Source organism: Gobio gobio (genome assembly GCF_949357685.1).
Source record: "Gobio gobio genome assembly, chromosome: 7".
In the NCBI taxonomy this organism is placed as follows: Eukaryota; Metazoa; Chordata; class Actinopteri; order Cypriniformes; family Gobionidae; genus Gobio; species Gobio gobio.
Window position 1 is genome coordinate 30614093 of NC_137103.1, and position 60863 is coordinate 30674955.

Here is a 60863-nt window from a genome sequence, read left to right on the forward strand (position 1 = left end):
ATAAAATGGTGAAAATTAACCAAATCTGTGTCTGTCTTTATTATGAAATATATAGGATGATCTGCAACAAAATGTTTAAAGGTCCCATGGCATGGCATTTTTCTATTATTTTATAATGTTTCCTGAGGTGTACTTATATTGTTAGTATGACTTTTACATCATAAAATGTCATAATTTAGAAATAAAAGGCATTTTTTCTATACTGCTGTTTGCCCTGTGGCTGAATGCCCTGCTTCAAGAGGCGTGTCTGCTGTGAGACTTCAGTAAAAACGCCCACTGTTGTGATTGGCTGACATCTTTGCATTTTAAATGAGCGGAGGGGGCGTGGTTTAACGAGGTCTACGAGGCAGGAGCAGGCACGAGCTGCTGCCAGAGAGACGGATGGACCTGAGTTCACTTCACATTAGTGTTAATTTTGTCACCTATTTTTAATTTAGTCTTAGTCTTAGTCTTGTGCCAAATGTCCTTGTTAGTTTTAGTCATATTTAGTCATTCACATATCTTTTTTTGTTAGTCAAGTTTTAGTCGACTAAAAGTCTTGTCATTTTAGTCTAGTTTTAGTCAAAAGACAACTCAAGGTATCTTAGTCAAGTTTTAGTCGACCAAAAGTCTAGTCATTTTAGTCTAGCTTTAGTCAAAGGAAAACTCAATATATTTTGTGGCAAAATAAGTTACATAAAATATATATAACCTGCATAATGTGCAACAACACCATAGCTAACTGGTTGATTTACAGCATAGATGCCTAAAATCAGCATTAGCTCATGAGACGGTGGGCACAAATATTGATTTCGATCTTGATTCAGTATGAATTCATATGTATATAGCCTACTGTACACATACTGTACATAGTTTTTTACACTTTTTTGGGTTATATTATATTTGCTTGCATTCTTTACGATTCACTATTATTAACATTTCAAAATTTCACAAATAAGTAAGCAGTTATGATCTGCAATACTTTTTTGAGCAACTAGACTACATGTGTATTATTAAAGAGCCATACAGGCACCCAGTGGGTAATGGCATTACAAGTGATTTTTTTTATTTTTCCAGCCACAAAATGGCTCTAATTTACCTATTTGCAGTGGAATTCTATATTTTAACCTTAATTAACACACTAATTGTAATATAAATAATAAAAATATTAGAAGAAAAATATTTTAAGTGGTCATTAATGGACCATAAGTATTGCACAAATAGTATTTAGTACCAAAAGATCTCCTCAAAATATTCAATAAATATTATTTAATTAAAATATAGGCTATTTATTTTTAAAATAGTTAAGGTGTATGGTCACATTTGACCACCAATGAGTATAAGTGTGACTTAATTAGTAAGGAATACCTGAGGGTTAAATACAAGAAAAACATTAATATTAATGTTAACAATGTTGCATCTCTACCACTCTCCCTAATAAAATGATACTGTAAATGTGGCTGACGCACACTATGCTGTACGGTTTACCAAAAATTGCTGCAAACACCTGTATAGTGAAGCTGTTGTGTAACTTGCGCGGCTTAAGCCATTCACATACACTGACACAGCGCTAGAAGTGTTGAGCGCTCCGGGAACCACGTGACCACACGCGCGCGGCCACGAGATGACAGGAGGAGTATGAGAGACCTGTAACCTACTCGAGCAACAGCGGGAACTCTTTCGGAATATTTTGAACAGCTGAATATTCATCTCATGATGAAAAAGTAGAGACAATTGTAGACGAAAATGAAGAGAGATTTTATCTTAGTTTTTATTTTATGCAAAACATTTTAGTCTCGTCCTTTTTCGTCAACAATAATGCATGTTAATTTAGTCTTAGTCAGTGTTTTTGGACATTGGTGCAGTCTCGTCATCGTCTCGTCTTCGTCATGGAAAAAAAGGTCGTTAACGAACATATTTAGTCTCGTCTCGTCTGACGAAATTAACACTACTTCACATCAGTTCTCAGCATGTCTGAACTGTTACAGCATATACTTCAGGTTATTAGTCTATTTCTAGTCGGAGGGGCTGTCACTCATGTCAGAAAGTTAGTAACTTTAGTAAATTATGGATCAGCGCTGACTGGAGACGCGAACCGTTTAGAATGATTCAGTCCAATTTGGTGAACTGGTTCGGTTCACTAAAAAGAACTGGTTCAAAAGAAAGATCGTTCGCGAACCGGACATCACTAATGTACCAGAGACGGAGCGATTGCTAACAAAGTTATTTATAGTAACTACTGAGTTATGAGAGCGCTGTCAGTCAGCGCGAGTTTATTGTGTTTGTATCTGAGAGTTCTGAATAAACACGAGTCCCAGTCACACCGAGTCTGTCTTCATCATTATTACCAACTTTGTAACACATGCAAAGTACCATTACAGCTGTCGAGATGAACGAGTTAAAAGTAAGTGTTGATAATAGCATTATTTTTTAAATAAAATAAAAGCGTCAGTGACGCGCGTTGAGTACACAGCGCAAACAAAGACACAACAGCAGTAATCGAATGTAATCCAGTTTATTGTGGGGCTAGGCTGGCTAGCCCTGATATGCTCACGCTTACCCCCCTTCTGCTTAATCTCACGCCGCGTTTGGTGCCTCCGCTGTGGGCCAGGTGCAGTACTGGGGGTCGGGGATGTTGGAGGCCACCGGCCAGTGCTGCCCGAGCTTCGGCGTGTGTGAAGTTTATCTCTAAAGATCTGACTCTGCCGATGTTGAGCAGAAACTCATGACTGTATGCACATTTTAGAACCGATAGATGCGACGAGGACGTACAAAAACACTGACTCACAAGATAGAAAACACGAAAACACTGTTCTGTCGGGAGAGAGAGAAGCCGCAGTGTGTGCACGAATAATAAATAATTAGCTACACATCAGAAATCACTGATCACAGATCAGAAGGAACTGAAAAAAGACTTCTGTTTTCATTTGTACATCCAAACACTGAGAAACTGCCAGCGTTCACTCGTTCACAACCCATGATCTCTCGAGCGTTTGCATGGGCGTGACAGATTCTCTGGGCGGAGGAAAGGGAGGTAACCGTTCCTGCTTGGACGTCAAACCAAGAGACTTCAGGATTGGCTCGTCTGGGCTGTCATTTTCTCAAAGGCAGAGAAAGACAGCCAGAACTCAGTTTTACACCGATCAACATTTCTATCCACTTGGGGACAATATTCAGGCTAGGGGAACTCATATTAATGTTGAAAAACCTCATAAAATGAACATTTCATGCCATGGGACCTTTAATTATGAAATGTACTAAAGGACAACCAAAATAACATGTAAACAAACAAAATAGAAGGATGCATGTCTGTGTGTATGGTTTAGTTACCATCTTGCTGTGTGGCCACGTCATCGGCCATCACCCCCCCCCCCCCCCACACACACACTTCAGGAACCTCACTGACACAGCGAGAGAGGAAATTAGCAGTAGTATTGGCTTTCCCTGGAACATACTGGACAACGAATCGGAAGGGCTGTATGGCCAAGTACCACCGAGTAATTCTGCTATTTGTGTCCTTCATCCTCTTCAACCACTGTGGAGCCTTATGGTCAGTTTCCACAATAAACTCTCTCCCCAGCAGATAATATTTTATCCAGAGCCCATTTCACAGCCAAGCACACCTTTTCGATTGCAGAAAACCGGACATCTCGCGGGAAGAGTTTACGGCTAATAGAAGCTACAAGTTGTCTTCCATCGCTTGGCCCTTGCAGTAGCATGGCTCCAATGCCTCGTTCCGAAGCATCTGTTTGCACAATAAACGGTTCATTAAAGTCAGGATTATGCAACACAGGGTCCTCACCCAGGGCAGTCTGGATGTCTTGAAAAGCATCTTTGCTTCCTCTGACCACTGATGTCAGTTGGCGCATCTTGAGCCCACCATATCTGTCAAGGCTGCTGCTCTGCCAGAGAAATTGGGAATGAATCGGTTATAAAAGCCTGCCTTACCAAGGAACGATCTTAATTCCTTCCGTATTTTGGGTAAAGGACACTGTTGAATGACTTGGACCTTTTTGACCTGGGGTAAACTGTTGCACTTAAATGTTTACATTGTGACTCAACTGGAAACATAGCTGGAAACACAGCTGCTCCGGATCGATTGGGTCCGTGTACACTGAAGTGTGTGTTTGTCTCGTCCGATGCGCGGCTACTATCTCTGGAGGAGCTCCTCAAATTGTCCCATGGACATTTGAAAGTAAGTGCAGAACCGGCCATGATAAAGTTTTAGCTCCTGTACAAGATTAGCACACTCCCCTTCAGATTCTCGGTTTTTTAAGACTGGGTGCACCCAATTCCCAACGTCAGCATCAGATCAATCTCTTTCCTCAAGGAGGCCTGTAATCACTCAGGTATTCAATAACTCATCCTTTTAACAACAGCATCACCTTTCATGTTCAATACATGTTGTGGCTCCAGGGTACTCAGAAAAAAGGTCAGGGTGACAAAGTGCTCTCACATGTGATTGGCGTTCCTTTTAGGGATGGGCATTTTTGTCAATTTCTCATTTCGATCATCGATAGGTCTTAAAAACCAGTACTCGAGTACTCGGGGACGGGGCATGTGCAGGGGGCGGGGCATGTCCGTCATTGAGATAATGAAAACTGTTATGAAAATGGTTGTTGACAAATACAAACGTGACATGAAAACAGGTATATGAAAACATGAACATATAAAACAAAAAATAACTGCTAGATTATGATGCATAAATGTCTTTGAAAAAGAAACATCTTTATAAAATGACCATCTCAAATAACCAAGTCAGTAATATCGAGCATTGCCTTTGAGCTGAAACTGTGAAATAACACCACCCTGCAGAGCTTGCTAGCTGGTTAATAAACTCAACCAAACGCACCCTATATCAATATTAATATGAAGATTATTATTAACCTATTACGACATAAATCAACACAAAAGGACGTGAATGCGCACGTGAACTTCAGCGTGCTAGATTTTACAGGCTGGTTTGAAACGGAACATTTTGAATGCGCTCTTCCCTTAACAACGCTGATACACGGACAACGAAAGCACACAGAAACAACATTTTATTAAAATCGTGTTCTCATTATAATGCTTTGACAGATTGACTCTGCACATCATGCACTTAATTTTATTATTCATGATCGAAGCGTTTACAGACATCACTGCGCGTTTTCGAACTCATAACGAAAAACAACTTTAAATAAACTAGGTCTACTGTTAAAAAATACGAGAACAGTATAGCAGTGCTGCATTACTAATGTCAATGATTCTGAGAAAGAAATAGCCTATCTGAAAAGAATATCTGTCTCTAAACCATGTCGAGCTCGAGCATTAATGCATTTGAGCTGAAACTGAAGAGAATGAACAGCCGGTATAACGGCAGCGCTTTGCTAGCTTATTAAGCTCAACCAAACGCGTATATTAGATTAATCAGATATAGACAACACAAAAGTAATCTTACAACGTGCATCTGCAGAAAAGGACACGAATGCGCACATGAACTTCACGCGCTAGTCTGAGTGTTCTCGCTAGTTTCTCTGTGGATCAGCTGATACACGGGGAACTAAACACAGATCATTTACAGCATTTTCCACGGTGTTCTCATTATAATGCTATGTAGGCTATGACAGATTGGCGCTGCACATCTTGCACTAACCATTTAATGATCAGTGATTCCAGACATCACTGCAGTGCTCGCCTCAGTTTCACTTTATTTCGCCGCGGTCTGGAGGCGTGTTGTATAACGCTAACCAATCAGACCTCCGGTACCGCGCAAAACGACGCAATAACCAATAAAAAAGAGAAAATTTTTTTTTTTTTCAGGGCGATCATCGTTCTCATGATCGATGATCGCTGTCACGTTCGAGTACTCGATTACTCGACCACTGTTGCCCATCCCTAGTTCCTTTGGCAAATGCTCCAGATTAACACATTCTGCGACTGGCTGAGGCAAATATTGCTCCTCCAGTTGCTCTTCCTCCATCTCCTGTTGAATCATCAGAACTTTCTCTTTCTCAGGACGAGGAATCAGCAAATTAATGTGCAATACTTTACTAGGCCGGTACAGGTCTGGTGTGGCAATTTCATAAGTGGTGGGTCCCAGCATCCCCTGGATCTCAAATGGGCCCTGCCATTTTGCCAATAGTTTGCTCTCCTGACTCTGTAACATCACCAACACTTTCTGGCCAGGGTTAAAACTCCTTTCACATGCGGACCAATCATACCATGACTTCTGGGATCTGTGCCTCAGCCATGTGAGTTTGAGCCAGTCTCGCCATTGCCTCCAACCGTTCCCTCATCTGCACAACGTAAGAGATCACATTTACACAAGTCCCCGCTACCCTGGGTTCCTTCCCACAGCTCACAAAGCAGGGTCAAAGGGCCTCATGTGCATAAAATAACTCAAAGGGAGAGAACCTAGTCTATGCCTGGGAACTTTTCTATATGCGAACAGGAGGTAGGGCAACCACTGGTCCCAATCCTTGCCCGACTCACTGATAAACTTGCGAAGCATTTGTTTGAGTGTTTGATTGAAACGCTCTGTGAGGCCATCTGTTTGCGGATGATAAGGAGTCGTACGTAGACTCTCGATACCCAGAAGCTTGTACACCTGCTTTAAGAGAGTGGACATAAAGTTAGTGCCCTGATCAGTAAAAATCTGACAGGGGAACCCAACTTTGGAAAAAAGTTGTATCAAGCATGTTGCTACGTACTTGGCTTTAATGGACTTTATCTGGAACACTTCGGGATATCTAGTTGCATAATCAGTTATGAAAAGCATAAATCTATTTCCAGCTCGACTCCTTTCTACAGGGCCTACAATATCCATACCCAGTCTCTCAAATGGTGTACCCACGACAGGTAAATGTTGTAATGGAGCTCTGTAAGGGCTTCTCGTGGAGACTTTGACACTCAGGACAACTTTTACAGTATTGAGTCACATCCCTCCTTAGTCCTGGCCAGTAGAAGTCTCTTTTGATGCAAGCTAAGGTCTTACGTTTTCCTAGGTGGCCAGCCAAGGGAATTGAATGGCTCAACTGGAGGATTACCTCTCGGACACATCTAGGCACGACAAGCTTGTTTGTCAACTCAAACTGGCGATAAAGAATTCCTTTTTGGAATAAATACCTTTCGGCAGATTCAGTGTCATCAGCATGTTCTGCTTTCTTGAGGTACGCAGCCAGACTGATGTCCTCCTGCTGGAGCTGGGTAATGTTAGTGGGCACCTGGGAACTTTTAAACAAGTCACATGGGGGGTTAGCCGGTATTTTGGAAACATTATATGCAAGCTTGTCCCGCCGTCTTTCACTACGGGACTTCCGTGACTTTGAAGGTTCCACTTCAAAATCCACATCAAAGAAGGGTAAAGTGTTGAGTGTCTGCATCGGTTCCTCTGCTCGTTTTATTTTTGCCCTGTTGACTACAACATTGCAAAGCTGTTTCGGCTGCAGTAAATCCAAAAGCACTGGTAAATCATTCCCCAGAATCACAGGATTTGGCAAATTATCTGCAACCCCAACGTCCAGGAGATAAGTCTGTCCCTGTACTTTGATGTGAAGACCCGCGGTAGGTTTCTCACCGCCATGGACACAGCATATTAGTTTCTGGTCAGAAGGATTAATCAAGGCAGGTGAAACAAACTGTCTGTGTACCAATGTCTGGTCGCTGCCAGTGTCAACTAGAGCATGGAGTTTTTTACCGTTCACTTTCTACAGTGGTCATCTATAAGGACAGTCCAGGCTTTACAGGAGCTGCATTATTTCTGGGCACATAACACACTTGAGAGAGCTTGACAACATTCTTCGGGCAAACAGGTTTGGTATGACCCTCTTGGCCACACAAGTAACAAATTGGCACTTTCTTAGGCGGTTTGAAAGACATCACAGATTCCAATTTTCCTCCTACAGGAGGCTTACCAGAGGAGTTGTACTGGGGCAAATGAAAGACATGGGGCTTGCGAGAATCTCTCCCACTCTGCCAACTCCATGGCTGGTTCCTAGGGCTGTGACGGTCGCCATGACCACCGTGCCACCGCGGTGGTGCGGTGCCACCGGCGGTAGTGTGCACGTGACCTGACACACTGTATGAAATGCAAAAAAAGTTTTGTATAGAATATAACATTTGCAATAGCAGTTGCTATTTATAACCTGTACCTTTTAGCTCTATGAGTTTTATAGACTAGCGTATAAAATAGCTAATTCATTAATCCTTCACACGCCATATATGGCGTTTCCTTTAGATGAGCGAGTTTGAGCGCGGCAAAATCCAGTTTCTTCTGCATTCCGCAAATTAATATCGTGTTGAGCAATGGACCTGGTTGGGAAACCAAATACTACATCGCCGATCTGGGATCATTTTGGATTTGTGCCTAACGAAAAAGGTGAACCTTTAAATAAGGATGAAGCGATTTGCCGGATTTGTAAAAACAAAATAAGTGTTAAATGGGCGAACACATCAAATCTCAAGAGCCATCTCCAATCATGCCATCCATCGGCGTTTGTACAAGTTATGTCCCGTGAACGCAAACGCCCAGCTGGTGGTCAGGTTGGTATTGGAGAGGCTTTCGCCAAACAGGCCAAATACAAACGAGAGAGTGACAAGTGGAAAATGCTGACAAGAGACGTGGCAACGTATTTGGTTGTGGAGAATGCGCCGCTCCGCACTGTGGAGAAACCAGCCTTCAAAAAAATGCTCCAGTCGTTCGACAAACAGTATGAATTGCCAAGCAAGAAATATTTTTCAAACACTGTAATTCCCCAGTTATACACAGAAACGAAGCAGAACATAATGGCTGAACTGCAAGAAAGTGTTTTCTTTTCCACCACTACTGATATGTGGTCCAGCATTAACATGACTCCATTTATGAGTCTGACCGTGCATTTCATTACCAATGAATGGAATCTGAAGAGCAGGTGCCTGCAGACTTCGTTCACACCCGAAAGCCACACGGCGGAAAATTTAGCTGAAACTCTCCGCTGTGCATTCAAGAAATGGGGATTAGATGAACGAAAACTTGCATGCATCACCACAGATAACGGGGCCAATATAGTAGCTGCTGTTAAGAAGCTACAATGGCCATGGCTGAACTGTTTCGGCCACAATCTTAACCTGGCCGTCACAAATGCAATGACAGCCGAGAAGGAGAGGACAGCCAGGGCCATAGGTTTGTGCCGAAATATGGTGGCTGCATTCGCCCACAGCTGGCAGAGAAAGAAAAAACTTAGAGAAGAGCAAGAGGCCCTAAACCTACCAACGCACAGTTTGATACTGGTGAGTTAAAAGAATTATGAAATGACAATATAGAATTCTTAAATAATTAGGCCTACATATTTTAATTAGAAAAATTCCATCAAATGTAATTGAATAATATTTTTCATATTTTAATTAAATAGCCTAATCCTTAAATTTTTTACATAAGGATTATTCAATTAATTTTTTTAATGTTTTAAAAACACAAGTTTTCGTTTTAATTATAAAACAAACTCGCTTTTTATGAAAACCGTGGAATTCTAAATTCATGGTGAGACATTTTGATAGAAAAGGCAAAAGGGAAAATAAATTAAGAACTTGGTTTGTAACAAAAAATGGTTTGTAATTTTGTTATCTCTTGTTTCTTCGATATACGCCAACAGGACTGCCCCACGCGATGGGGAAGCAAACAAAAAATGATACAGAGAATTTTGGAGCAAGCCCCCGCAATTAAAAGAGCACTGGATGACCGACGACATCAACACCTTAACATGACATGGCAGGACATTGCAGTACTTGAGTCGATAAACGCAGCACTTAAGCCAGTAGCAGAATTCACAGATGTTTTATCGAATGAGAAAGTTGTTACTGCATCATCGGTTAAACCTGTGCTAAGCCTGCTGACCAATGATCTCCTGAACCCTTCGCCAGAAGATAGTGAGCTGACAAAAAAACTCAAAGTAAAGAAGATCGCTGTCTTGGAAGATAAATACAAAGACCTAGAAGGGGAAAAAATGCTGTCGAAAGCAACTACTTTGGATCCTAGATACCGGAATAGTTGTGACGCGGAAGAGATTCGAGACGAACTTATCGAAGAGGTGATGCAAATGCCAGACAACACTCAAGCTGAGGAAGCATTGGATGCAGGGGAAGGAACCAGCGTCGCGCCACCCACTGTCAAGAAAATGAATCTCGGACAACTACTTGGGAAGAGAAAAGCGAAGGCCACTATTCCTATTCCAAAGAGAGCACGTGCAGACGAGGAGTTAACACGCTATTTGCAAGAGGAGACCATTGATGCCAATGATGACCCACTTGTTTGGTGGCGGAACAATGGCCGCGGTTGCGAAAAAGTATCTATGCATATGCGCCACGAGCACACCATCTGAACGCGTATTTAGTGCTGCTGGAAATATCGTAACACCAATGCGGTCCTCTCTTAAACCGGACAATGTCAACATGTTAGTTTTTTTGTCAAAGAATTTAAAATCTAAATAGAAAAGCCAAGGTAGGCTTAAAGCATTTATGTTTACTTATTAGAAAGCTGAGTTCTAATTGTTTGCAGGCCTGCGCAGTTTTTATTCCCCTGCATGTTACGAATTCTGTTTGAAAGTTGCAACGATTTATAGTTTAATATTTAACTTTCTTATTTACCCGTTTATTTCACTTTATTATCTCTGATATTTATTTTATTTATTTAAATGTTAGCAGGCTGTGTTTCACTCAAGTGCTGTAATGAACACGCACGTTAGTTAACCGATGTTTGAACCTCATTTTTGAAATCTAACAATATATATATTTTTAAATGTGAATTGTTTTATTTAAAAGCAGACATTCAAGCTTTCTTTAAACATATGTTTCATATTTGTGTGATAAGTAGGCTATAGCGCAGTATTTTAGTTCATTGTTTCAGTTTCAGTTTCATCCCCCACCCCGAACCCCACAAACACCGTGCCACCGCCGGTGGTTAATCAATAACCACCGCGGTGGTAAAAAACTGCCACCGTCACAGCCCTACTGGTTCCTTCCCCGGGCAGCAACGAACACATCCACTAATAATGCAGCTTCAGCAGCACTATCAGGGCCCCGCTCACGGATCCATACCTGAAGCTTAGGAGAGAGCAGTACCGTCGCAAGGGCTGTGCCAAGTGTGCGACCGCACAGGGCCTCGCGCCTTACCAGGGCCTCGCAAAGTAAAGTGACAGCTGACTTGATGTAAAAGCCGACAGTTAAAGTTTATGTTTTTGTCCTTCAAAATACTATAATAGTTAAAAAGACACAGCTAAAAATGTGTATCATGATGCTGTATTATTCTGCTTGTTAAAAATGTATTAGGCTATGCAGTAACTACAATAGGCTACAATATTTCTCTTTGCGTGAGACTGTGCGTGTGACAGTGATTCATGCGCATACATGTCAGTCAGCGGGCATCGCACCTCAAGTTAGAAAGCTTTAATCAATCCATTCAAATTTGATTTTGGCTGCCTCTGAAATGGGTTAAACCATAGATATTTCGCTACCTAAGAAGTTCAAGTAAATAGGCTACACTAGAAATGCGCGCTCATTGAAGGATGTGCATGTATTGCATGGACGGAGAAAGCAGGACACCTGCATTTCATCTGACGGTACGCACAAAAGGTTTTTTATTTAACACTGTAAAGTTAAATAACCATATAGCCTAACTATTACGCACCTTTCGGAGCATCAGTGCCGCAGAACGAGTAAAGCCTATAGGCTACTATATCTCTAGACGTTTTAAACGTTTTTAAATGTGAAAATTGCAAAAAGCATTTCAATTGTCAGACATACTTTAAGCGCATGTTCACAGAGGAAAACAACTGAAAAACAGCGCTGGTTGTTCTCTCAATACTGTCTGTTTATTTTACTGAGTGAGAAATTGCTTCAGATGATTAAGTGAGAGAAAGCAGTCCAAACTCATTCAAGTGGATTCAGGCCGTTTTGTAAACGCGTGTGGCCTATTCATAATTTACAACATAATTTAAGCGTCAAAATGTGTGCACTGTGCAGTTCAGGTAGCCTACAGTTTAACTTCTTGAACCTAATGCTGTTAAACTGAATTTATTTTATTTTCCCCCTTAATTATCCACATAAACAACAAATAATTTGTCACTATAGCAACAGTATACCCCCGTTAATATAACCCTGGGCCTCGCACATCACGTTCGCACAGGGCCTCACACCCCCCTTGCGACGGGCCTGGGAGAGAGCATTCAGAGATACTGCTCAAGAATGATTATTTCTTCAATTTCCTCAACAGTTTTACCTTTAGGTCGAATCCTCTTCCCATACAGCTCCTTCAGCCTGGCATACAGCTCATTGGGACTCTCAAATAATTCAGCCTCCAGAGAACGAAATCTTTGTCGATAAGTTTCTGAATTAATGTCGTACTTTCTCAGAATAGCCGACTTAATACAATCATAATCAAGAGAGTCATCAATGTCTATTGGCACATATGCCGCTCGGGCCTTACCAGTCAGTGGGGGAATCAGGCAGAACGTGGGAATCATTACATCGGTAATCAGTCTGATTACACTGTTTTAAGCACAAACTCTGCTACAGTTATTTGAGAGCAAAATGTATGTACATTAGAGGTCAACCGATTGTGGATTTTAAGTTGTACCACACTGGCTGATAACTGATTAATCAACCGATGATTTTTTAATGGATACTGAATGAATGCAAACATAACACATAAAATAGGGATGAATTCATTACAAACAGTAAAAACAAAACAAAACAAAACAAAAACAGTACTGAACCAAAAAAATCTAGTGTACTTTATAAATATAAAAAATAGACATTAATTATACCTTGATCATTCATGTTCATAGTGCATAATAATGTAATATACATGCATACTACATTAAAATGTAAAAATGTATTAGTAAATGTTGAAATGAACAATGAAAAAATACTTTTATTGAGTTAATGTTACAAATGGACTCTTATTGTAAAGTGTTACCATTTCATATAAATCTAAACAGTCATGCTTAAGATGGCCATTATTTACACAAACGCCTAAGCATTGAAATTAGACACATACACTATATTGACAAAAGTTTTGGGATGCCTGCCTTTACATGCACATGAACTTTAAAGGTCCCATGGCATGAAATTTTAATTTTATGAGGTATTTCAACATTAATATGAGTTCCCCTAGCCTGAATATTGTCCCCAAGTGGACAGAAATGTTGATCGGTGTAAAACCGAGTTCTGGCTGTCTTTCTCTGCCTTTGAGAAAATGACAGGCCAGACTAGCCAATCCTGAAGTCTCCTGTTATGACGTCCACACAGGAACGGTTACATCCCTTTCCTCCGCCCAGAGAATCTGGCACGCCCATGCAAGCGCTATATTTGTCCTGGAGAGATCAATGCTTGTGAACGAGTGAATGCTGGCAGTTTCTCAGTGTTTGGATGTACAAATGAAAACAGAAGTCTTTTTTCAGTTCCTTCTGATCTGTGATCAGTGATTTCTTATGTGTAGCTAATTATTTATTATTCGTGCACACACTGCGGCTTCTCTCTCTCCAGACAGAACGGTGTTTTCGTGTTTTCTATCTTGCGAGTCAATGTTTTTGTACGTCCTCGTCGCGTCTATCTGTTCTACAATGTGCATACAGTCATGAGTTTCTGCTCAACATTGGCAGACTCACATCTCTTTAGAGATAAACCTCACGCCGAAGCTCGGGCTGCACTGACCGGTCGGCCTTCAACATCCCCGACCCCCAGTACTGCATCTGGCCCACAGCAGAGGCACCAAACGCGGAGTGAGATTAAGCAGAAGGGGGGTAAGCGTGAGGGTATCCGGCTAGGCTAGCCAGCTATCCCCACAATAAACTGGATTACATTCAATTACTGCTGTTGTGTCTTTGCTTGCGCTGTGTACTCAATGCGCGTCACTGACGCTTTTCATATGATTGGAACATATCTAAAAATAATGTTATAATCAACACTTACTAACTCGTTCATCTCGCTGTAATGGTACATTGCATGTGTTACAAAGTTGGTAGAATAATGATGAAGACGGACTCGGCGTGACTGGGACTCGTGTTTATTCAGAACTCTCAGATACAAACACAATAAACTTGCGCTGACAGACAGCGCTCTCACAACTCAGTAGTTACTATAAATAACTTTGTTAGCAATCGCTCCGTCTCCGTGATGTCCGGTTCGCGAATGAATCATTCTTTTGAATCGGTTCTTTTTAGTGAACCGAACCAGTTCACCAAATTTTAAGTAATCATTATTCCCTTGATACTCAGTGTATTATACTTGTATAAGCTAAAGTCATCTCTAAATGTGTTAAATGTTAGCAGTAAACTTTACTGCAGTAAACTGTGTGCCATCTTACCCTATATTATACTGTAAGGAAACTAGGGTTTCCACAAATTTGCGATCCAGGTTAGAACTTAAGGCTTCCTAACAGGCAGGCAAACTTTATATGGCATTAACATTGCAACCTCTGACTACATTCAGCCTGGGCAGTTTGAGAATCTAAGATCTTTGTTAGTGGTTTGCGCAGGTCTTGATTGAATGAGTACACTTTGAGGGTAGAGGAACACAAATAATCATGATAACAAAACAATGAGCTGTGTTTAATTGAAAGTTCAACCAAATCCTAAAAACCTCAAAAAAAGTATTTGTGAACTAGGTATCAAAGTGATGATTTATTTATTGGATTTAATTGTATCAGGATTGTGGCTTTATAAGTCAAGTTGACACTGACAAAAGTGAGTTTTTAGTCTCTGACTAATATGTCACATTCATTATGTAAAATCTATTGCTAAAGTCTTGAAATTATTAGAAATTTCAGTTCAGTTAGAACCAAATGCATATTTGTATTGATGATTGTAATTTGATTATTTTATATGCAATTGTTGATGTTTCTGTTTTGAAAATGATTTTGATTCATGTTTTGACTCCTATCCAACTTTCTACATTTAAAAAAAGTCCTGTTTTTATTCAGGCTAGTTATTAAATTCATTTTGGGCTACCAAAATCTAAAGAGGGCCTGCCAGAAGGGCTACCAGAGATTTTGACATTTTGCAAGCCCTGCATGGTGTGTTTTGTGGACTGCTCATAGAAATATTATTGCCATTGAATGACTTTTCAAGACAGTGTTGTGGAAGAATTATTTTATTAACAATTTAAGAAATGCTAGAAAAATACTAGAAAACTAGTACCAGGAGTCCATGATACGCCTCATGCTCATGAATCTCATGCCACCCATATTGCTGAAGCTCCTGTACTCTCCAGGCCTGAAGTGCCACATCCTGCCTCTGTAGTTGGGCTGCTCATACATGAGCCAGTGGCCGTCCATCACATGACAGGACTGGCAGTGAGACATGCGGTAACGGTCCATGATGTTGTCACAGTCATCCATCATCTCGTACATCTGACCCATAAAGTTATCTCTCTCGTATATCCTCATTCTGTAGGATCCTCTGTACTGTAGTGGATGAGAAGTCCATTATTTACACGTTTAGCCGGTAGAAACAACATCTAATGTAAACCAATAACAAGAACTGTGTGGTTTTGCCTCATAATTCTCTATTCTGAAAGGACCCTCTTTGCTTTGAGTTAATGGATTTCTATGTTCTACAAATTGATTCTAATTCATTCATGATTCTAGATAAATATAAATTCAATATTTCATTAAGAAATGTTCTAAATGAAAGGATGTGGCTTTGGGTATATATATTACAAAACAATACATTCATGTAGCTCACCATGGGGATCATACGGCAGGACCTGATGCAGTTGCTCATTCCAAACATAGACATGTAATCAGCGTACTCGCCCCTTTTAAAGAAATACTGATTTCCCATGTAGTTGGGATTATCATACATCATCCAGCATCCGCTGTGCACTCTGCAAGAGTGACAACGGCTCATGTAGGAGGAGAAGTCACCACAGTCACTCATACACTCATAAGAGCGACCCTGGAAGTTCCTGTCCTCGTAAAAAGTGACCTGAAAACACGTTTTATGAGTTTTAACTTTATATAACTTTACATCAAAGTAATTTTAGTCAAATTGTATGGAATGGGAGCTGGAATAAAGTTTACCTTCATGGTTGCGGTGGCTGATCCTCAGTAGTTCCACAAAGGAGAAGCTGAAGCTGATTCTGCTTGTTGACTGACTGCTGTCACCCGTACCTTTATACTAGACCAAGACTAAAGACTACACAGCACCTATTGTTAGTCAGTTCCTGACTGTGCAAGTTGGAAAAGAGGCCATTCTAGGTAAAACGTACTAGATCTTACTACTCACATTTGTCACTCTTTCGGAAGAATTTCTGAAGTTTAATTTGTAATTATGAAGCACTATACTAACTATGCTATACTAACACATGTGAAAGAGGTTTAAAGTACTTTATTTATTACCTTTTTTTTACTTGAGTACTACTGGAATAATTTAGTTTTTACTAATTTACATATTCAAGGAAGAAATAATACCGCTTACAATTTCATTTCGGAAATTAGAAGTATAACAAATATTTTGCAGGTCATAATGACTAAAAAGATTATTTTATATTTAATACAACTTAAATACAAGCGGCTCTATGGACAGTTTCTGTTGCCTGTAGTTAATTAGCAGACAATAAAATGTAGGGGTGGGCGATATCTCGATATTTAAAATATATCGAGATATTTTTTCAACACGATATTCATTTTGACATATCGTATATATCGATATATTGTTTATATTTAATTCTGATTCCGCCACTTTGCTTGTTTGCGTTCTCTGTGCTGTGCTCCCCCCCGCTCACTCGCCCCCGGCCTCCTTGCTCAACCAGCTCGGAGGCTACAGAACTCGTCTTAAACAAAAGGACAACTGGCTCCATTAAATGGCGATACTTCGGTTTTAAGGCTTCGGACGAACAGCAGACAGATGTCTACTGCCATGAATGCTGACAGTTGGTTTTCAAACACTTGATCCAAAATAAAGTTTACCTAGTCGGCATTACTTTCCGAGACAAGAACTCCCGCGACTGTACACTACAGAGAGAGAGCGGCTTGCTGCTGAATTGGAGAAGGTTACTTAAGTTATGCGCGCGCACTAAAAGCCTGTCAAACAAAAGTGATTACTGGACTAAATCTTACTGCGCTAATAATGTCAAATACACACAAGGTTAACATAAACACAGTCGGTTATGTCTAAAGTGAAAGTAAAATCGGCGTGTGTCTGTATATTAGATGCGTGCAAGTCTTAAATTGACAGCAGGGCAGCCGAGTGAACACGCTGCCACTTGTCCTTAAAGGGACAGTTCACCTCTAAAATGATGTCATTATTTACTAACTCTAATGTTGTTCCAAACCTGTATTCATTTCTTCTGTTGAATACCAGACAGTTGATGGTAGAGATTTTCATCCATATTATTATTTCCTACAATGGGGACCAGCAACTGTTTGGTTTCCAATATTCTTAAAAATATGTCCAAAAGAAGAAAGAACTTTATTCAGGTTTAAAACAACTTGAGCGCGAGTAATCAGTGACAGAATTTTCATTTTTGAGTGAACTGTCCCTTTAATGTTAATACAACAACAAAAGACAAAGAGAAAATCACTCACTGCTCTTGACTGAAGAACTATACAGTAGCTTTAATAAGAATCAATGTATATTTTATAGTGAAGTCTATGTAGTGTTTTATTTTTACATTTATTCATTCAATTTCATACTTAAATACTGCTGTACAGCTCTGAGCTGCCAGTGTAAATCTTTATATATATTTATTTTATATTATACAGTACACTAGGAATGTGGACAAGGTTTTTTAAAAGTAAAGTTTTAAGTTTAAGTAAGGTTTTTCAAGTCTTTTAAGTAAAATAAAGAGAGTATTGCAATAAAAAAAATTGTATTTTTTCCTCCTTAAGCTCTTGCTGTTCGGCTAAGAATAGAATAGCAAAAATCTGTTGCGACTAGCCATTAGAACCGAACCGAACCGAACCTAAAACCGTGGTAAAAAAACCGAGGTATGTATTGAACTGTGGACTTACTGTATTGTTGCATCCCTACTTTGTTCCTACATGAACTGCCTACCTCTTTGCACTTTGCATATTTGTTTTTGCAGTAGTTTTTGGGGGGTTATTTTTCCGGTAAAGATATCGAGATATATATCGTATATCGAGGTATAGCAAAATATATCGAGATATAATTTTTGCTCCATGTCGCCCAGCCCTAATAAAATGTGTATTTTTTTGTTTTGTTAATGAAATAGATTGTGTTTACAGTAATGTAAATTTGTTTTAAGTTGTATTGTCTTCTAAAACGTCTTTGAGGTGTTGTTTATTTTTGGTTTAAGATCATAGTACTGTATAGTAGGGCTGCCCCTTAAAAGTCGAGAAGAAGAGGCTTAGTTGACCAAAATTGTATTAGTCGGTTAGTCCAGAAAAAAAAAAAACTCCACAGGAAGTGGCGAAGTCATGCAGTCCGTGAGGGACAGATCGTTAACGGCAGGTCCTTGTGGTAATTACAGTATGTTGGGCAGGAAATCCAAACGTTCGCCTATCATTCATCAACATCCATCATAGCCACTTTAATGGGCGGCAGTGGCTCAGTGGTTCATGTAGGTTGTCTACAAACTGGAAGGTTGGTGGTTCAATCCCTGGTTCCACCTGACCAAGTGTTGAGGTGTCCATGAGCAAGACACCTAACCCCACCTGCTCCTGACGAGCTGGATGGTGCCTTGCATGGCTGACACTGCCTTTGGTGTATGAATGGGTCATTGTGAGGTTATATGTAAAGCGCTTTGGATGGCCATGTGTCTGTTGAAAGCACTATATAAATGCAGTCCATTTACCATTTTTACAGTTTTACTTGGCCGCTCACACTAATGTTTACCTAGATACATGTGTGCTATTATTAGGCGCATAGCCAAGTGTTTGTGCGGCATGTGGAAGCTAAAGCTTACTGCATGACATGAAGGTGCAGAGAGGCGCATTCAATCGTATTTTTTCCTGATAACAGTGGAAACAACTTTTTCTTTTTTGGTCATACAGTGAGTAATACATCACTCGAAACTGTAAAGGGTAACTGTAAAGGGTACTTTTGTGTAAACTCACAAAAACAACAAAACGTGTTTTTGTTAAATAAAGAAAACAAACAGGATGCGCTTTCTGCCGTCTCAAGTCTTCGTGAACTGGAGCGCATCACAAAAATGAACCGAAACTCAGAGTATAGACTACTTCCCTCACAGACATGAGAAATATATCTATACAAAGCTTGAAATTTCTCTCTAGATGCGTGTCCACTATACAGTGGGGATGGTGAGTCAGCATTGTCAAATTCATCTTTGCAGCCAACACTGATTCAGAAAACACTTATTTATTAATAAATAATGAAAATGTCTCCTTGCTAATTTTTCTGACAAATTCATAATCATTACATAATCATGCCTCCCCCCAGTATATCTCAATTAATATAAATGTGTGATTAGTCAACCATTGTCTTAAATGAATCCGATCTCTCCCGAATCCCCTCTGAAGTACACTTCGGCGGAGGATCATCTATGGGGGCCTCGGCAGGATGGTCGCCTGCTGGAGAGGTACGTGGAGGAATTTGCAAAGCTGTATAGTTTGGTGAGCTGGCCAGATACTCCTTTGAACACATGCTTTCTGATGGGCCTGGATGAGGACACCATTCGCTACATTGAACCTGCCTGTTCCTTTTCCCTAGTCGAGTCAATGAATCTGATTCTATTTTTTATTAAATTTATTTTTCTCTTCTATTTCGAGATAGAAGAGGTTCATAAGAATGTGTGTCTTCCTTGTCCGGTCCCCTCAGAGAAGAACACGGCCTGGCCAGTTCACCCTCAGCCGGTTTCCTCCACGTATCCTTCCAGTGGGTCTCCCTCTTTTGGCCAGCCTGTCCGAAAGCTCAAACCACAGAGAAGGAGGGCTGCCGCGAAGCCAAAGACCCCGAGAAGGGTGGCTGCCGCAAAGCCCTCATCTCCCCCGCCGCCATGCCGGAGTCCTCGCATAAGGAGGAGCGGTGGCTCATTGACTTTTGGAGCGATACAGTTCTCCAAGAGTCCGCTCCAAGTCTCCTAGAGTCCGCTCCAAGTCTCCTAGAGTCCGCTCCAAGTCTCCTAGAGTCCTCTAGAGCAGGGTTCCTCAAATCTTACCCTGAAGGTCCAATGCGCTCAAGAGTTTAGCTCCAACCCTAATCAAACACACCTGAACATGCTAATCAATGTCTTCAGGTTCATTAGAAAACTACAGGTAGGTGAGTTTGATTAGGGTTGGAGCTAAACTCTGCAGCGCATTGGACCTCCAGGGTAAGATTTGAGGAACCCTGCCCTAGAGTACGCTCCAAGTCTCCTAGAGTCCGTTCCAAGTCTCCTAGAGCCTGCTCCAGCCCACGAGGCTGTACATATTCAGCAATATGGGTGGCATGACATTCATGAGCATGAGGCGTATCATGGACTCCTGGTACTAGTTTTCTAGTATTTTTCTAGCATTTCTTAAATTGTTAATAAAATAATTATTCTACAACACTGTCTTGAAAAGTCATTCAATGGCAATAATATTTCTATGAGCAGTCCTACATTCAGCCCAAGCAAAGACTGGATATAGGCTTTATTAATTTATTGTCATATCCAGATTGCTTCACAACCATTACAAATCACATACCCAACACTTGATTCGTCCTGTTAAACTACTTCATTAAAACGTTCGGTAGGCTACTTGACCCTTCCTTTTGTAAATGTAAATGTAAATTCAGAAAATTAGTACCTGAAGGAAAAAAAGCTTTAAACACATTAATATTTCCAGTCATTATGTTAGAACATTCTTATCAGAATAATTTCTGTTACGCTTGTGTATATTTTAGGTAAAACTATTAAGTTATTAAGCAATATCTCATATAAGTTTTTTCCTTTGTGTTTTATATACTGTCCACTAGGAGAGGCTCTAGGTATATGTTATCCTTGATTTGTTTTCCCTGAAGAGATGTACGCTGTTTTTCGAATACGAAAGTAATAGAATGAAGCACCTTCGTTGAATTTTACCGTCATCAACACATTTTTGGTTTATGTTAGGACCACTATCGTCAAAGATGATTGACCATTAGCATATAGAAGGTCAAATCCTGACTGGACGATAGGAGGAGCTGGGGATGGATTAGGGTAATTAGCTCCTGATAAAGCTGATGAATGTGATAAAGCTGCTGATAATACAGAATGGGCCCTATATTAGTAATAATTCCGATAATAAACTCCATCCCCAGCTTTACAAGCTGAATTAAAGCTGATTCACTCCTACCTATATACCTATAGGAATATATATATATACATACAGTGAGGAAAATAATTATTTGAACACCCTGCTATTTTGCGATTTCTCCCACTTAGAAATTGTCATCATAGGTGCATGTCCACTGTGAGTGACATAATCTAAAAAAATGTATGATTTTTTAACTATTTATTGGTATGATACAGCTGCAAATAAGTATTTGAACACCTGAGAAAATCAATGTTAATATTTGGTACAGTAGCCTTTGTTTGCAATTACAGAGGTCAAACGTTTCCTGTACTTTTTCACCAGGTTTGCACACACTGCAGGAGGGATTTTGGCCCACTCCTCCACACAGATCTTCTCTAGATCAGTCAGGTTTCTGGCCTGTCGCTGAGAAATACGGCGTTTGAGCTCCCTCCAAAGATTCTCTATTGGGTTTAGGTCTGGAGACTGGCTAGGCCACGCCAGAACCTTGATATGCTTCTTACAGAGCCACTCCTTGGTTATCCTGGCTGTGTGCTTCGGGTCATTGTCATGTTGGAAGACCCAGCCTCGACCCATCTTCAATGCTCTAACTGAGGGAAGGAGGTTGTTCCCCATAATCTCGCAATACATGGCCCCGGTCATCCTCTCCTTAATACGGTGCAGTCGCCCTGTCCCATGTGCAGAAAAACACCCCCAAAGCATGATGCTACCACCCCCATGCTTCACAGTAGAGATGGTGTTCTTGGGATGGTACTCATCATTCTTCTTCCTCCAAACACGTTTAGTGGAATTATGACCAAAAAGTTCTATTTTGGTCTCATCTGACCACATGACTTTCTCTCATGACTCCTCTGGATCATCCAAATGGTCATTGGCAAACTTAAGACGGGCCTGGACATGTGCTGGTTTAAGCCGGGGAACCTTCCATGCCATGCATGATTTCAAACCATGACGTCTTAGTGTATTACCAACAGTAACCTTGGAAACGGTGGTCCCAGCTCTTTTCAGGTCATTGACCAGCTCCTCCCGTGTAGTTCTGGGCTGATTTCTCACCTTTTTTAGGATCATTGAGACCCCACAAGGTGAGATCTTGCATGGAGCCCCAGTCCGAGGGAGATTGACAGTGATGTTTAGCTTCTTCCATTTTCTAATAATTGCTCCAACAGAGGACCTTTTTTCAAACCAAACTGCTTGGCAATTTCCCCATAGCCCTTTCCAGCCTTGTGAAGGTGTACAATTTTGTCTCTAGTGTCTTTGGACAGCTCTTTGGTCTTGGCCATGTTAGTAGTTGGATTCTTACTGATTGTATGGGGTGGACAGGTGTCTTTATGCAGCTAACGACCTCAAACAGGTGCATCTAATCTGGGATAATAAATGGAGTAGAGGTGGACATTTTAACGGCAGACTAACAGGTCTTTGAGGGTCAGATTTCTAGCTGATAGACAGGTGTTCAAATACTTATTTGCAGCTGTATCATACAAATAAATAGTTAAAAAATCATACATTGTGATTTATGGATTTTTTTTTTTAGATTATGTCTCTCACAGTGGACATGCACCTACGATGACAATTTCAGACTCCTCCATGATTTCTAAGTGGGAGAACTTGCAAAATAGCAGGGTGTTCAAATACTTATTTTCCTCACTGTATATATATATGCGCTGTGAAAGGCGTTGTATTCCTATAGCTTGGAGTGAATCAGCTGAGAGTCAGCTGATGCAAGCTTGACTAATGTGATCTGCCAGAACTAATGCTATGCTTGATTTCTGTCAGGACCACTATTGACAGATGATTGACAATTAGCATACATTGTCAGAAAAAAAGGTACAGCGCTGTCACTGGGGCAGTACCCTAAGGTACCTTTAAGGTATTAGTACATACTTTTAAAGTACTAATATATACCTTAAAAGTACTAATATTTACCTTTAAGGTATTAATGCATCATTTTAAAGTACTAATATGTACATCTGAGCATCTGAGAAGAGCAGCATGCCCCTTACAGAAGGAGAGTAGCAGCGAAGGGGTGCTCTTTTGTTACAAGCAGCTGAGAAGAGCAGCATGCCCCTTTAAATGCAGTTACCCAAATGAGCTTGAGGCAACAAGCATGTTGCCAATACATGAACATGAACTGAGCTTAGTACAGTATTTTGTAATACTAGCCTAAAGTAACAAGCAAATAATTGCCCTCAGCAGAAAATATGGTAGCGATAACAACTATGGCTGATACTTGGATAAGCTTAGCATGGCATGTTGGTAATGACACCAGAAGGTTTATTAATCTCTCTCTATTTTTCCCTCTTTGAAAGTTGTGAACACTATAGTGTTGTTTTTCTGTGCTATTTGAGAAAATGGGAACACGAAAAACATATTTAATGTTGTCTCTTATTCACCACTATAGAGTATACCCAACTATGATGACTTCGGCTTCTGAGAAACCCGTAATAAGAAAAGGGTCAATTGTCTTTTAGTTGCTTTATTCTTATAGTTGTATTCTTATAGGTAGGAATGAATCAGCTGAGCGTCAACTGATGCGAGCTTGACTAACGTGACCTGACAAGCAAATAAGCGTGTTGATTGGTATTTGTGCAGACTGACCACAAGTAGGGTATAAGTAAACCTCATGATATCTTTTAAATGTGAAAGTAAAAAAAAATATAGATGAAAAGAACTTAACAATTATAGTTACATGTTTGCTAACAAAATAAACCAATTAAAAGCCATTTGTGTGGTGTGGCTTTTGTGTTCATGGTTAAGTGCTAGTCTAAAGGCCAATTTATACTTCTGCGTCGAGTGGCCGTCGTGAGCATTTATACTTCTGCGCTGTTGTCTGTGTCAATGTGCAATTACACATGCAGACGCTAGTAGGCAGTGTTGCTCGGGCATGTTGGTGTAATCAAGAGAACAGCCGAAGAAGAAGCAGCTTGTTGTGTAGAATCTATACATTCATGTCGGAATATCAGCAGCAGTGAGAGAGCGGCTTTTCTTGCAGCTTGAGTTGTTGTATCGAATACAAATTAAGCATCTCTAGTTGATTAGTAAAGTTAAATAAGGCGATGTGGCGCTGGAATGTGTTTGTGAAATCATGCAGAGCTCGTGGCCGCTGTTTTCAGCAGCGGTGGCTCGAGCAATCGATTGCTGTTGCGGAGACTTCATTCACAAAATATACCCTAATGTGTCCCTGTTCTTGATATACAATTACTGATTAACATCTTTGGTTTTAATGAGAAAATAAATAAACAATACTCAGCGGATCTATGTATTTATTTACTACCATAAAGAATCGCTGGACTGCAAAATATTGTGTTATAGCAGACGTAAGGAACTATCATCCAATTTCTGGACACACACACACACACTCCTTTCGCAGATTTTTTATTTATTTATTGACCTGAGGGAAGGGTTCTGTCAGACCAATCACAGCGCTTGCGGTCCGCGTAGAATTGACGCGGTCACATTTTTGGAGAGGTGCGCTTCAGGGTACGGCGTAGGGTACTGCATATCCAACGCGTCTATGCGTAGGGTACGCCGTACCCTCTGCGTGCACTCGACGCAGAAGTATAAATTGGCCTTAATTTCAACATGCAGTTTATAGGAGACGTTTACTTTGGTCTTTAATTAACATTAACATTAATTTGTGTGCAGCCTACATTACAATAACTGTCCTGGTTGTAGTGTAGCCTTAATGCAATAGGTCAAATTGTTGTTGTTTTGAGCAAATTAATTGCATTCCTGCTGAAAACAAGCGTTCTAGTGCGAAAATGTTGCCTATAAATAGTGTTGCGCACCTTCTTATCAAACCCGCCATAGTAATGATCAACCTCTCCTCCATTTTGCTTGGGAACTAATGTGGTCGGAACCAAAGTTTACAGAACTGTGTTCTCTGGAATCCTCTCAAGCTGAGGACTTCTACATTCCTTTTGGTTGCCGCCAAACCGCGTCGTAGCTCATTACCATAAAGTCATAAATTCAAGCGCCATCTTTCTTTTTCTAGCTCATCGAATAGAATGCATAAGATTGTGGGATATCAAAAGAGGTGAAGGATACATCTAAGCTGCCTTCAAAAATCAATCAGATGAAGGTATCTCTGGAGACAGGAAGTGAAGCTAACATTGGATTTGGACATTGTGCTTTGATGCTTTCCTACCTTGAAATGTTTCCTCCGTAGGCAAGATTTTCCAGTTTTCGGACACACCCAGAGATTGTCTTATTATAGGGAGATGAGAGGGTCTGTTTATCTTACCATTGGAGAAAACATAACGGCTAACTTGGAACGTTTATTATCCCCTGCGAAAATGGGTGCGACGTGAGTGAAGATTTGGGAAAAGAAACGAGATGTCCATGTCCATTGGGATAAAATGGACTAGGCCTATTGTTAAAATTCATGGAAAATCGGGTGACCAGATCACAAAACAGAATAAAAAAGCTGACAAATCTTAAATTGGGCTCAGCCTACCTCTCTCATTCGGCATGAATCCATAGCCTATGTTTTCATGGCTGTGATGTAACATTTTACTGCTAATTTATTTCCTTTGTAGGCTAAAAAAAGCTTTGTGCTTCACTCCTGTGGTAATATTCACGTGAAACAGCATTCACATACAAAACACTGGGTTAGTAAAATAACTAAATGATTTAAGTTGAACACCCCCCCTCCCCCCCAACAACAATATAATCGACCATTGCGATGTTTTACTGTAAACATCGTCAACTGCCAATTTAGGAGACATCGCCCCAACCCTATGAGCCACCTCAGCCTATCGTGTAATGGCAGTGACATCAGTGCCCACCGTTCAAAGCTTTATGACAGTAAATTACAGTTTACGTTAATCAGTTTCTTGTGGATTAGCACATTGGTCTCGTGAATAAATGTTATATATTTGCCGTTATATCGCTATTAAAGGTACAGTAGGACTGCATTGTTTGTGGAATGTGCTATACTGTGGAAAATAGAGCACAAATATCTCTATAAGCTGCAAAGTACTAGCCACTGCAGGGCACATAAAACTACATTTAAAAGTACACTAAAACTTAATTATATTTTAATACATATTTAATTCATTAAAATGCTATGTATTTTTTTTTTTACCATAATTTATTAAAAAATTGTTATCATAATCATTAAGCACACAGCAGTCATACATCATTACAATACAAGAATAACCTGGCAGCGATAGAAAGAACACTCTTTATTCATTAAAATGCATAATATCAGCATCATATGCATACATGCAGTTATAATAGTCATTACAATTCAAGTCATATCATAAAACCTGAAAGCCAAAGAAAGAAAACATCTACTTTTTTTACTTTCTTTAGACAATATACAATATCACTCAATATTACTAATGCCATAAATGAGTCCTACTTCTCGCCACGACATTCCCTTCTCTGCCTTCTCTTATAAAATAACCTTTTTAATGTAGTAAAATCTACATATCGTTCCCAACAAAAGTATTGTTAAGCGTAAAACACGTTGAAGTTTAGTTGACAGGCAGTCGATTCACTAAACGATAAGCTATTTCCTCACAAAGGCGGTTTATTCAGTGTAGTGAAGCCTCTTCTCCATTGACATCCATTCCAAAAAATCCATTCCCTGTGTACAGACACAGCCTCAGCGTTAATCTTTTTTGGCTAACACCGTGGCCGCGTCCGAAACCTGGAAAATACTGCCTTCAGAGGACACATTTCAAGGTAGGAAGGCATCAAGGAACGTCCGAATCTAATGTTAGCTTCACTTCCTGTCTCCTGAGATACCTTCATCTGATCGATTTTTGAAGGCAGCATATATGTATCCTTCACTGCCTTTGATATCCCACAATCCTGTGCATTCCATTCTGTGACAGTTGAGCTGGGGAAAAAATTATGCCGTCCGAAAGTTGCGTTTGCTAAGAAGTCTGTATGAAATTAGTTTTGTGAGGTGCCTTCATGCACAAACGCTGCCTTACAAGCCATTGTCTGATAAGGCAGCAAGGCAACGAGTCAGCTGCCTAGGTTTTCGGACGTAGCCCGTGTCCTAACTACACACGACGCCGCGATACGCGATAAAAGGTATCTTCTTCATGTTAATTTGAGTTTTTGTCCTAACGGCTGGAACACCAGCACAAAACATGGCAATGATAAGCTCAGATAATGTTTATGTGCTTTATTTAATCTGTGCTCTTTATTTAAAGTGTGTAATGTGACATTGAATATCAAAGCTTTATAACATCGTCATAATAAAAGCAACAATGGATAATTCAACTCAGATATCGAAAAAGAACGTTCAAACTGTGAACAAACAAGTATATTCTATGACAATGATTGTTTTAGTAACTCAGTATGTATTTTTTAGTAATGTTTAAATGGTGCAATATTTGTGAATTTGATTATGTACTTATCCATTTCCTTGCGAGTGCCATCAAGGTTAATTTCTGGTGCCATAGCCTACACTTGTCGCGAGAGTCCTGTTCTGATTGGCTGTGGTTTTTGATTGATTTTGTCGCATCTCGTTGTCGCATTGCGTCTAGTTAGGACACGGTGTAAAGGTTGCAGGCTTGCCTTCTAGTGGCTTTGGACTTGAGAGAATCGAACCGTTAAAAATCCCAGAAGACGCAGCGGGCGGTCAATGTACAGAAGCTTGTAGGCTTTAAAGATCTTGTTCTCTCACTTGAGAGATTCCCATTGCAAGCTTGCAAATATGCCACGGCACGTGAAAGCAAACATTCATCCGTTTGTTTTGCTTAAAGGTCCCATGGCATGGCATTTTTCTATTATTTTATAATGTTTCCTGAGGTTTACTTATATTGTTAGTATGATTTTTACATCATAAAATGTCATAATTTAGAAATAAAAGGCATTTTTTCTATATTGATGTTTGCCCTGTGGCTGAATGCCCTGTTTCAAGGGGCGTGTCTGCTGTGAGACTTCAGTAAAAACGCCCACTGTTGTGATTGGCTGACATCTTTGCATTTGAAATGAGTATCAGATCTTGTAGCGGAGGGGGCGTGGTTTAATGAGGTCTACTAGCAGGCACGAGCTGCTGCCAGAGAGACGGATGGACCTGAGTTCACTTCTCATCAGTTCTCTCAGAACGTCTCAGTTCAGTGAACTGTTGTAGTTACTAGCATATACTTCAGGTTATTCGTTTATTTCTAGTCGGAGGGGCTGTCTGTCACTCATGTCAGAAAGTTAGTAACTTTAGTAAATTATGGATCAGCGCTGACTCGAGACGTGAACCGTTTCGAACGATTCAGTCCGATTTGGTGAACTGGTTCGACCGTTTCACTAAAAAGAAACGGTTCAAAATAATGATTCGTTCGCGAACCGGACATCACGGACCAGAGACAGAGCGATTGCTAACAAACAAAGTTATATTGTACAGAGTTGTGAGAGCGCTGTCAGCGCAAGTTTATTGTGTTTGTATCTGAGAGTTCTGAATAAACACGAGTCCCAGTCACGCCGAGTCCGTCTTCATCCTTATTCTGCCAACTTTGTAACATGTAATGTACCATTACAGCTGTCAAGATGAACGAGTTATAAGTAAGTGTTGATTATAGCATTATTTTTTGATATTTTCCTATCATATGAAAAGCGTCAGTGACGCGCATTGAGTACACAGCGCAAACAAAGACACAACAGCAGTAATCGAATGTAATCCAGTTTATTGTGGTGATAGCTGGCTAGCCGAGCCCTGAGACCCTCACGCTTACCCCCCTTCTGCTTAAACTCGCGCCGCATAAGGCGCCTCCGCTGTGGGCCAGATGCAGTACTGGGGGTCGGTGATGTTGAAGGCCGACCGGCAGGTGCAGCCCGAACTTCGGCGTGCGTGAGGTTTATCTCTAAAGATGTTGCTCTGCCGATGTTGAGCAGAAACTCACGACTGTATGCACATTTTAGAACAGATAGACGCGACGAGGACGTACAAAAACACTCACTCACAAGATAGAAAACACGAAAACACTGTTCTGTCGGGAGAGAGAGAGAGAAGCCGCAGCGTGTGCACGAATAATAAAGTTCTGTGTGCACTTGAATAATTAGCTACACATCAGAAATCACTGATCACAGATCAGAAGGAACTGAGAAAAGACTTCTGTTTTCATTTGTACATCCAAACATTGAGAAACTGCTAGCATTCACTTGTTCACAAGCCATGATCTCTCGAGGACAAATATAGTGCTCGCATGGGCATGCCAAATTCTCTGGGTGGAGGAAAGGGAGGTAACCATTCCTGTTATTACGTCATAACAGGAAAATTCCAGATCAGCTGGTCTGGGCTGTCATTTTCTCAAAGGCAGAGAAAGACAGCCAGAACTCGGTTTACACCGATCAAAATTTCTAGCCACTTGGGGACAATATTCAGGTTAGGGGAACTCATATTAATGTTGAAAACCCTCATAAAAGAAAAAAATCATGCCATGGGACCTTTAATTTTAATAAAGTGATAAAGACCTGTAGAAAGCCTGCAGTATTTTTTTTGGCATATTAAAAATAATCTTAACATTGACAAAGCATAGGTAACATTAAACGTACATACTAATTTTCACAAATACACTCTGTAAAATAAAATGATATAAAGTATAAAATAAATGTTTTAATAGGTTGTGATACGTGTTTGTGATGTTATGTTGTATTTATTGTGCATTAGCCACTAATTATAATATGCTGGGGGATGGTCAACTGATAAGTAACAAAGATCACAGCACATCTCAAATGTCACATGGATGCGTTCTCTGCCCTCACGTCCTTACGAGTTCGTTCTTTCAAGGTAGCCTGGCAAGACCTGTCTCCAAGTGAACGCAAGTCCATTTTTTGCGTTCTTGGAATTGAGAAACAGTCACACACACACTCACACACGTCACACACACGCCAAGTACTGTATGTTAGCATCGCTAAACTTCACTGACGGACAAATTAGCTTGATCAAAAACATCCATGATCTTATTTTTCCTTCAGATAACAAGTCAAGAGAGTGAACAACGCAAATCAAGAGAGGAATTTTATTTCACTATTTAAAATAGCCTGTTGGGCAGGGCTATTTCTGATCAATTCTAATAAAACATAAGCATTTGTAATTTTACCGGCTATGAGGAACAAGCTATTTTAATTCAGTCTGTGTATAGTTTCATAGTTTCAGAACAGGGTTTCATGTTTGACTGGAACTTGTCATTTGAAAGCCTGCATCCCTCATATTTACAGTACATAGGTTAGATTTTACTATATTATAACACAATCCAATAATTTCTTTACAGTTCTGTTTAATTTATGAGGTATTGTTTGTAGGCTACTAATGCAAATATTATTGACATCAATGATTGTCAAGACAGAATGTGTAGTGTTGGACAGAAAATATTTTATTAATATAAAACCTAGTACCAGGAGTCCATGATACGCCTCATGCTCATGAATCTCATGCCACCCATATTGCTGAAGCTCCTGTACTCTCCAGGCCTGAAGTACGACATCCTGCCTCTGTAGTTGGGCTGCTCATACATGAGCCAGTGGCCGTCCATCACATGACAGGACTGGCAGTGAGACATGCGGTAACGGTCCATGGTGCTTTCACAGTCATCCATCATCTCGTACATCTGGCCCATAAAGTTATCTCTCTCGTAGATCCTCATTCTGTAGGATCCTTTGTACTGTAGTGGAAGAGAAGTCCATTATTTACAAGTTTAGCCGGTAGAAACAACATCTAATGTAAACCAATAACAAGAACTATGTAGTTCTGCCTCATAATTCACTATTCTGAAAGGAAGTTAATAGATTTTAGTGTGCCCTCTATGTCCTACAAATTTAAATCAGGTTTCTGCTTTATGATTCTAGATAAATATAAATGAAATGTTTCATTAAGAAATGTTCTAAATGAAAGGATGTAGCTTTGGGTGTATATATAACAAAACAATACATTCATGGAACTCACCATGGGGATCATACGGCAGGACCTGATGCAGTTGCTCATTCCAAACATAGACATGTAATCAGCGTACTCGCCCCTTTTAAAGAAATACTGATTTCCCATGTAGTTGGGATTATCATACATCATCCAGCATCCGCTGTGCACTCTGCAAGAGTGACAACGGCTCATGTAGGAGGAGAAGTCACCACAGTCACTCATACACTCATAAGAGCGACCCTGGAAGTTCCTGTCCTCGTAAAAAGTGACCTGAAAACACAATGTTCATCTTTTATGAGTTTTCACTTTATATAACTTTACATCAAATAAATTTTAGTCAAACTGTATGGAATGGGTGCTGGAATGAAGTTTACCTTGCCCATCATGGTTGCGGTGGCTGATCCTCAGTAGTTCCACAAAGGAGAAGCTGAAGCTGATTCTGCTTGTTGACTGACTGCTGTCACCTGTGCTTTTATACTAGACCAAGACTAAAGACTACACAGCACCTATTGTTAGTCAGTTCCTGACTGTGCAAGTTGGAATAGAGGCCATTCTAGCTAAAGCTTGGTATGTAGATCTTAGTGTTCACATTGTTAGGTCTGTATAATTTCTGAAGTTTATGTTGTTAAAATAAAATAATATAAAATGCTAAAGAGCTTTTATTCTTACAAATAGTTTGTTCCAGATTGTTGCATAGATTTAGTTTTTAGAATATAAAACCACTAAACATTAAAAAACAAAATACTAAAGGGCTTTCATTATTACAGATTGTTTGTCGTTTCAGATTCCCACATTCTGGTTATTTGATTTGGTTTGTTTTTGGTTTTCATTGGTGTTCATTTCAAATGATGCTTATAGGTCCTTCCATTTGATTACACTCTTTATGTGAAATATTGGGGATGGAGGACACAATGTGGGAAATTCTGGGTGTATTATACAGTTGTGCAATCTAATTGTGGGGCCTAATTGTAGGATAACTAGTCTGATGCATATTGTATATAAAACCAGGAAGCACTTTATTGATCTGGAAAGCTCTCAGCTAATTGTCTGGTTTTACACAATGTCTGTGAGAGAGAGAACAGAAATTAGAAATTTGCCTTAAAATCGAGTGATTCAATAAATGTACAATAAATGCTTTTGAAGATTGTTTAAATAATTCTTTATTCACACTATTATTCACAATCTATTATTATGGTACAGTAAGTATGGTATGGTCTATTATTAAGGTATGCATTCCTTATATTATGAAAGGATGAATTGTTATCTTACTATAGTATAAGAGAACACAATAATTTATTACTTTTTACAATTCTCAACACTCTGTAGGCTACTAATGCAAATACTATAGACATCAATGATTGTCAAGACAGAATGTATAGTGTTGTAGAGAAAATATTTTATTAACATAAAACTTAGTACCAGGAGTCCAGAATACGCCTCATGATCATGAATCTCATGCCACCCATATTGCTGAAGCTCCTGTACTCTCCAGGCCTGAAATACCACATCCTGCCTCTGTAGTGGGGCTGCTCATACATGAGCCAGTGGCCGTCCATCACATGACAGGACTGGCAGTGAGACATGCGGTAATGGTCCATGGTGCTTTCACAGTCATCCATCATCTCGTACATCTGGCCCATAAAGTTATCTCTCTTGTAGATCCTCATTCTGTAGGATCCTCTGTACTGTAGTGGAAGAGAAGTCCATTATTTACAAGTTTAGCCGGTAGAAACAACATCTAATGTAAACCAATAACAAGAACGGTAATTAAATATACTCAACCCTTTGAAAAAAAGTTTGAAAATTACTCCATTTGTTCATACTGCTGGTGACCCATAGATAATGGTTGAAATGTATACGTATAAAATAACTTCAGTCTTTTCTGCCGCACAGTCATTTTAATATTTATGTTACAAGTGTTCAAAGTATCACAGAATTACTAGAATAAAAAATTTGAGTTTGTATATATGAGAGTAAATACTGAGTAATACTGTAAAAATAATCAAAATCACCTATTTAAAAAAAAAATTCTAACAAAGATTGTATTACATAACTAGATATTCCACTCCTAGAAACCTACAAGTTTGTCAGCAATAAGTATGGGAGAAAAAAAATATTCTCCAATGCATCACAATTCTTTAACAATTATGAAAACTTCAGTTCCCCTTCATGGGAACTCGAGCTGCGTCACCGCTTTGGGAACGCCTCTGCGTGATTGCGTCGTGAAGCACGTATGTCATCAGTCCAATAGAGAGACGGAACGTCATAGACGGGTGACGTCATCGACCAGAAAGTATAAAGCACGTGTCTTTTGTCAAATTGTCAGCTCTGTGTTTGTGTCTGAGTTCAGACTTTCTTATTTTCTCTCAAAGTACATACAAACTGACATTTAGAGAGAAATGGCGAGCGAACAACAGTACACTAGGTGTGTTCCTCCCTGCTCACGTTACATCATGAGCGGGGATACACATCTAATGTGTGTTGTTTGTCTGGGTGAGCAGCACGTGCAGTCGGCACTCAAGGGTGTTGTGAGGAGCTGCCTTTGCGTGTGCTGGGTTCCCGCCGGGCGCTCTTCGAGGAGGGCGTCCCGGTTCGCGCTCCCCGCCGAGGCACAGCGGCAGCTCTTGATGTGGGGTTCGCAAATGGTTCTGTCGGGTGGGTTTGAGACGGGCAACGCCCTATCTCAGCCTTCTCCCGTCAGATCCGCGGCCACTTCTCTGGGTTCGGGAGCCCTCGCTGCGGTTTCTCCCACCCAGGGGGCGGCCTCAGTGCTGCAGTTATTTTCCTCCGACGAGGTTGAAGACTCGCCACTTCAAACCCCCGCGAGTGAGGAGCTTGTGGAGGTTCTGAGCATGATAAAGCAAGCTCGAAAGCAGGCTCGATGAGCGCTTTCCTGCCAGCCCGCTCTGCTCAGCCTCCACGGCGGAGCCTTCCGTTCTTCAATGATCTCCACACCGAGGTGTCGAGATCGTGGAGGCGGCCAATGTCAGCGAGAGTTTTCAGTCCCCATACATCAGTGTATAGTAACATCGGGGGGCTGAAAAGACATGGGTATGGTTCGGTGCCGAGGGTGGAAGAGACGCTTGCGAGCCATCTCTCTCCCTTTAAGGCTCCGTCGTTACCCACTAAGCCGCTTAGAGCCACCTCGGCATTAGTGGGTAAATCTTACTCGGCAGCAGGTCAGGCCGCCGCATGTCTGCATACTATGGCTATATTGCAGGCATATCAAGCTCACCAGCTGAGGGACCTGGGGGAAAGCAATGAGATCGGGGCTGATGTTATTAGTGAGCTCCGATCCTCGGCAGATTTAGCCCTCTGTGCCACCAAGGAGACGGCCAGATGTATTGGTCGTTCTATGGCAGCCCTGGTGGTCACGGAGAGACATCTTTGGCTAAATCTGACCGAGATAAAGGAGAAAGACAAGAGTTTTCTGCTTGATGCGCCGGTTCTCCTGAGGGCCTGTTCGGTGACTCCGTTACTACGGTTACCGACAGGTTCTAGGAGGCAAAGAAACAGGCAGCGGCGCTCAAGCAGTTTCTCCCCCGCAAACCCCAGGGCTCGTCTGCTGCTGTGAGAGAGCAGCAGGCACCGAGTGCAAGCTCCTCCCATCGTGCGCAGCAAAAGAAGACTGGTACCCTTAGTAGATTTTGTGTCAGAGTGGGAGAATCTGCCAAATATATCTCGTTGGGTCCTGCGGTTCATAAGAATTGGGTACGCCATTCAGTTCAGATGTCGTCCTCCCAGTTTCAACGGGGTTCTACCCACAGTGGTGGGCCCCGAGCAGGCTCTGGTTATGTCTCAAGAAGTACAGACTCTGCTGCAGAAGGGGGCTGTAGAAAAGGTTTCCCCGCCAGACAGGGAGTCAGGCTTTTACAGCTGGTACTGCATAGTGCCAAAGAAGGATGGAGGGCTGCGCCCTATCTTGGATCTTCGCGTCCTGAACCGGGACGTAGCGAAGCTCAAGTTCAGGATGCTCAAACTCAAACAGATCGTGTCTCAGATCAGGTCCGAGGACTGGTTTGTCACGATAGATCTCAAAGATGCGTATTTCCATGTCTCCATCCTTCCGCAGCACAGGAAGTACCTGAGGTTCACTTTCAAGGGAGAAGCATATCAATATCGGGTGCTTCCCTTCGGTCTAGCCCTTTCACCCTGCATGTTCACGAAGTGTGTGGACGCTGCGTTAGTCCCCTTGCGTATGCAGGGGATTCGCATTCTCAATTACATCGACGACTGGCTGATCCTAGCACGGTCAGCTCGTCTCGCGGCTCAACATCGAGATGTTGTGCTCGCTAGGCTTGCTACGATAGTCGGTGTTGCCGGTGTTACCGGTGTCCAGACTCAACACCGGTTACATCACTTGCCCACCGTGGCACCGCCCACCGTCTTTTTGATTTTTTTTATAGTAATAAAATAATTTAGTTCAGTTAGAGAACAGACAATACAAATAAAAACTCAACTGTGTCTGCTTAATAAAGCAGGATCCGACCGTGAGTCTCGGCAGCGGCAGGAGTCATTCATCAGATTTAAGAGTGAGGAGCTGACAGAGATGATCGTGGAAGATCTGGTTTCAAAGCGAAACGTAAAAGCGCCTATTTAAGGGAGTTTGTCATTTGTTTTGTTGTTGTGTTTTTCATTAAAAATAATAGGCTAATGAACCCACAATTCAAGCAACCCGCAGCCGAATTGGCGCTAATTCAAACCGATAGTAAAATGTGCACGGCCGCACAGAGCGCGCATTGTTTACTTTCGCCTGGCTCCACAGTGCGAGCCTCCGCGCTACCCTGACTGCACGCATTTATTTTTGCCGCGCGCACCGAGTATAAACAAGGCTTTACGGACAAACTGTTATTCATTCATGGCGTGCATCTCAATCATAGACTGATCAATGCTTGATCAGTGCCCTGACTACTGAACTAGGGAACTGATTGAGACGCACCCATGGCCTCACAGAGCGCGCATTTACAGACGAGCTGTCATTCACGGTGTGTGCGCACTGGCGCGTTTTCAGTTCAGAGCGGTCGTGTGCATGTTACTTTCGGTTAGATAGAATTAGTGATTTAAAAGCCTCCGCCGGTGATACCGGTATTACCGGTGTTGTCACACATCAATTAACCGGTGGGGAAATTTCCTCACCGTCACATCCCTAGTGCTCGCACACATGAGGAGGTTAGGGCTGAGGCTCAACTCCAAGAAGAGCGTTCTTTCTCCGGTCCAGAGAATAACGTATCTGGGCGTGAGTTGGGATTCGGTCTCTATGCGGGCCCGCTTATCAGAGCCTCGCATAGGGTCGATCCGCTCAGCCATGAGAAGGGTGAAGCTAGACCAGTCACTTACTGTAAAGCAGTTTCAGAGACTGTTAGGTCTCATGGCAGCAGCGTCCAATATCATTCCATGCGGCCTGTTGTACATGAGACTGTTACAGTGGTGGCTCAAAACCAGAGGTTTTTCCCCGAGGGGAAATCCCTTTCGGGTGATCAAGGTTTTGCGGCGATGTCTCCGCTCCTTGGTCATGTGGAAGGATCCTTGGTTTCTGGCCCAAGGCCCGTTACTGGGGGCACCGTGCCAGCGGGTATCTCTGAGCACGGATGCCTCCCTTACGGGCTGGGGGGCAACCATGAGTGGTCGCCCGGCCCAGGGCTTATGGCAGGAACACCATCATTCGTGGCACATAAATTGTCTAGAAATGCTGGCAGTGTTTCAGGCTCTGAAGCACTTCCTGCCGTATCTAAGGGGCCATCATGTACTTGTTCACACAGACAGCACATCTGTGGTCTCTTATATCAACCATCAGGGGGGTCTGAGGTCTCGTCAGTTATACAAGCTGGCGCGCCTTATTCTCCTCTGGTCCCAGGGGAAACTACTCTCAGTGAGGGCTATGTACATTCCTGGGCGGTTGAATGTGGAAGCAGACATCCTGTCGAGACAGGGGCCGAGGCCCGGGGAATGGAGACTTCACACCGAGGTGGTGGAGCTCCTTTGGGAGAAGTTCGGCAGGGCCCAAGTGGACCTGTTTGTGACTCACAAGAACACCCATTGTCATCTGTGGTTCTCCTTAACACCTCCAGCTCCTCTCGGACTGGACGCAATGGTGCAGGAGTGGCCGAGGCTGCCCCTGTACACTTTTCCCCCGATCGTTCTGCTTCCGGGAGTTCTAGAGAGAGTGCGCCGGGACGGGCAGAGTTTGGGCCGAGTTTGGTTCTCGGACATTTGTCTCTCCTCGACGGCTCTCCCCTGGAGATTCCGCTCAGGGAGGACCTTCTCTCAGGCGGGCGGTGTCTTCGTAAACCCTCGCCCAGAGTTGTGGAAACTGCGCTTGGCCTCTGAGGGGGCCCAGCTCATAAGTTCTGGTCTCTCAGCTGAGGTTGTGGAGACCATTCTACACTCTAGAGCTCCCTCCACAAGGAAGTTGTACGTTTTGAAGTGGAGACTCTTCACCGTATGGTGTAGCGAGCACCTGTGGGATCCAGTTAACTGCCCTGCGAGTGCGGTGCTGGAGTTCCTTCAGGAGAGATTCTCCGCTGGGTTAGCTCCCTCCACACTAAAGGTGTATGTGGCGGCCTTAGCTGCTTACCACACTCCTTTGGGTGGTGTTTCTTTGGGGCGACACCCTTTAGTAACTCATTTCCTCCGTGGAACCTTGAGGTTAAGACCTGTTGTGCGCACCAGGGTGCCGGCCTGGGATTTGGCCATTATCCTTCAAGGCCTTTCCAAGGCTCCCTTTGAGCCGCTCGAGAAAGTTTCCGAGAAATTTCTTACTGTAAAGACTATTTTTCTGCTTGCTATTTCTTCTTTGAAGAGAATTGGAGATTTACCAGCCCTTTCGGTGGCACCCTCGTGCTTGGAATTTGCTCCCGGTATAGCCAGGACCTTGCTCCTAGGCCGGGTTGTTCCCAAGGTTCCCACTAATCCAGTGAAACCTATTGTACTTCAGGCTTTTTGTCCTCCGCCCCTTTGTGACGTCAGACCAGGAAAGACTTAATCTGCTTTGCCCTGTTCGTGCACTAGATTATTATGTCCACAGAGCTGCCCTGTGGGGGCGATCTGAACAGTTGTTTGTGTGTTACGGGTCACCCTTGAGAGGGGAACCGGTTTCTAAGCAGAGGATGAGCAAGTGGGTGGTCGAGGCCATTTCACTTGCTTATGTGGCGGCCGGGCAGCCTTCTCCTTTGGCTGTCTGGGGCCACTCAACTAGGAGTATGGTGGCCTCTCAGGCTCTTTTGGCAGGTGCCTCCCTGCAGGATGTTTGTGATGCGGCAGGATGGTCCTCACCGCTCACATTCCTCAGGTTCTATGAACTGGTCATCTACACTACTCCGGGGGTTCGGGTGAACGCTTCCTAATTGCACAGGCGGGCATCCAGCTCCTATGGGGGCGTGGTTAGTCTCTTTCCCAAAGCGATGATGCAGCTTGAGTTCCCATGAAGGGGAACGTCTCGGTTACATCTGTAACCTTAGTTCCCTGAGTAGGGAACGAGATGCTGCGTCACCTGGCCATACTCCCTGCATGCCCGCGAGCGCTTTGCTTCATCCTTTTTCCAGAAGCTATGAGCGTGTGTTTCCGGGATGCTTTATACTTTCCGGTCGATGACGTCACCCGCCTATGACGTTCCGTCTCTCTATTGGACTGATGACATACGTGCTTCACGACGCAATCACGCAAAGCGGTGACGCAGCGTCTCGTTCCCTACTCAGGGAATTAAGGCTACAGACGTAACCGAGACGAATTGATTCTTAACAGTTTTCTCTGCATATGCGTGATGGAACTTGTGTGCCCGGCCTAGAGACAACCATTTTATTATTGCTGCCAATTACACACAAACACACACACACACCAAACCATTTGAACAAGTATATATAAATTTGAATAAGGTTTAATGGTTGAAGTTAAATGGAAGGCCAATTGCTTTATTGCACAGGATATGCACTGTGAGAAATGCTCACTTTGCTTGACTATGCAGATTCGCTGCCATTTCTGTGTTTTCTCTTTCAAATAGTCTACGAAGGCATAATTTATGCAGTTTGAATGCATTATAAATTTGGTGCACAAAACTCACTGATGAACGTGTTTTCAAATTTTCACATGCTCTTTGTATGTTAGTTTTGAAGGGTGTTCGCAGCATGCGGCTGTCTGTGACTTGGTGTAAGTGGTTATTTGCACTTGCATTTCCAAATGCTTTAATGATGCAAAATTAATGTAAACAGTTAGTATGTCAAGACAGACAGATCTGTGAATTAGTGTGAATGCAGTATATTAGACCTATTACTGTCTATGATATCATCAGTAATAATCAAACCACAATAATGCAGACAAAAAGAGAATTTAATAAATAATAATAACTAAGTAATTTAATCAATTAATCTGACACATAAATGTTATATTCTATGTGAGGGTGTCTAAAGATACCCACCCCTAGCCAGTAACTAATTTTCTTCCCTTCCAGGGCAAAAGCTAGTTGGTTAGAAATATATTTGCTCTGAAAGTCTTTCAAACACTGTATAACAAAGTAAATAGACAGCTGTGATAATACGATCATTATAAAAGTAAACATTTATTAAAATATATTTAAGGACCTGGATATCAGATATGTCTTAATCTAGAGAAAAGGGTAATTAATATTTTAACACATCAGTGTTCAAGTTATTTTTAATTTAATTTAAATGTTTATATTTTTTCCCAACAGTGATTCCTAAGCAGTGTTGTGGGTAACGCGTTACAAAGTAACGCGTTAGAGTACTCTAATTACTTTTTTCCTGAAATGTGTAACTTAACGCGTTAGTTTCGTGCGTAAGTAATCAGTAACTTCGTTATTTTTTAAAAAAAGTAATCCGTTATTTTAAGGAAAGGAAAATCCCGACTGCAGCCTGCTTTTTGTCAGACAGTAGGCCTAGGTCTACTGTGCCACCTGCGGATGTATCAGCGGAGCCGAAGCTCTGTGATCGTAAAGTCAATGGCTGTGATAGCCTACGTCTGTGCCCTGCGCCTGACCCTGTGTGTGTGTGGGGTTTTTTTTTTTTTCGAACTCCCGGCAAGATGGCAGAGAGGACAGCGTTTGGTTTATGGAAGTACGCACATTATTTTCAATTTGTCAACGAAAAAGAAAAGAACATAACGGTAAAATGCCCACTCTGCGTTGGTGAAAAGCCTGCTGAGGAGGACGACGGTGGTGCACCAGCTCCAAAGCAACAGCGTTTGAGTTTTAACTCTGCTAAAACAGTCCCCATCAGTGAGGTTCACAAACTTGTGGCCGGTTATGTAGTCGAGGAGATGCAAAAACACTGGATTTAAAAGACAGTCTCTCCCGGATGACATCTGGCCTGCCGCCTGCCTGATGTTATAGTTGAGGTAAAATTGTTTTTTCGTCTGTTTTTTGTTTTTGCTCATTTCTTACCAAGCTTTACTAAAATATTTTTAGGCGAAGGAGGTAACTTTACGTGACAAACTCAAAAAAATGAGAATTAACAAAGGCAATAGAAGGTCATCCATCCATTTTTCCCCAAAACGCTATAAATCCATCCTTTAAAAAAAATAATAATTATGGTTTTGTATTTTTTTTTTTAAGTATTTTGTCATTTATGAGGAAAAAACAATGTTACGTGACAGTTCTTCTCCATTACGGACGCGACCACCCTGAAAGCGCCGCGGCACTAAAGACTTTAAAACTTTCACAGAGACCTCAAAAAGAAAGCACAAAGCCTTTCTTTAAAACGAATTTCGTTTTGTATTAATTGTATCTTAATTTTAATCCATGTTTCATTAACTAATTTCCTGGATGGATTTAATAAATAAAAAGTAAATAGGCTATCTTGATTTTGTAGGCTATTTTTTTTAATTATAGCCTAAGTGAAAAATATTAGGCTGTGTATACCGACATGGATCAATTATTCATATTAAATTTCATCTGTCTTTTGTAGGCATTTGCTGACTGTCTTTCCTGTTATTGTTATCCTGCAGTGTTAATTTAGTCGGATGACTGACGTTATTCATTGTCGGGAGTCACGACTTCTAGGTGCATTTAAAGGGGCCGGGGGCTGTGTCTGTCATGTGTGAGCCGCTGCAAACGGCTTTTAATTTTTGGTAACGCATGAGTACTCTAACGCGTTACTTTTATGAATAGGTAACGCTGTATCATAACTGATTACTTTTAATTGATGGTAACGTTGTAACCTAACTAACTACTTTCCAAAGTAACTATACCCAACACTGTTCCTAAGTAATGTCTAGTCCACACTATACATATTTGCAAATAGATTTGGGAAGTTGTAAAGTAAAAATAAAACGACACATGTAGGCCTGCTAAACTAAACCTACATACTGCCTCATCTACTGTGATGTGTCATGTGATTTTCTTTAATATTGTGCAACACACACACTAAAAGAATCAGTCAGAGCATTTTAAAGTGATGAAAATTCTTAATTTTATATTTTTACTGAAAAACTTGTGAAGGTGTTTTTGTGGGGTCCTTAAGCAATATTAGTGCCATTAATGATTTTCAAGACAATGTTTAATGTTTTTGAGAAATTATTTTATTAATAGAAACACTAGTACCAAGAGTCCATGATACGCCTCATGCTCATGAATCTCATGCCACCCATATTGCTGAAGCTCCTGTACTCTCCAGGCCTGAAGTACGACATCCTGCCTCTGTAGTTGGGCTGCTCATACATGAGCCAGTGGCCGTCCATCACATGACAGGACTGGCAGTGAGACATGCGGTAACGGTCCATGGTGCTGTCACAGTCATCCATCATCTCGTACATCTGACCCATAAAGTTATCTCTCTCGTAGATCCTCATTCTGTAGGATCCTCTGTACTGTAGTGGAAGATAAGTCAGTTTGATTTAAGTTTAACAGCCACAAATTAAATTTTTTTAATAAAAACATAGATATATAAGCTTTAATTGAGCTCACCATGGGGATCATACGGCAGGACCTGATGCAGTTGCTCATTCCAAACATAGACATGTAATCAGCGTACTCGCCCCTTCTGAAGAAATACTGATTTCCCATGTAGTTGGGATTATCATACATCATCCAGCATCCGCTCTCCACTCTGCAAGAGTGACAGCGGCTCATGTAGGAGGAAAAATCACCACAGTCACTCATGCACTCATAAGAGCGACCCTGGAAGTTCCTGTCCTCGTAGAAAGTGACCTGAAAATTCAAAAGTTAAATTTTCAGTGATGTGATTTTTTTTTTCTACTTTTATTTTCATTTTAATTAAACTTTGAAAATGTTAGCAGGAATGAAGTTTACCTTGCCCATCATGGTTGCGGTGGCTGATCCTCAGTAGTTCCACAAAGGAGAAGCTGAAGCTGATTCTGCTTGTTGACTGACTGCTGTCACCTGTGCTTTTATACTAGACCAAGACTAAAGACTACACAGCACCTATTGTTAGTCAGTTCCTGACTGTGCAAGTTGGCATAGAGGCTGCTAGTAAGCATAGTATCTAGATCTTAGTTCTTAGTCATGATTTTCTTCTGAAGTTAATATTTGTTAAAATTAAAGACTTAAGCCTCACGATTGCAGATACAATAAGAATATATATATTTTATATTAATTTATTTATTTCCTAGAATAGAGAAATTAAAAGACTATGAAACGATAAAAAATGAAACATTAATGTTCAACGTTTTAGTTTTCCATATTCCCACCTTTCCCACATAGTTTTGGTTTGTTTTTGTTTTTTGATGGGTATGTATTTTGGAATGGTGTATAAGTTGTGTACTTTCTGATTTCCCAAGAGTTTTCTATGATTAGAAAAGCATGGCAACGTGACGTGGCGTACATACATACCAGTACATACACTATATTGCCAAAAGTTTTGGGACACCTGCCTTTACATGCACATAAACTTTAATGACATCCCATTCTTAATCTGTAGGGTTTAAACTGGAGTTGGCCCACCCTTTGCAGCTATAACATCTTCAACTTGGAAGCTTTAACTAGGATGGCTTTCCACAAGGTTTAGGAGTGTGTTTACGGGAATTTTTGACCATTCTCAGTGTTTTCCCTAGGTTTATAGCTTTGGGGGGGACTACTAGTGTCGCGGAGGCGGAGCTGGAGTGTTACGGATACGTGGTGTTTTGCTATAGACAATAAATAAATACATTTGGTAAATAAATATAAACAACATTTATTTATACATCACGCAACTATTTACAACACAAAAGAGGTTGGCTTTGCTTAAGTTGTTTCTCCGGATTTTGTTGCTTTTTAGAAAACCCCTAATTTTTGCCTGTTTAGGTTCGTCACGTTCTCCATTCCTCTTTGACATTTTTACCACTAAAGTTACTACACGCAAATCCGTGTTTTTTTTTTTGGGACTATATTTCAGGGCTCTATGCTAAGGATTTTTTTCTGGGGTTCAGATTTTTACTTGCCCTGCCAGAATTTTCACTGGCCCCACCACAAAAAAAACTGATAAATAAAATAAAATAGGCCTAGTATTGTTTTTGAGCCATGTAACCTTAATAAATAAGGTTATATCCTAACTCATATAATTTTTTTATATTGTTAAAGACAGTCAGTCATAAATAAGAACAAATAATCAAATTACGAGCAAAAGCACAAATAAATACAGCAGAACAAACATATACAAATAGGTCTAAACTAGATTGTCAGGTACAAAAATAGTAATCAAATGTAAAATATCACTGCATAGTCTGCATAAAATTATATGTCACTGCATATAAATATAGATTAACCCTTATTAAAAGTTATTCAGTTAAGAGCAGTGAGTGATTTTTTTTTTTTTGTCTTTTGTTATCTCGATATTTATATAGCCAATGACGATATTTTCCGGCTTTCCATGTGTTCTCTGTTATACGGTAGGGGGCGCTGTAGCGCATTTCCTGGACGAGAACAGAATCTCCTGATCATAACACAGCCGAAGAAGCGGCAACATGCGATATCATCATGTGTAAGCAGATGCATATGTAAAATAACGCGATCATCAACATTAAACAGCATATAAATTACAACTGCCTAATGTTATTGAATGAAATGTCAACCCAGGACGAGTTATAGGACTGTGAAGCTTTCGGGTGTAGATGGACTTATTGCACAGGTGGCAACCTATCATGGTACCCCACTTGAATTCACTGAGCTCCTGAGAGCGACCCATTCTTTCACAAATGTTTGTAGAAGCAGTCTGCATGCCTAGGTGCTTGATTTTATACACCTGTGGCCATGGAAGACTCGATATACAACATCTGTGTTTTGTTCATCGCTCTGACGTAACTTTAGGCTTTTACAGAAACGTGATTTTCTCAGCTTTATGCTCAATGTTGCTTTTTCATGAAACTTGCAAGTGTTGATAAAAAAAAAATGGATGAAGCTGGAATAAAACAGTGGGTCTGTTCTTTCTTTTGATATATTGCATGTTTAGATATTCATACACGATATTCTGTGGGCCATGAAACTTATGAAAATGACCATAAATGCTGGCGGTGACTGGCAAATTTCATGTTTACGTTCATTTAAAAGACCTAACCGACTATGTTTACGATGATACTCAACAAGACAGTCATTTTTATATAATTTTGTTTGAATATTCGCCTGATGTGAGACGCATGGCCGTGCTTATCTGTGCTGTTGCTGCGCTTCGAGTATCAAAGTGAGAGACACTTTCTCGTCTATGAGCGCTTGAAAATTTAAATTCAAATTCAAATTATCAGTTTCCGTGAAGATGCAGCACGCCCGAGTGTCTTTCACGCTGGGCGTGCTGGGCCGCCCCCCTAAAACAATGGTAGGGGAAACACTGATTCTTCTTGAAGCGCATTTGTGAGGTCAGGCACTGATGTTGGATGAGAAGTCCTGGCTCGCATTCTCTGCTCTAATTCATCCCTCAAGGTGTTCTATCTGGTTGAGGTCAAGACTCTGGGCAGGCCAGTCAAGTTCCTCCACACCAAACTCGCTCATCTTTGTCTTTATGGACCTTGCTTTGTGCACTGGTGCACAGTCATGTTAGAACAGGAAGGGGAAAAGTTGGGAGCATGAAATTGGTCTTGGTATGTTGAAGCATTAAGAGTTACTTTCACTGGAACTAAAGGGCCAAGTCCAACCCCTGAAAAACAACCCCACGCCATAATCCTCCCTCCAAAAAACTTTACACTTGGCACAATGAAGTCAGGCAAGTACTGTTCTCTTGGAAACCGGCAAACCCAGACTCGTCCATCGGATTGCCAGACAGAGAAGTGTGATTTGTCACTCCAGAGAACACGTCTCAACTGCTCTAGTGTCCAGTGCACTTGGTGATGATGAAGGGCTTAGATGCAGCTGCTCGGCCATGGAAACCCATTCCATGAAGCTCTCTATGCACTGTTCATGAGCTAATCTGAAGGCCACACAAAGTTTAGAGGTCTGTAGCTATTGACTATGCAGAAAGTTGGAGACTTCTGCGCACTGTGCGCTTCAGCATGCAGTGACCCCGCTCTGTGATTTTATGTGGCCTATCACTTTGTGGCTTAGTTGCTGTTGTTCCCAATTGCTTCCACTTTGTTATAATACCACTAACAGTTGACCATGAAATATTTAGTAGTGAGGAAATTTCACGAATGGACTTATTGCACAGGTGGCAACCTATCATGGTACCCCACTTGAATTCACTGAGCTCCTGAGAGCGACCCATTCTTTCACAAATGTTTGTAGAAGCAGTCTGCATGCCTAGGTGCTTGATTTTATACACCTGTGGCCATGGAAGTGAATTCAATGATTTAAAGGGGTTTTCCAATACTTTTGGCAATATAGTGTACCTTGAACAACATTGCTCCCAGTAATAGTGATGTTAGGAAAGACCCTGAAGCTTCTATTCCGAATTCCTCCTCTAAAAAAAGTTATTGTACCTCTTGTTCTCCGCTCTCTTCTCTAGAAACTCATCCCTAGTGAGAGCTCTGGGGTCTCATTTATAAAACTTTGCGTAGGATTTGCGTCAGAAGTGGTGTACGGATGAAAGATAGGACGTGCGTACGCACAGAAATATTCGGATTTATAAAACCATGCGCACGCACATCCTACGCAGTTTTCCCTTAATAAATCACAATCAATTCTAAATTTAGCGCAGCTTTTGCGGCTTCATGTCACGCCCATAGTTGCCCATAAATAGTCTGTGAAATGCCCACAAGTTAATATTCATCGATTGCAAAATCATTGCAAACACAGAGAGGAAATCAAAAAAACGTATTCTTCTTGCTGTCTGAAGATGCGTTCACTCCGAATCCTTACATTTGCCACATCTTCTAAGAGCGCAAGATCAGCCATTGTGCGTTACGCATTGATTACGTTGATTACGTAAGATTACGCATTGTGATGGGGCATTTTATTTCCATCCATATAATTGCATCTGACAAGCTACAGATGTCGGTTATAATCTGCGTGGAAATGGGATCTATCTATCTATCTATCTATCTATCTATCTATCTATCTATCTATCTATCTATCTATCTATCTATCTATCTATCTATCTATCTATCTATCTATCTATCTATCTATCTATCTATCTATCTATCTATCTATCTATCTATCTATCTATCTATCTATCTATCTATCTATCTCCCTAATTATCTATATATCTCCCTAATTATCTGTCTATCTAATTGCATCTATATCTGCTCCGCCAGACGGACACATTGACGAGAATATCAGTTTTGCACATTATTTCATTCTGTTTACCATATTATTTATGAGGATGAATTGCATAACATGCCAATATTATTGCAAAACATATTTCACTTTTCTTTTTGCAAATATATGTTAATTTGCATTTATGTTGTAATTTTCGTTTGATTTTGTTTGTTTTACACTGCAGATCGATCAAACGGGTGTTCGTGTAGGCTGTTAATTGTAAGACTTGCTTTGTGAAGTCTTCATTATTTATGAGAGGCAGTATTGCCATTTCTTTTACACAACGGTCTACAGTTTCACACACTTTCACGTGTTTTTTCCATCTGCCGACAGTGTCGCCATTTCTCATTTCACCCGTTTTTGTGCGAACGCCTGGGTCAGAGCTTGCGTGAAGGACCGCACATTTTCCCGTCAAGTTTGCTTTTTATAAATACCAATTATTGCGTAGAGAGCGGCGTACGCCTTCTTTTGTGCGTACGCAACGTTTATAAATAAGGCCCCAGGTGATTTAGGAGTGGCCTACACTTGGCGATGGATAAACTTGCCAAAGGTGACTGACTGTGTTCTTGCCTCTCTAAACCTGAACACCACCCTCTCAACAGCAGTGCCAAACAGTCCAGAGTGTGAGACAGAGGCATCCATGAGGACAGCTTTGTCACACTTCTTGATGTCAGACAAATTAAGCCACAGATGCCTCTCTGTCATCACCAGAGCAGCCATAGACTGACCAAGGAAGCAGGGCTGCCTGCCAGGTGGCACGAAGAACTAGATTCTATTGATCCAGGTATTTGAGCAGATCTGACTGTTAAGATTGCAGTATTGCCATAGTGTGCAAAGTTCCACCAGTCTGACCAGCCTCTGCATACACTTTGACTCTGCACACACTCTGCTCATCCTTTGATGAGGTTGTCCCTTAATTCTCTATATTCCTTTCCCCCTGAGGCATCATCCCATAACCCTCCATAACCCTAGCCCCTTTACGTTTGAATAATTCGAAGCTGAATCACGCGAGTAGATTATGGATGTCCCCATGAACCTGATCCCTCCGTGTGCAGATCTGGAAGAAGTAGAAGGCTCACCAGAGCTGTGCACTTATGACTCCGCAGATATCACTCGTCTAAGTTACAATCTACGGTCTTGTATTTTAGGCCGGACCATTCCAAACTCAGTTGGGCTTTGGCACGAGTCATAAGTTACACTAACTCTTCGTATTCAGTGCCCTGCTGCATGGAGCAGGAAACAGGTTTTCAATCTATTTCAAATGATACCACATCTAAATGATCAGTAATCGACAAGGAGTGAGTCCTTGCTCTCTGTGGAAGAAGCCTCTGAGTGGTCTTCCACTTCTGGCCTAAGGACAAACAATGGAGCTTGTGGGAGACGTTAGAAAAAAAAAACACACTCCTCAAACAGCTCTGTCTCGGCAGGTGTGGGACCACTGTTTGAACTGTCTGCTTGCCATTATTCTGATCTTACCTTCTCTTCCTTTAATACACATTGCTATCGCAGCATAATTTTATTCAGCCGTCTAGCCATTCTGGGGAAAACGGTTATGTCATCAGTTCATTTCAATTATCATACAGTGGCAGTGTGGGCTTTAGATCAGTAATTAGATCAGAAATTTAGTTTATATGGTTAATTTTTTTTTTTTATGATTAACATTTTATTGGTTTTTCAAAACATTGAAACACACACACATCCGTCAAAAAAAAAAAAAACACTACACATACAACAAAATAGAATAAAGGAAGACATAACATGACCATAGACATAAAAAAAAGAACCATGACAGTGATGCACAGAGCCCTTGAATTTACAACCTTTCCTATATGTAGGTACATAATTGTATCAAAAAGTGTCCGTCAATCCTGTTTTCTAGTTAAATGCTATGTTTATGAGCCAGAACGCCATTAAACACCCAAAATGTACGAATGATACTTCCCCCATTTCAAGTTATACTCCTCCACTTTATCAAGCAGCCTGTAGGACAGTTGCTCTAGGGCAGCCAGCTAACCCAGAGCAACGAACCACAAATTCAGTGCAGGTACAGAGGGGGCTTTCCATTCTTTGACCAGAAGTTTCAGGCCTAACATAAGGACAGTCTGGGTCCAGTTAGAGAGTGTAGGGGTCAGATCACTTAATGCGGAGGGGTCCCCCAAAATAAACAAACTAGGGGTGAACGGGATATTCTGGTCGACAATTTTCTCTACGACTAGATGTAGGGAAGACCAAAAAGTCAGAATTTTTGGGCAACTCCAGAGCATGTGTACTAGGGTACCATTTTTGTCCCGACACCTCCAACAATCCGAATTATCAACCAAACCAACCTTATGCAGCCTGGATGGTGTCCAATAGAATCTATTCAGTATTTTAAATTGGATAAGTCGCGTTCGCAGTTCTCTTGAGATTTTTTTCCCATTTCTAAGAATTCTGCCCCATTCTGCATCTGTGAATGACACCTTTAGGTTAGTTTCCCATGTCATTTTAAAGGGGTGGTAAACCGCGATTTCACTATTCTAACTTTAGCTAGCGTGTAATGTTTGTGGCAAAAAAGGACGGAGGCTTGCGGCTATGTATCGATTATCGTTCACTCAATAAAATCACCGTCAAGTTTCGATATCCCCTTCCTCTTGTCCCAGCGGCCCTGGAACATCTCCGTGGTGCCACTGTGTTTACCTAGCTGGACCTCCGCAGTGCGTACAACCTCATCCGGATACGTGAGGGGGACGAGTGGAAGACTCCCTTTATTACCCCTACTGGACACTATGAGTATCTCGTCATGCCGTATGGATTGGTAAACGCCCCCTCCGTATTCCAGGATTTTATCTATGAGGTGCTCCGGGAGTTTCTCCATCGATTCGTCCTAGTCTACATCAACGACATTCTCATATACTTCCGGAGCCAGGCCAAACATCGCCAACACGTTGCAGAGGTCCTCAACCGTCTACGTCAATTCCACCTGTTCCTCAAGGCAGAAAAGTGTTCATTCCACCAAACATCAGTTTCCTTCCTGGGTTATCACATAGACCACAGTGGCATCCGGATGGACGAGAGGAAGGTGGAATCCATCACCATCTGAAAGATCAAAGAACTCCAACGCTTCCTCGGATTCTCCAACTTCTACAGACGTTTCATTCAAGGTTACAGTTTGATCACTCATCCACTCACCAGTCTGCTACGCAATAAGCCCAAGTCTCTGTCCTGGAGCCCGGCAGCCACCAACGTCTTTGAACAACTAAAGAAAGCCTTCACCATCGCTCCCTTACTCGTCCATCCAGATCCAGAAAAGCCTTTCATTGTGAAAGTGGATGCCTCCACAACTGGAGTGGGAGCAGTGTTGTCCCAGCAGCAGGGGACGCCTAGTAGACTCCATCCATGCGCCGCCTTCTCCCGCAAGCTCAGCCCGGCGGAAGTCAACTACTCCATCGGTGACAGGGAACTCCTTGCTGTTAAACTTGCCTTGGAAGAGTGGAGGCATTGGCTGGAGGGAGCCAAACATGCGTTCCTGGTGCTAACGGATCACAAGAACTTAGAATATCTTCGATCAGCCAAAAGACTAAACCCAAGACAAGCCCGTTGGGCTATGTTTTTCTCCCGCTTCAATTATACCATCTCTTATCGCCCAGGTACAAAAAATGTTAAGGCTGATGCTCTCTCCCCTCTTCATGCTCCTGATGAACAAACCGAAGAACCAGAACCCATTATTCCAAGTTCCCTCATCGTAAGTCCTATTACCTGGTCCGAAGAAACAATCCCCTCCTCCAATGCCTCCACGAACCCTCCGCCGGGCTGTCCACCAGGCTTGTTATACATCCCACGGACACGACGCACTCCCACTATTCACTCGGCTCACACGTCACTTGGTACTGGTCACCCGGGGGTCAATTAAACTCTCTCGTTGCTTAAAGAACACTTCTGGTGGCCAGGGATGGCTTCGGATGTCAGAAGGTACGTGCGGGGCTGTAGGGAGTGTGCCATTTCCAAATCTCCTCGTCATCTGCCAGCTGGGAAACTCCTTCCTCTGCCCATTCCAGAACGCCCATGGTCACACCTAGGAGTGGACTTCATCACTGACCTCCCGGCCTCAGACGGTAATACCACCATCCTAGTAGTTGTTGATCGTTTTTCTAAATCCTGCCGTCTGATCCCACTTCCAGGATCGCCTACTGCCATGGAGACAGCCAAAACACTCTTCAACCAAGTTTTCAGATACTTCGGAATACCAGAAGACATTGTCTCAGACCGAGGTCCCCAGTTCATATCCAGAGTATGGAAATCGTTTTTCTCCCTCCTAGGTGTGGCCGTTAGCCTGACGTCGGGATACCATCCACAATCGAACGGGCAGACGGAAAGGAAGGTACAGGAAATTGGCCGCTTCCTACGTACCTTCTGTCATAACCACCAGGACTCTTGGAACCAGTTCCTGGGTTGGGCCGAGTACACCCAAAACTCGCTCAAGCAGTCAACCACAGGACTCACCCCGTTCCAGTGCGTACTCGGCTTCCAACCTCCACTGTTCCCCTGGGATGGGGAACCCTCCAACCCTCAGATGGTTTGGCTATCAACCAGAGACATCAGAATGCGTCTGCTTTGCAAAAAGCTGAGTCCCAGGTTCATTGGCCCATTCCCCATCATCAAGCAGGTCAATCCAGTCACCTACCAACTCAGTCTCCCACAAGGGTATCATATACACCCCACTTTCCATGTGTCACTACTTAAAGCTCACCATCCCTCTGTTTTACCCACAGGACCTGACGTGGTTCCCGCCGAACCCCCCCTTCCACTCATCCTGGAGGACAGAACTGCCTACGAAGTTCATGAGATCTTGAACTCCCGACGTCGTGGTGGTCAGCTGGAATACTTGGTGGATTGGGAAGGATATGGCCCCGAGGAACGCTCCTGGGTCCCGAGGAACGACATCTTAGACCCCAGTTTACTCCAGACCTTTCACGACAGTCACCCTGAGAAACCGGCACCGCGGGGTAGAGGACGTCCACCACAGCGTCGGAGTTCTCGGCCCTCTGGAGCGGGCCATGGAGGGGGGGGGGGGTACTGTCACAGACACGTCAGGTTCCAACCTCCACCAATCACAACGCACGCCATCTCCTGAGTACTGATCACCGTCACCTGCACCTCATCACGGCACTCATCACCAGCACTATATAACACACACTCACACAGCACTCCATGTCCGGTCTCGTTCGCATATACTCTGTGCTATGCTTACCTCAAGGACTTCTCTTCGTATACTTACCTGACTCCAGCGTGTCTCCTTCCCTTTGTGTTCCTCGTCTGCTGTGTGGGTGTGTTCCAGTCAGCTCCTCAGTTCTCCAGCGATCTCCAAGCTCCAACGTTCATCTATCTGCAAAAAAAAGGACAGTAACTATCTCTATCATATCCATTCAACGTCTATCTGCAACCAGTTTACTCACCTGTGTTACTTAGTCTGCTCTACTGTGGTCAACTAAACAACCATTACCTGTTAAGTCTGTGTCTGCCTCCTGTGTACGGTAACACCACCTGTTACACACCACACGTTATTTTTATTAATAATTTTGAAGACTGAAATGAAAAACCAACTGAAATGTTTCTATTGTCAACAACGGCATTTGAGGCACTTTAAAAGGTGAAGTGAGAAGTTTGATTATAAATGAGGTTTGAATAGAACAGTTTGAGATAGAGAGTCGTCAGAGATTACAATGAAGACAAAAGAATAATTTGATAAGAGCTATAACCTGGCCAGAGAGGTGTGAAAGTGTTCTGGGGAGACTGAAACTGAATGAGCAGTTTGCACCTCAAAACAACATAGACAATAAACTGAATGGTAGCTCAGAAGAGATGGCAATAAACATCAGTTAACATTTTAGAGAAATCTCAAAATAAAATCATATGACATGATCTTGAAAAACATCTAATAAAGTTCAGAGTTTTAGACTTATCATCTTCAGATTTGAAATATAACATGGTCAGACATGTGGCTTCAGCTGTAGTGCACTTCTTGATTGCTAAAATGCCAACTTCAATTTTATTTTCATAAAGATATTTCATACAAATATATTTCTAATAACTTTACAAAACTTTGAAGCTTATTATAGCTATTTTTGATTATGAAAATAATTATAATTTTGAATTTACAGTAAACTGCCAAGTGACGCCATACTTATGATTTTAGTGCAAAGGAATCATTAACTGTAACGGTTTTAGTCTGATTGTGCCATTTCTTAGGATTTTTTCAAAAGCGGGGGTGAAGGCTAACAGGTTATTCACTGTTTCCCCCAGATAAGTCCATACACACTATTATCATCTCTGTGCGTGCCATAACTCTGTCTGATGCACCCACCGCTAGCCTAGCTTAGCACAAAGACTGGAGGTAAACGGCTCCTACTGCTCAATAAGTGACAAAATAACACCAACATTTTCCTGTTTACTAGTTGTGATGTGTATAGTTACATCGTGTAGGCAAGACAAGGCAAGGCAAGTTTATTTGTATAGCACATTGAATTGCCACTGTGTATGAAGTGCTTTACACAGAAATTAAATTAAGATATATTCGTAAGTGAATTAAAACAGTTATAATAGGAATGAAAAGAAATAAAAAATGAAGATGAAATTCCCTTTCTGGAGTGGAAGAAAATGGAGAGTCAGGTTTACTTTAAAAATATTTGTTAGGTAACAGTGCGTTTAGACAGTACACTTACAGACAAATCTTCTTGGCCTAACTCGAGGGCGTTCTCTAGATTTTTTACCCGTCAGAGCAGATCTAAATGGGTCTTCCTCACACTCAACTTTGGGACTTCCCCGAATTGGCTGTCTGCTTCTGTGATTTTTCCCCTCTAGCGTCATAAATTCACACTGATTTCGTCACAGAGTCAGACTTCCCCTATGGTGTACTAAGACCGGCGGAAAATGAAAAGTTGTGATTTTCTAGACTGATTTGGCTAGGAACTATTCTCTCGTTCCTGCGTAATGATCAAGGAACTTTGCTGCCGTATCATGGGTGCAGCGGCTCAATGATATTATACAGCACCTGTAAATAGTCCCCAGTGCGCTCTCTGTGCAAGCAGGTTGTCACGTAGTGTGGCGGACCCCGTCCGAATGATGGCCAGACTTTACTGATGTTTCATTGAGTTTATTGAAACCGTTTGATCTCCAAAAAAATCACCTAAGAGCTGAACAAATGAAGCAAAGAAGTGCGCATTAACGCCCCGTACACAAACTCTCTCTCTTCAGCATTATCATTAACATACAGCGAAATACACAAAAATACTAATTACAAATGACAGTTAAAAAGCACATACACACCTTATGCCTTTTCGGGGGGTGCTTAACAAACCGAAAACTTTAAATCTGCCTAACCACTCCGATGAACCGCGAGCGCTCACAAGCTCTCACTCTTTTCATCCGTAGCACTCCGTAGACTACAACATCCGTCAAAATAAACGTCCCTACTTATTAAGACAGATAATGCAGACCTTAAACCCATTTAAACACACAGAAATGTCAAAAATGTACACAAAAACAATTAATAAGATTAATCCCAATGAAGTCTGTTACACGTTGGATATGTTGACGGAAGTCAGCCTATTTTCAGGCGCTGTGTAATATCATTGCGCCGCTGCACCCATGGTACGGCAGCAAAGTTCCTTGATCATTACGCAGGAATGAGAGTATAGTTCCTAGCCATATCGGTCTAAAAAAAATCACAACTTTTCATTTTCCATCGGTCTTAGTACATGATGTAACTATACACATCACAACATGTAAATAGGAAAATGTTGATGTTATTTTGTTACTTATTGAACAGTAGGCTAGCTGGAGCCTCCAGTCTTTGTGCTAAGCTGGGCTAGCGGTGGGTGTGTCAGACAGAGTTATGGCACGCACGGAGATGAGAATGGTATGTATGGACTTATCTAACTCTGGGGGATACAGTGAACAAGCTAAAGTCCCCAAAAGTCGGCGTGTTCCTTTAAGTTGTTCCATGCACTGTCAAGTGCTTCAGATTTGTTGTGTTGCCGGTCTTGGCAGCAATTATCTTGTCGCAAATATTGCATTGTGTGCTGTTGGCATCGAGTGGCAGTGTCTGGGCCGTAATGGGCCGCAAGCAGGGTTACACACTACGGCTTCACGTGCGAGCAGTGTTTCTGGGCGTAACCGGCGTAAACTACTGTTTTTCCACCACAGCCAATCGTGCTGCATGCTTATTGGCTCATTGACGTTGACGAGATTAACCCCTTAGGTATCAAAATTTGGTATCGAACAACAAGACCTTTTACGATACTCGATAGACAGTATCAAGGCAATTCGGTCGATGCTTAAAAAGTATAAAACTAGATACCCAGCCCTATCTGTGATGTAATTTGTACTCTGTACAAGAACTGGGAATAAATTGCTGTCCATCTAAAAATTATATACATTTGATACTGAATAGTATTCCCAAAGTATATTCGCACCTAGCATAATAGAAATGTCATTGTTTGTCCTTAAAAAGGAAAACAGCTTAATGTACACAACCTAATTGCACATCTAGTGTGGCAGAGTGAACATGCAACATTCTTAGGGGTGGGAGGAAAAAAAAAATTCAATGCATCGCGGTTCTCTCTCCAACGATACTGGATCGATTCTGAGATTCTGATAATCAATTCTGAGCTTAATTTTTACGGAGTGTTTATTTATACCCAGTGCAAATAGCGTGCCTTGTTGGCAAGTGCTATTCGCACTAGCTCTGCCTAACAATGCCTATTTAGGAAAAACAAGATTAAAAAAATAACGCCCATATTTCAACGTCTTCAGTGGTGTAGTAAGTAAATGTAAGTCTTAAAGATCTAAGTTTTAACGCGATCGACCCTTTGCAGAGCTCGCTCTTCTCTCTTTTCCTATCACATATCACATCGGAAAGGCATTTACTTTCAATAGAAATTAAGAAAATTGTCTAAAAATGGAAATAAAGTGCCTAACGAAATGTTTAATTATAATAAAAGCATTAAGATTAGTTTGAGGCGGACTGACACCGGACTAATGATCTTGGCAACAGGGAATGGACCAATGAATTTGGGAGCAAGCTTGTTAAACACGGAACGGAGAGGAATATTCTTGGATGAAAGCCACACTTTTTGACCAACAACGTAGACGGGAGGCTTAGACCGGTGGCGATCGGCTTGGGCCTTGTTGCGCGCTCCCACCTGGAGCAAAGTCTCACGGGCTCTGCTCCATGTGTGACGACACCTCTGGACGAAGGCGTGAGCGGAGGGGACCGCGACTTCGGATTCCAGACTAGGAAAAAATGGTGGCTGGTAACCTAAACTACATTCAAATGGAGTAAGGCCTGTGGACAATGGTAACGAGTTATATGCGTACTCAACCCATGACAGTTGTTGGCTCCAGGAGGAAGAATTCTTGGACACCAAACATCGCAACCCTCTCTCAAGATCCTGATTGGCCCGCTCGGACTGACCATTGCTCTGGGGATGGAAACCCGAGGACAGACTTACACTCGCTCCCAGTAATCTACAAAACTCTCTCCAGAATTTGGATATAAATTGGGGCCCCCTGTCGGAAACCACGTCTGTCGGGAGGCCATGTATACGAAAGAAGTGATCTACGACAGCCACCGCTGTCTCCTGAGCAGAAGGTAATTTGGGCAAGGGATAAAATGGGCCGCCTTCGAGAACCGGTCCACCACGGTCAAAACGACCGTCTTGCCCTGGGAGGGCGGGAGGGCGGTAACAAAATCTAGCGCAATGTGTGACCAGGGTCTCGAAGGGACTGACAGCGGTTGGAGTAACCCATCTGGAGGTCGATTGGAAGTCTTACCAGTGGCACACACCGAACAGGCCAAAACAAAATCCCGAATGTCGCAAGCCATACCAGGCCACCAGAACCGTTGCTTAACCAAAAAACTGGTCCGATTGACTCCTGGATGACAAGCCACGTTGGAACAATGACCCCATCTTACACCGTCGGACCGTAGACTCTCCGGCACAAATAACCTTCTCGGTGGTCGGTGGATGGGCGTTTCGAAGCATCTGGCTCTATGTTTTTAGAGCCCGGGCGGTATGAGAGAGAAAAATCTAAATGACCGAAAAAAAGGGACCACCAAGCCTGCCTGGAATTGAGTCTTTTAGCAGATTTTATGTATTCTAAATTTATATGATCAGTCCAAACAATAAAAGGAACCCCCGACCCTTCTAGCCAATGACGCTACTCCTACAACGCAAGCTTGACTGCCAACAACTCTCTGTTACCAATGTCGTAATTACGTTCGGTAGGTGACATACGATGGGAAAAAAACCTGCACGGATGCATCTTGTCATCCGAGGAAAAACGCTGGGAAAGAACCGCACCTACCCCCACCTCAGACGCACGAACTGACGTGATGGATCAGGGGCAATCAGAATGGGAGCCGAAACAAAGCGGCTCTTGACTTTTGAAAATGCAGCTTCGGCTGTACCAGACCACCTGAATGCCATCAGAGGCACGGCTAGTTGGCTGAAATTACGAATAAAACGCCTGTAAAAATTGGCGAATCCCAGAAACCTCTGTAGGGCCTTACGGGAATCTGGGCTTGGCCAATCTACCACAGCCTTAACCTTGTCAGGATCCATGCGCATTCCCTCGGATAAGATAATATACCCTAGGAAAGGAACAGACTGTGCATGAAATGCGCATTTCTCCGCCTTGACAAAAAGCCCATTCACTAGCAACCTCTGGAGCACTCGTCTGACGTGCTGAACATGTTCCTGGAGAGAAGAGGAAAAAATCAATATGTCATCCAGGTAGACATAAATGGTCGACCAAAACTCTCAGCACGTCATTGACGAGTGCTTGGAAGACCGCAGGGGAGTTAGACAGCCCAAAGGGCATGACAAAGTACTCAAAATGGCCCCTGGGGGTATTAAACGCTGTCTTCCACTCATCCCCCTCCCTTATGCAGACCAAATGCATAAATCCCTTATGCAGACCTTATGCATTACGTAAGTCCAATTTCGTGAATATGGATGCTCCCTGCAACCTCTCGAAGGCTGAAGACATCAGCGGCAAAGGATAGGTATTCTTTACCGTGATGTTATTCAACCCTCGGTAATCGATGCAAGGTCGCAAAGGCCCATCCTTTTTACACACAAAAAAGAACCCCGCCCCCGCTGGAGAAGAGGAAGGGCGGATGAAGTCGGAAGCCAGTGAATCAGAAATATATTTCTCCATGGCCTCCCTTTCTGGGACAGAAAGTGAGTATAACTTGCCTTTAGGCGGAGACATACCTGGCAGTAAATCTATCGCACAGTCATGGGGACGATGAGGAGGTAGAGAGGCAGCCCGGGACTTACTGAACACTTCTTTCAGGTCGAGATTCTCCTGTGGCACATTTGACAGGTTCACCGACTCATCCTACAACACAGAACTAGACACAGACGTACAAGCAGACACAAGACAAGAGGCAGAACATTGACTGCTCCAGGCAGAAATGGAATTAAGTCCCCAGTCAACCCTGGGGTAATGCTTAACCAGCCAGGGGTGACCGAGGACGATGGTAGCAAGGGGAGAGTCAGTCAGAAAAAAGTCAATCTTCTCCGTGGTTGCCAGATGTAATGAGAGTTAGAGTGGCAGTGGAGTGTGTGATGGCTGGCAGACTCTGTCCGTCAAGGGCGTGAATGGTGATGGGGTGATGAAGTGAAACAATGGGAATCTTGAGTCGAATGGCTAGAGAATAATCCAGGAAGTTACCTTCGGCCCAGAGTCCACCAGCGCCTGGCAGTCGTGAATCTTGTTGGCCCATTGCAATCTTCCCGAGAGGTGGTGGACGAGGATTTCCCCAACGTAGACCTACCCGACAGTAACCTCCTGTCTACTGTCAGGCTTGATCTTTTACGTGGCAGTTGTTGAGGAAATGCCCCGACGCACCCCCTCGAGTCCCCTCGATCTTCAACATTCCCTCTCCTCCCGGGAAAGCCGAGCTCGACCTACTTGCATGGGCTCGTGTTCGACCTATGGGCTGACCGTGCTCTCCCCAGCAAACTCGTGGAGCTTGTAGACTTCTCTGGTTCGTGAGCGTTGACCATGTCGCTGTAATCACGCATCTAAATCCATGAGCCCGTTCAAGTCCTTGGGTAATTCCAGTGAGTAAATTTCTCTGTGAACACAGTCAGCCAGCCCATGCAGAAAAATGTCCCACTGCGCCTCCTCGTTCCACTGGCACTCCGCAGCCAAAGTACAAAACTCTATCATGTAATCTGAGACGGGTCGATTGTCCTGACGTAGATCCGCAAGCTTCCGGGCCGCCTCTCGACCCACCACAGCGCGGTCGAAGACCCGCCTCATCTCGTTGGAGAGTGCCAGGAACGAGGAACAACACTGATTTATTCTCCCACACCGCCGTTCCCCAACGAGCAGCATGCCCCGACAGTAAAGTCAATACCAGAGCCACTCTCGATGCTTCCGTTGAAAATGTAATTGGCTGTAACAAGAAAAACACAGAACATCTGGTCAAAAACGATCTGCAAAGGTCGGGTTTCCCCGAGTACCTTTCTGGTGTAGGGATGCGTGGCTCGTGGTTGGTGGTGATGGCCGCTGGATTAAGGGGAACAGACGGCGGGTCTGGCGCAGTGGGCGACGTGAGTTGTTGAATCAGGGTGGTGAGCTCGGACACCTGCGTCACCAGCGCCTGCACAGCCTGAGCGGTACCCACCGCTTGTTTCTCCTGAATATCCATGCGCTGGTTGCTGGTGGTCAGATAGTCCTGTAACTCATTTACTCTTGCTGGATCCATCGTGGTCAGATCGTTCTGTCAGGAAAGATACACAGGATCCAATAGCAAGTACAATGGTGCTTTATTAGCTCTCAGGACACACAAAGGAAGATCACACAGGAAGTCCGAAGTCACAGAGACAGACAAGGATCTCCAGGCAGGCAGAGGAACAGGCGGACGGAGTGCAGGGCTGTGACGCAGGGATGCAATGGGCAGATCCACGGCAGAGAATCCAGAACCGGAACGGGCAGAACTCCCAGGAAACACGAACACACAGAACACAGCAAAGTCTGCAACGATCTGACAACATATGAGAGTGAGTGAGGTGAATATATGGGGAGAGATAATCAGGTGCAGCTGGATGTGATAATCAGAGGAGCAATCAGTAGCCACGCCTCCAACACAACCACACAAACAGAGAGAGAAATTAATCAATGAACCCATGAATCGTGACATTAGGGCTGTGCAATTTATCGCAATCGCAAAACAATCGTGATTTGAGCACATGCGATTTCTAAACCACATAAGGCTGCGATTTTATTTCTTTATTTATATTTTAATTCAGAATACTACAACGTTCTTGTGTGGATGTTTGAGATGTTAACCAATCAGAGCTCATTTAGCGCACAGCAGTTCTCTTACTGCAGAGGACACAAGAAATATGGTGGTGAGTGAAATAGGTTAATAATTAATTATATGCATCAAGCTTTTGGAGCTTTTATAAGCGCTAAGTTCCCGTATGAAATGAAAAGACAGATTAGCAGCGCAACATGGCTGAAGCCCGGTTAATTTAATTGTGCATGAGTGGCGGGCGAATCAACGTAGCATACTCTGCGCGCTCCAAAAGTGTGATAAGTTTTGCGCGAGCCATTCCTATTGTGACCGATGATAAATGTGTGACCCGTTTAAATTTACCACTTTAAAACGCTATGGAGAAAGTCAAGCATTATCTAAAACAGCCACATTAACTAAAAAGACTGATGAAAAGAGGAGAAAACACCATATTGCACCAACATTTATTAGAAAGCTTTCTAAACTATTCTTGACCCCCTTACTAGAATTTATCACGTCCTATTGTATTTTTGGTGGTAAATCTTGTAGAACTTGTAGAATTTATAATATTATGGGAATATATTTTTCACTCTAGATTTATATTACAACTGTGACATATAGCTATTCTAAATGTGTAGGTTGCTATTTTTCATACTGTAACAAATGCTTTAGTAAAAAAAGAAAAATGTTAAATAAAGTTAGTTTGACTTCTTATTGAAGTAGAAAGTAAGCAACAGTCTCACACAGACACGGCATGCAGCGCAGGTTAGTGAGAATTTTTACAACTTTTACAAGCGATGGCTGAGGGAAATTAGTCTATATGAATTAAGGTATGAATGAATTCATGTATCTCTGAAGGGAAATGACTGCCTTGAGAAAAGTGTTGATGGCATTTTCTTTTCATCTTCCC

General features: G+C 42.2%; 3 protein-coding genes across 3 annotated transcripts; all 3 read right to left on the reverse strand.

Annotated features, from left to right (window-relative positions):
- Positions 1–15124: 15124 nt before the first annotated feature.
- On the reverse strand, positions 15125–15920 carry LOC307129736 (gamma-crystallin M2; the record flags this gene model as incomplete). The annotated part of the gene is made up of 2 exons (XM_079822407.1): positions 15678–15920; positions 15125–15397 (listed from the first exon to the last, which is right to left on the reverse strand). The coding sequence occupies exons 1-2, from the start codon at positions 15870–15872 to the stop codon at positions 15125–15127; spliced, it is 468 nt and encodes a 155-aa protein (XP_079678533.1). The 5' UTR covers positions 15873–15920.
- Positions 15921–30510: 14590 nt separating this feature from the next.
- On the reverse strand, positions 30511–31307 carry LOC307129735 (gamma-crystallin M2-like; the record flags this gene model as incomplete). The annotated part of the gene is made up of 2 exons (XM_079822406.1): positions 31065–31307; positions 30511–30783 (listed from the first exon to the last, which is right to left on the reverse strand). Exons 1-2 carry the CDS (start codon positions 31257–31259, stop codon positions 30511–30513), a joined length of 468 nt encoding a protein of 155 aa, XP_079678532.1. The 5' UTR covers positions 31260–31307.
- A 10272-nt stretch (positions 31308–41579) lies between these two features.
- On the reverse strand, positions 41580–42192 carry LOC307129732 (gamma-crystallin M2-like; the record flags this gene model as incomplete). Its single annotated transcript, XM_079822403.1, has 2 exons — positions 41950–42192; positions 41580–41852 (listed from the first exon to the last, which is right to left on the reverse strand). The coding sequence occupies exons 1-2, from the start codon at positions 42142–42144 to the stop codon at positions 41580–41582; spliced, it is 468 nt and encodes a 155-aa protein (XP_079678529.1). The 5' UTR covers positions 42145–42192.
- Between the last annotated feature and the right edge of the window lie 18671 nt (positions 42193–60863).